We start from the raw sequence: 72,089 nt of genomic DNA on the forward strand, positions 1-72,089 counted from the left end.
GAGACGGACAGACCCGAAGAAGGACGAAGGTGTTGGAGGTTCTTAGACTCCTCTCGCGACAAACAGGGGTGCAGAAGAGTGTGGTGCTTCTCATTGCATTCTCGACACCTCTGCTCACTTGTGCACTCTCGGAAGGAGTGGGATGCGCAAAGGCAGTTGGAGCAGATGTGTCGAGAGACCAACGTCCGGACCTTTTTTTCCAAGGACATGCCTCGGAATCTTCTGCACCTCCTTAATGGATGCGCCTTATGGCAAAGAGGACATCCGGTTGACTTTAAACCGCCACTTGAGCCAGAGTTTCTCGTTCCCGGTTTTGAACCCTTCGTCGACCCTTGATGTCCACCAACAGGTATTACACCAGAACCCACGATCTCCTCTGAGGGAGGAACGGATTCAGTGCTCCCGGCCTGGATCGGCTCTTCTAATTTCTGCGAAGTCAGTGCTGGTGGAATCTCCTGCATGGGAGTATCAGCTTCCGTAGCCTCAGTCGTAGGACCTGGTTCTGTTGAGGTCGTTTCCGCCGTAGGGTTTGACGATACCTCCTGAGATGGTGCCAATGGAACGTCAACTTCTCTTTCCTCGTCAGACATGGGGGTGAGACCCTCATAGTCGGGAAGAGTTGCAGCCATCTTACCAATATTTTCCATTCTGTGAAAAGATAGAGAGGCCGCGAAGTGAAGAGAATTAAACAATTATTTATTTTAATTGGTCAAAATGACCAATTTGACTACTGGTCGTCTTACAATTCCGTTTTCGGTTCGTACATCGGCGACTCGAACGTGACCGTCGCTACCGGGATAAACGTTAATTACGCGACCTAACTTCCACGATGTGGGAGGCAATTGTTCATGACGAATGACTACGATATCATCCGTTTGTATATCGCGCTGCGGATGCTGCTATTTGTAACGCTTTTGCAGACTCTGCAGGTACTCTTCTTTCCACCGTTGGCAGAATTGCTGAGTAAGCGCTTTTATCTTACGATACCGATTCACGATATGCAACGGAGCTTCGTCAATTAATGGTTCTACAGGAGCAAGAATTGGAGACCCTATTAGAAAATGACCCGGTGTTAGCGCTACAGCATTTTCGGGACTATCATTCATTGGGCACAAAGGCCGAGAATTCAAACACGCTTCAATTCGAGAGAGTATCGTTGATAACTCTTCAAAAGTATATTTTTGGTTGCTAGCGTGTCCTCTAAAGTGCAACTTAAAACTCTTAACCGCAGCTTCCCAGAGCCCACCCATATGTGGTGCTCCAGCTGGGATGAATTTCCATGAAAGCTCCTGATAACTATATTGTGAACACACCCTATCACGACCTTCATGAAGTACAGCCTTGAAGTCACGCTCTAATTCTCTAGACGCGCCAACGAAATTGGTACCATTGTCTGAGAATATTGTTTTTGGGCAACCACGGCGTGAAATAAACCTTTGAAATGCCTCTAAAAATGTTGTCGTTGACAAATCTGAGGTGGCTTCTAGATGTAGTGCTTTCGTACAAAAGCACACAAATACGCATACGTAGCCCTTAGTAATTCTACAACAACGACCTGTAAAAGACTTGATGTCGAAAGGACCAGCGAAATCTATGCCAGTAGTGGCAAATGGCCTTGTTATGACAGTTCTCTCCGGAGGTAGAGATGCCATAATTTGAGAACACGACCTTTTCTTTTCTAAAATGCAAGGTTTGCATCTTCTTATAACCTTACGAATCAACGACGTTGCTCGAGGTATCCAATATTGCATGCGTAACATACGTAAAACCAACTGAATTCCTCCGTGAAAGGATATATGATGGAAGTATTCCACCAAAAGAAGCGATAACCTGCAATTGTATGGTAATATAATTGGATGTTTCTCAGTAAGAGGCAATGTTGGACATTGTGCTAACCGTCCATTGAGTCGAATAACTCCCCTATCATCTAACGTAGGATTAAGGGGGAGCAGAGAACTTTTTGAACTCAACGGTCTTTTGTTTATTAAACAATAATACTCATCCGGAAAGTGAACTTTCTGAGCTACTATAGCAAGACGTAATCTTGCATTTTTTATTTCCATGGCCGTAGGATGTTTTCCATCGAAAGTATGTCGACCTTTATGCAAAGGATGAGTTTTATGGAAATAACGGTAAACCATTGCAACAGCGCGTAACGCTTTGTCTAGGTTTGAATAATCATCCAATATGTCTTTATGTTCCGAGAAGGACGAAACATGACACCTTACGGGGCGCATTTCAATGTCCGTATCAGGGACAGAAGTAGACTGGATATCCCACTGAGAAGAATCCTGACGAAGCCACTGTGGCCCATGCCACCAAATTTCTGACAATGACAACTCTGACGGTGAAAGTCCTCGGCTGCCTAAGTCAGCAGGATTGTCTTCAGATCGTACGTGATACCAATTACTTTGACCAACGTTTTCATGTATCCTACATACCCTATTGGCAACGAAAGTGGACCATGTAGAAGGGGTTTTCTTTAACCATGAAAGGACGATCGTAGAATCGGTCCAACAGTAAACTTTTCGAAAAGATATATCAATTTCAGCTACAATCGATTTATACAGTTCTGAAGCTAAAACTGCACCACATAATTCTAATCGAGGCAGTGAAATTGATTTGATCGGTGCTACTTTTGTTTTGCTAGAAAGCAAAAATGTAAAAATTTCACCATTGGAGGCAATGATACGGATGTACACCACCCCCGCGTATGCCTTTTCTTAGGCATCAGAAAATATATGAAGTTCGGCTACACAATCCGGCACATATTTAACCCAACGAGGTATTTGAATCGAATTAACGCCCTGATAAGTTTCAACAAAGCTATGCCATTCATGTGCCGTCGTAGACGGAAGCGAATCGTCCCAATCAATCTTATCTAACCAAATCCGCTGCATAATAATCTTTGCTACTACAATTACTGGACTCAACCAACCTATAGGATCGAATAACTTAGCAATTGCAGACAAAACTTCTCTTTTCGTATAGCTATCTTTGATGGCAAGGGGCTTGACACTAAAATAGAACATATCCAGCTGAGCATTCCATCTAATACCCAGAGGCTTAGAGCTACTAGCTTCCACGAAGTTAAGAAGCTTAGAGTCTATCAAATGTTCAACGGGAAGGGGGTCTAGGATGGAGCGATCGTTAGATGTCCATTTTCTCAACTCAAATTTGGCGGAACCTAATGCATTAATAAGTTGGTCCCTAGACCTATGCGCAGTCTCCAAATCACGAGATCCCGTCAGGACATCGTCAACGTACATGCACTTACGTAAGATATGTGCCGCCAGCGGAAAATCGGATTCAGTATCATGAGCTAACTGTAACAAAGTCCGTATGGCTAAGTAAGGAGCGCAGTTAACTCCGAAGGTTACAGTTTGTAACTCATAATCCTGTAAAGGCTTATTGGGAGAATCCCGAAACAGAATCCTTTGAAGAGAAGTATTAGCTGGGTCTACCCGTATCTGACGATACATTTGGGTAATGTCACAATTAAAAACATATTTATATAATCTCCATCGAATAATGAGGAGGACCAAGTCCAGTTGTAAAGTCGGACCGACGTGAAGAATGTCGTTGAGGCTTTTCCCATTAGATGTTTTGTTAGATGCGTTAAAAACTACCCTTAATTTGGTTGTTTGTTTATCGGGGTTGATAACGGGGTGATGAGGCAGATAACAAACCGTAGAGTTTGTCGACGTTGTCGAAACTGGCCTCATATGATCTAACTCTAAATATTCACGAACCACTCCATCGTAAATTTCCTTAACTTCTGGTCTTCTAAGGAGTGATGCCTCATTACGAAGAAATTGTCGTAGACAATTCGTCGTAGAGTGTCCGAGATCAAGTTGACCTATGAATTCTTGTTTAATGGGAAGTGATACGACGTATCTTCCATTAGAATCCCTATGAGTGGTTCGTTTGAAGTTATCCTCACAAAATTGATCGGAAGGAGACAATAATTTGCGCTTTGGGACTTCTTCTAGTTCCCAGAAACGAAGTAGAGTCTCGTTGAGCTTCTCTTCGTGAGAATATTTCACATTTGTTGAAAAAGTTGTGACGTTACTAGAAGAAGCGATGTTATTGTTGGGGACTGGACCTGTAATAATCCAGCCGAAAACGGTTTTCTGTGCGACTAAAGACCCTAGTATATTAGTCTGTATCCCCTGAAGAAGTATTTTCGGATACAGATCTGCTCCTATTAACATGTCTACTGGACGACAGTCAAGTAGATTTCTATCTGCCAAACGTAAATTTGGCATTCTAGATACAAGTTCTCTGCTAATGGAGAAGGACGGAAGATTGCCTGAGATAGTGGGAACTACTAGTGCTGTCATTTCCATAAAGAGCGTAGTGTCTATAGGGGAACCTACACATAAGAAACACGATTTTCGTGACATTATCGAAACAGCCTGATTTACTCCTGATATTGTAGCCTGAGTTGAGGATGTGGCTATACCAAGACGCTGTTGTAATCTTTCGGTTATAAATGACGCTTCAGAAGCAGGGTCTATTAAAGCACGAGCTGGGTACGTAATACCCCGGTGAACAAGGTTCACCATAGCTGTACCCAATAGAACTGTTCTGTTTTGTGAAGTATGGAATACCTGCCTATTGGAACACGAAATTTGACCTGATGACGTGGTAGCGATATTTGGGTTAGCTTGATTGGATTGGGAATTGGTTGGAACAAATTCTGATTGCAATGGGGGTTGCGACGTCGTCGTTCTATTATTAGAATTGTTATTTTGTACCGTATCATGATGGAGTAAAGTATGATGACGTTTGTTGCACCTTGAACAACTGTGGGAGCTAGTACAATTCCTGACGTCATGACCTCGAGAAAGACAATTAATGCAAAGCTTGTGTCGTTTTGCTAGTGAGAATCGGTCGGCCGAGGAGCGCTTTCTAAATTCTGGACATAATCTTAAATGATGGAATTGCCTGGGACACAGTATACAACACTTTTCACCAGAGGATTGTGAAGATTTGGATGGGGCCGCATTCGTAAAATGGGTCCTAACTTTCTTCTGCTCTGATCGTTTGTTGGAATCGATTCCTTTTATATCCCTAAGACAAGTAAGAGTTTGAATTCTTTCCGTTAGAAAGAGATCCAAATCTTTCCATGAAGACAACGCAGATTTATCTTTTATGCTTTGTTCCCACAGCGTAACTGTAATTTTGGGAAGCCGTTGCAGACAAAGAAAAACTAATATTGGGTCCCAATTTTCAGTAGCAACTTCATAAATTGCCATGGCAGAAATGCACCCATTTATACCTCGTTGTAGACCTTTCAAACCTGCGCTCGTTTCATTGTCAAGAACTGGAAGATCAAAAAGAACCTTGAGTTGGTTGTTAACCAGAATGCGAACATTATCATAGGTTTCTTTTAAAGATTTCCAGGCTAAACTAAAACTTTTATGAGTTAGAGGGAATTTTGACACAATATCTCGCGCATCGCCACTCGTTTTCTTTAGCAGATGACACAATTTTTCAATATCGCTCAGGCGAGAATTATCAATATAAATAGCCGAAAAGAAGTCCCTGAATGTTGGCCAAGTAAGAATGTCACCATTAAAGACATCGATGTCACATGGCGGAAGATTAATACTATGCAAGCAACTATCAGCATTGGAAACAAAGGAACCTTCACCAAATATACCACTTTGACGCGAAACGTTCAGACCAGAAGCAATGTCTTCTTCTAGAGGCTGTGCTGCACGTGGAGTGCTTGCTTGATTAGATACCCTAGCTGGAGTTTGGTTCTTCGTTGAAGGACGAAATTTGTCTATTTTCCTATTTACAGCTGATAATATCCTAACATAGGACTTAAATGCAACATCATACTTGCTATTAAGGGACGTAAGTTCATTAGCCGAAGGCTGGTCACTTGATTGAATCTCATCAAGGCAGTTGTCAAAGAGATCTTTAACCTTATTCCAAAGTACCTTAGCTTCATCCCCATGAATTTCCAAGGAATACGTGTCAAGCTCTTCATCTGGAAGAGTTTCAAATTTCGCAACGAACTCTACCAGAGAATCAGTGGCTCTGATAAAGGATTGAAGAGAACTCAAAGGCATTTTGATGGGTTAATTGACTTTTAAAACCAGATCAAAGACTAAAACCACAAGTATGTAATAAATTTCCAACAAACAATTGTTGAAAATTCAATAATTGACCAAAACTGTTACTGAGACAAGTTGAAGTTGAAAAAATAAACTTCGATTAAACAGTAAAACCCAAAAATCAATGCGATTTTATCTCAAAACAAGAGGAATAAGAAAAAACTCTATTAAAAAACCAACAAAATATTTATTAAGCAGCAAAAACCCAATAAACTGCACGGTAAATATGAAGTGGAAGAAACTTTTCCTTAAAATGTAGCGAAAACTACACCAATTTGAGAGAAAAGTAGAAAAAAATCAAAAATTCACTTTTTTCAGGGTGTGAAAAAGCAATAATTTTCGCTCAGTGTATGCGGAACATACAATCACTGATTGAAAATACCAAAAAATTTCCAAAAGTTCAAAACTTTTTCAAAAAACCGAAATTATTTTGAGAAAATTCAAAAAATTCACCAAAAAACACTAATTCAACAATGTAGTGTGCACGGACTGTAAGATGCACACGACCACAAAATGTTAACTGTATTAATTTTTTTCCCAAAATTTTAAAATTCAATAAAAAATCAAAATTCGAAATATATAAATTATAATTTACGTAATAAAAAATAATATACTATATATTCGTATTTATCGAGGACCGACTGTACAGTACGCCCCGAATTTCCAACAATTTACGTACGTATTCGTAAAAATACCCGAAAATATTTTCCAAAAAAAAAATTTAATTTATTTTCGACAAAAAATTATTACCAAAAATTCATCACGCCACTTGGGTAACCCTATTCGTGTGCATACAAAGGTTTGATGTGGGAACATTAACAACAACAACAGTACTGGCTAATGCAGTCAATGTGGTTATGTGGTTCACTGAGTGCCTGTATATTTTGTTTTTGTATTTTTCTAATTTCTTTTTATTCTTTAGCCTTTATTTTTTGTTGTAAAACACTATGTAGGCTTTTTGTATGTGGATAAAATGAAAAAAAAAATATTAATAACCACTGAACGATATTTAGGCACTTTTTCACTGTTCTCACTTGTTTTATTTTTATTTGTTTTGCAATATCTCTTAAGGAATATCACTTTGCATGCGACGAGTAGGTTTGACGGGAGAATAAAAACAACAACAACAAGCCGCGTATTGTAAGACGACCGTAAGTTATGTCTTTTGTTTGCAATTATTTTTTCGAAAAAAGTAAACAAATTGAAACACTCGCGAATGCACTCTTAAATAGAGATACGTACCTTGATTTTTTAATGATTATTATGAGGGAAATGAGGGTGAATTAATGAGGTGATGGATGTGTTGTGGTTGGCTTGCTTCTATGGAAATAGAAGAAGAGAAAAACCTTTATAATTGTCGTAAACAATTGTTTATCCGGCTCGAAGGACCAAATGTTTGCTTAGCAAATAAATATGAAAAAAGAAGAAATAAAAACACAATTTTTTGGCAGTAAATAATTCAAAATAATATTGGTTTTATTGAGGAATTTGGGTTATAATATTATCGTAGATAATATTTACCTTTGTAAAAGCTGTTGCTTTGGCGAAATTCAAGAACGAATTAACAAGTGTCAACAACGAAAGCGTAGGTGTTGTAAAGTGGCGCTCAATGTATTAGTTACTCGTTAGAAGTTTGACAGTACTGCTTTGTGCTGTAAGCGCAAAGTTGTACTTCATAGTAGCAAAGAAATTCTAACGTATGCAAATTTATGAAAATTAGTAAAACGAACACAAAGCAAAAGTTTGATTTTTAAATTAAACACAGGCCTTTACTAAATGTTAATTAACATTAAAGTGCTGGTATTAACTAACAAAGAAATCATTTTTTTTTGCCTTCAAAAAATACAATACCATAAGATGCGAAGGGAAGGAGGGAGGGGGAGAAATATTTGCTTTACGATTGCAGACATTAATTTTTGGAGATAAGTTTTAAACAATTTTTTACTACAACCTATTCAAGGACAGTTTGTCAAATTAGAGATCCTTACCCTTATAAGTTATCCAAGATAGACCAAAAAAGTATGCCTTATTTAAAAACTCAAGACGTTTCCAGAAGTTTACGAACTTTAAAGTCAATAAAAAGTCCAGGCCCTGACGGGATTCCCAGTATAATTCTCAAGTTTTGTTCCGCTACATTATCAACTCCTTTAACACAACTGTTTAATTATTCCCTTAAATTTGGTCATTTTCCAACTTTATGGAAAAAATCTTACATTATTCCTCTACACAAATCTGGCAGTCTATCAAATGTTTCGAATTATAGAGGAATTGCAAAATTAAGTGCAATTCCTAAACTATTTGAAAAACTAATCACGGATGTAATTTCCATCAAAATTCAACCCATGCTAAGTCCATATCAGCATGGTTTCCGCAGTGGTCTCTCAACAATAACAAATCTGATTGAATTTACATCGATTGTAATAAAAGGATTTGTTCAGCGTTATCAGACTGATACAATCTATACAGATTTTAGCAAAGCTTTTGACAGAGTCAATCATAAGCTTCTGCTACATAAATTAGATTATATAGGCTTCAATAAAAATTTACTCAAGTGGATAGCATCCTATTTGCAAAATAGATCTCAAATTGTTCTGTTTGAATGATGTTTATCAAAGTCGATTTTTGTTCCGTCCGGTGTTCCACAGGGAAGTCACCTTGGACCGGTTCTTTTTCTTTTGTTTATAAACGATTTGCCAAGTTCAATAATGTACTCCAAATTGCTAATGTACGCTGATGATGTTAAGTTATTCATTTCTCATAATTCTCTGATGCAAGCTGATTTACTTCAAACTAATCTAAATTCAATGGTGCAAAATAAATTGTATGGATTTAAATTTGAATAAATGTAAACATATGTGTTTTTCCAGATCATCTTCTTTGACAAGGCAATTCAATATTAATTATTCTGTTTTATCATCTGTAGAATCATTTGTTGATCTTGGTCTTTTGATGGATCCAAAATTAAATTTTAACAATCATGTAATTTCTATGTTAAATAAAGCCAAAGAGCCAAAGAGTTTTCTGATCCATATATAACTAAGCAATTATTCACTTCCCTTGTAAGACCTATATTAGAATATGGATTTGTCGTATGGGATCCGCAATATGGAATCTATTCCGATAAAATCGAATCAGTGCAAAAGCAATTTTTACTTTTTGCATTGAGAGGTTTACATTGGAGTAGTAATTTTGAATTGCCTTCGTACTCTAGAGGGCTAAAGTTACTTCGATTGCCTACATTAAAAAGTAGACGTATTATGTTGAATACTATGTTTGTTTTAAAAGTATTGAATGGTAGTGTGCCGTCTGATTTCTTAATATCGTCTATTAGAATAAATTTTCCTTTTAGACCTAGTAGATATTATCAATTCTTATATATAGATTTTCACCGAACCAATTATTCGATGGGTGAACCACTTAGCAAAATGTGTACTGATTTTAATTCCATGTACTATAATGTGGACTTTTGCATGAGTTTAGAAGTCATAAAATCTAATATAATTTTATCTTTAAATAACTAGTAGATTGTATGGTTTAATATAACTGGCTGATGAAGTAGATTCTGTAGCTGGTTTTCGAATTTCCTTCGTATACGCCACCATGATGCGGATCATGGTGTGTACGCGATCCCCACGAAAGGGGAGGACGCCCCCTCGGTCGGCAGGGGTGGGTAAGTGAGGCGTGGGAACGTTCGATAAAAAAAGTCGATTAACGTCAAACTATATCGCGAACGATTCGATTTATGTAGTTCTTTTTGAAAACTAAATACTTGATTTTTAGAAAAAGACAAATAGTAACACTCTTAACTGTCGTAAGTAGCATTACTGGGTTTTATTTTGATAAAAAAAGTGGTAAATGGGAAATGGAGACATTATATTCTGAATTTTGGTCAATTTATTTATTATCCTGCTTTATACCATTGGGATTTTCCGCTTACGAAGTAGCGGGCATATGCTAGTAAATAAATAAATAAATAAATAGATAAATAAATAAATAAATGAATAAATAAATAAATAAATAAATAAATAAATAAATAAATAAATAAATAAATAAATAAATAAATAAATAAATAAATAAATAAATAAATAAATAAATAAATAAATAAATAAATAAATAAATAAATAAATAAATAAATAAATAAATAAATAAATAAATAAATAAATAAATAAATAAATAAATAAATAAATAAATAAATAAATAAATAAATAAATAAATAAATAAATAAATAAATAAATAAATAAATAAATAAACAAACAAACAAACAAACAAACAAATAAATAAATAAATGAATAAGTAATGAATGAATGAATCAATGAATGAATAAATGAATGAATGAATGAATGAATGAATGAATGAATGAATGAATGAATGAATGAATGAATGAATGAATGAATGAATGAATGAATGAATGAATGAATGAATGAATGAATAAATTATCTGCCTTTGAAAATTAGATAATATACAAGTTTTTAGCGTTTTATGATGATTATGTCTATTTTTCTTTTGCTCTGTAATATGACTGGTGCAGCGCATTCAAATGCAGAACAGCTTGTTCTGTTTTTGAGGTTTGCGATTCTGTATCAGATGACGTCACATTTGTGTGACCGATTGATGGTCTGCAGAATGTGCATGTGCTGTGGTCGTAGAGGAATTTCGGAAGTAATGGCTGTTGTTGTTCTTGTTCAATGTTGTTTGTGGGTGATCTATATTGACCCTATGTGGTTGTTGGTTTGATCAATCCAAAGTGATGACTTAACAGAACTGTTGCTAAGCCGAGGTGTCATAAAATTTGTAATACCAGTCTTGTTATGTACTAAGCGATCTCTATAAATCTAGTATCAAAGGCGTTGTTTTGGAAGGGGCAAATTTTGGAGAAATCCCACTTGGTATATGTGAGAATGTAAGAACAATAGATGTTTCGTCTTCCGATTTAGTGAATAGCCACAAGCTCGAATAAAAATGTTCTGGGATTTTTGATGGTAGCAATTTTTGTTCACAATATGGATCACGTTTACCATTCTCCAAAGTCCTTTTAGTTAACAGAACAACTTACAATCGTCATACATTTTTTTGGAAGAGTTTACTCACAGAAAATCAAAATATAATTAGGAACGCTTGGTAAGCAAGAAAACGAGAATTTTGGTGCACTTATTGCTGTGCCAGTTTACTAGGTTGTTAAAGATATTTTAAACTGCACTTTTTATTTTATTGGTTTGGAATTTTTACTTTGGCAAATGGAATGATGTTTACTCTTCGGTTTTTAGACAGGAAAGGAAGTTTAAGATCATATTTATTAAAGACGAAATGTCTGCCTTAGTTGAAGGTGAATAAGTAATCATCATTATCATATGATTGTAAACTGCAATAATGCAATAATATAAGGTCAGCTGCACTTCACTGCAGTGACTGTCAAACTATGAAATGTCAAAACATTAGAATTCAAAGCGGAAATAAATATTTAGATAGAAGTTTTATTTCATACATTTTTGATTTTACCGAATACTGATTTTTTTTAAACAAAATCAAAATTCAGAAAATATTGAAACAAAGAAAAAACAGATTTGTGAATATTGCTAAAAAAATAAATCACAACGAAAAAAAACGACCATTACAGTGTCCATCTCGTCATCAGTCTTGAAGAGGCCAAAGAGTTGAACTTCTGCCACTTGGTTCTCCTGGGATTCCTATGAGGTAGTTGACTTTAACTTTCACACGAGACTCGACAGTGTATGGTCTTATGGTCCGAAAAGGAGCATTCCTCCGATACTCTCAAGTTTGTAATTACAGAGTTGAATAAGATTTAAACTTTTCATCGCTATAATACAAGTCCTTACCTTTTCCCCATTCGAAGTATAGAATAGGGAGTACCGCCCATCGTTTAGTCCAGAAACCCTATTTTTAATTAAATAGGGTTCCTGGACCATTGCGATGTCTATTTCAGATGATGCAGGTGGATCTGCACCACGCAAAGGTCCTGCTGCCTGAGAAACGACCTCAAGCTGAGGCAACATTCCCTTTCGGACCATTGTTGTTTTTCCCCGATGGGCTGGATTTGTTCCCCGCAAATGGTCCCGCAGATGTATGTGTACCTGGCTTCCGCAAATCGGTAGCTCCAGAGCATTGCCCACCCCTGTTTCCCCACCACCCTCTCAAACCAACTGATCCAGATTTACGTGTCGGGAGTAATTTTGTTTTCACTTAATAGATGTCGCACAACAGATTTTCTTTTTTAAACAAAAAAATTATTACCAACGAATTTGGAAAATTATGATTTTTTATTTAAGATTAAAACAAAATTTAGTTCAATAATGTAAAGTTTTTTACTGTTTAAAATATCATTAAGCAATAAAATCAGAAATCGGCCAGAAATAACAACAACAAAAACTGTATGTACTTGATTTCTTGGCCTTGGTCTAAATGTTTGCAAATCAGTTAAAGTGCAATAAAATTGTGAATATTCCCACGATTTGTTTGCAATTAACAATTCTTATGGCGTTCTTGGTATATAGAAATGTAGAGTCTATAACTTTTCGTCACTAAATAATTTAGAAAATCAATAATAGACCACAAACCAGAATCAAATTTTGGTTTTGTAATTGAAAACGATTTTGGAATATGTGCGTAACGTGAAAAAGTCAGAAAAGCATTATCACGAAGGGATAGGAAAAACCACTGCTCTCCCCGTAAAATATAGGGAAACGAATTTTCTACAGAGAAGAATTCAAGCCCTTTAAAGTACTTTGATGACGTTATATTTTCTAATGAGATGAACATTATGTTGTATTATTACGAGGGGACACAAAAAGTATGGCGCAACCATCTTACAACCCTGGAAAATAAAAATGTAATACATACTGAAAACTTCGGAGAACTGTAAGTTATGGTACTGGCATAGACAAACGAATTGTATAGACAAAAGATTACTCGTGCTGTGTGCTGTCAACAGACTCAAACCAAAATACTGAATATTTTTCGAAGGCGATTTTTGAGAAAAATTGCAAGATTTTCTTTTACATTTTTATCCGAGGAATTGTGTTTATTGTAGTTTTAAATGAGTTGTTTTGTCAACAAACTCGATGTTAAGAACATTGTTTAGAGCATTCCTTTGTCTATATGTATATTTAATTTGTCTATGGCAAAGGGTTGTATATGAAGCAATGGCTTTAGGTAAAATAAGTTTTCTGAGGTTTATTTGAAGATCTTCTACAACTTATTTAACGACAACGTCAAAATTGTGGTTTTTCGAACCTGAAAATCAAAAAAGTAAATACAATAGAAAATCTACCAAGACAAGACATTCTAGACGTAAATCTTATTTACAAAAACTTTATGGATTCACCTGAGGAAAAAAGCTGGAAAAAGACCCTACACTAATATGCGAAACTTAATAAAGATCAATGGGAAAAATACCAATAAAATATGACATTTCGAAATGTATTTTTTCATATCGTGTAAAGTACCCTTACCTATGGATATAACTTACATTTAAAATTAGTGTTCAGTGAAAAACAAATTTGTGTTTTGAATGATGGTTAATGAATGACTATAATATATTTGATTTCTAAGACGATCCGGAATCAAATTCGTTCTAATTACTACCAAACGCCTTTCGGTGTAGAAAATGGTTGTTCGACTGAAAACAAACAACAAACAAAAATAACTCATATATAAACAAAACGTAACTCAGGTTGCAGTTTGAACACATATGTATTCGTATCGTCTGAACGAAACTGTTCATAAATCTCAGGTGGCAATAGCAATATTAAGCATCACAAGTAGTGCAATTGCAAAACGATTGAAGACCAGACTATAAACCGGATTATGGCGGTCTTAAACTCGAGTTGTTTCCGTGCTGTATGAAGGGTTTGATTTTTATTTGTTTTGCAAGATGACCCACGGTGATATATAAAGCTGGGGAAGTTGGTGTTTTAATAAAAAAATGTGCTTTTTTCTTTTGTGTTGTGGTGAATCTATGTTAACGTTATGTAATGGTGAAATTTCCAAAAATGTTGCACGTTTTTACGTTCATTAGTAGTATCGATAATTGTCGGTAAAATTAAAATGCTTATAATTTCGATAATTAACGAAGTTTTTCGGTAAGTTAACGAAGAATAAAAAGTAGTCGCTAGCCTCTAGCGACACATACAGTGATGTTAACTTTTCTTTATGTTTTTAGTCATAATTTTGCTATTTAATTTTACCGATTTTTGCCGGTAACAGCAAAAATGAGTTACAGAATCCCACTACAGGTTTGTGTACCCTCAAATTACTCGACTTCGAAAATAATTAATACAGTTTTCTAAAAAATGAATTTATGTTTTGAATTGAAAATCGTTCGCCTTACTTGAAAAGTTATTATTATTGGTATTGTTCGGCTACAGGCTTTTTGAAAATAAAAATCGTGTGTTGATTTTTATATAGTTTCTTTATTTTCCAATATTTCGATTGGAGTCTCCAATCATCTTCAGGGAATTGAAAGAGAGTTCTGGTTTATCTGTTCCAAGTGCTTTCTTCAACTCAATTTATATTTTGTATATGATTAAATTCTTAATAATACTACACAAATATAAACAAAAATACATCATAAGACCTCTGCCCCCTATTAACTATTTGACAATATGTCCGTCCGTGTACTCGATAATTTTTAATAATTAGCACAAATGTTTCGAATTTTGATAGTTTCGAAACATTTGTAGTTTGATATGACGGACATAGGTTACTAATTTTTACAGTAAAACACAAAAATTCCACTTATATTAGTTGGTAGTGCGAGGCTCAATATTTACCACATAGACACGCGGGTTCCTGTAGGGTTAATGTAGCGGTAGCGTCCATTTTTACGTTATAGACTCATTCCATCAATTTTGCTGCAAATTAAGTATAGTACACATTGACAAGCAAAACTGACAGTCATCGAGGTCTATTTCGTGAATATCAAAGCCTAACTGAAAAATTTCTTTTGTAATATCTAAATAATACCGTATATATTGTATTTAAAAGGTTTTTCGCTAAATAAAAGTTGTTATTTGCAGGAAAAATGTCCTAAAAGTACATTGGCTGTCATTTTTGATTGATAGTGTGTACTCCCCTTTAAGCGGGGTACACACGATCAGTTTTGACTGTCAGTTTTGCTCAAGTAATCGTTTGCTTGCCAGTGTGGCCGTTCATTTTTGTCAGTCATCATAAAATATTTTGTGGTTGCTGGATAGTTTGACATTTATCGATATTTCCGAAAAATCGACAGTCAAAACTGATCGTGTGTACCCCGCTTTAGAATATAGGGTTTTCGGAATATGTACAAAATATTTTCAATACACGTTGGTATAGCCCTCATTTAACCATACCGGCCGTTAGGATACATTTTCCTACGTATTTTGTTGTAATTTGGCATTTGTTGTTCTTTGTAGATAGAAAACCTCTGTGCGAAATATTAGCAACATAGGTTTAGGTTTTGAAGTATTTTAAAGTTTAAAGACAAAACTTTCAATCGACTTTGGTCCATCATCATACCATCAATTTTATACAGAATGTCTTACATTAAGTTCAGGTTGTCACTGCATTTCTATTTTTACCGTTTCATTTGCGAGAGGAGAAATCATCATTTGTAATGATTAAATTTCAACTTTAAATTTCCACTTTTTTACATTTCTGATTTTAAGAGTAAAATATAACTGTTTTGTAAAATATTAAGAATGATAGATTTGTGCATACGTTTGTTCCTTACAAAAAATTATGAAACAAAAGTGCAACTTTTAAATGCGTTTTTTAAGGCGTTGCGAGGGGTAAATTGCGTTGGGTACTTATCTAACGAATTCAATAAAATTCAATAAAAAACGGAAATGTAAAAAAGGTTTTAATATGCGTACTAAATTTGGTACCTTTGGTTTTGTGTGAACAGATAGATTTCTAAACTGATATTTAGTATTGGTTGATATAAAGTGGTGATTTTAAAATATGGTTCTGTAAGTTTACAAATGGGGATCACTGGGGTTTTGTGAACAGACAGAACAAGAAGCAAGCTCAATTTTTACAAACGGGTAGAGTTTTTGATAATTAGTGTTTTCACGGTACGGATATTAAGGCCTGCGTACATAAGTCGCTCGGCTTTCTTACTTAATTCATTTCTGGTAAAGCAATAAAGAAATGTCAGAAGCACATTTCAATTAGGTCGAACTTGGTCTTTGGTCTTTTACCAGAAATGAATTAAGCAAGAAAGCCGAGCTGCTTATGTACGCAGGCCTTTACTAAATGTTAATTAACATTAAAGTGCTGGTATTAACTAACAAAGAAATCATTTTTTTTGCCTTCAAAAAATACAATACCATAAGATGCGAAGGGAAGGAGGGAGGGGGAGACATATTTGCTTTACGATTGCAGACATTAATTTTTGGAGATAAGTTTTAAAAATTTTTTTACTACAACCTATTCAAGGGCAGTTTGTCAAATTAGAGATCCTTACCCTTATAAGTTATCCAAGATAGACCAAAAAAGTATGCCTTATTTAAAAACTCGAGACGTTTCCAGAAGTTTACGAACTTTAAAGTCAATAAAAAGTCCAGGCCCTGACGGGATTCCCAGTATAATTCTCAAGTTTTGTTCCGCTACATTATCAACTCCTTTAACACAACTGTTTAATTATTCCCTTAAATTTGGTCATTTTCCAACTTTATGGAAAAAATCTTACATTATTCCTCTACACAAATCTGGCAGTCTATCAAATGTTTCGAATTATAGAGGAATTGCAAAATTAAGTGCAATTCCTAAACTATTTGAAAAACTAATCACGGATGTAATTTCCATCAAAATTCAACCCATGCTAAGTCCATATTAGCATGGTTTCCGCAGTGGTCTCTCAACAATAACAAATCTGATTGAATTTACATCGATTGTAATAAAAGGATTTGTTCAGCGTTATCAGACTGATACAATCTATACAGATTTTAGCAAAGCTTTTGACAGAGTCAATCATAAGCTTCTGCTACATAAATTAGATTATATAGGCTTCAATACAAATTTACTCAAGTGGATAGCATCCTATTTGCAAAATAGATCTCAAATTGTTCTGTTTGAATGATGTTTATCAAAGTCGATTTTTGTTCCGTCCGGTGTTCCACAGAGAAGTCACCTTGGACCGGTTCTTTTTCTTTTGTTTATAAACGATTTGCCAAGTTCAATAATGTACTCCAAATTGCTAATGTACGCTGATGATGTTAAGTTATTCATTTCTCATAATTCTCTGATGCAAGCTGATTTACTTCACACTAATTTAAATAACCCTTTTCAATGGAGCAAAATAAATTGTATGGATTTAAATTTGAATAAATGTAAACATATGTGTTTTTCCAGATCATCTTCTTTGACAAGGCAATTCAATATTAATTATTCTGTTTTATCATCTGTAGAATCATTTGTTGATCTTGGTCTTTTGATGGATCCAAAATTAAATTTTAACAATCATGTAATTTCTATGTTAAATAAAGCCAAAGAGTTTTCTGATCCATATATAACTAAGCAATTATTCACTTCCCTTGTAAGACCTAAATTAGAATATGGATTTGTCATATGGGATCCGCAATATGGAATCTATTCCGATAAAATCGAATCAGTGCAAAAGCAATTTTTACTTTTTGCATTGAGAGGTTTACATTGGAGTAGTAATTTTGAATTGCCTTCGTACTCTAGCAGGCTAAAGTTAATTCGATTGCCTACATTAAAAAGTAGACGTATTATGTTGAATGTTTGTTTTAAAAGTATTGAATGGTAGTGTGCCGTCTGATTTCTTAATATCGTCTATTAGAATAAATGTTCCTTTTAGACCTAGTAGATATTATCAATTCTTATATATAGATTTTCACCGAACCAATTATTCGATGGGTGAACCACTTAGCAAAATGTGTACTGATTTTAATTCCATGTACTATAATGTGGACTTTTGCATGAGTTTAGAAGTCATAAAATCTAATATAATTTTATCTTTAAATAACTAGTAGATTGTATGGTTTAATATATAACTGGCTGATGAAGTAGATTCTGTAGCTGGTTTTCGAATTTCCTTCGTATACGCCACCATGATGCGGATCATGGTGTGTACGCGATCCCCACGAAAGGGGAGGACGCCCCCTCGGTCGGCAGGGGTGGGTAAGTGAGGCGTGGGAACGTTCGATAAAAAAAGTCGATTAACGTCAAACTATATCGCGAACGATTCGATTTATGTAGTTCTTTTTGAAAACTAAATACTTGATTTTTAGAAAAAGACAAATAGTAAACTCTTAACTGTCGTAAGTAGCATTACTGGGTTTTATTTTGATAAAAAAAGTTGTAAATGGGAAATGGAGACATTATATTCTGAATTTTGGTCAATTTATTTATTATCCTGCTTTATACCATTGGGATTTTCCGCTAACGAAGTAGCGGGCATATGCTAGTAAATAAATAAATAAATAAATAAATAAATAAATAAATAAATAAATAAATAAATAAATAAATAAATAAATTAATTAATTAATTAATTAATAAATAAATAAATAAAAAAGTAAATAAATAAATAAATAAACAAACAAATGAATAAATAATGAATGAATGAATGAATGAATGAATGAATGAATGAATGAATGAATGAATGAATGAATGAATGAATGAATGAATAAATGAATGAATGAATGAATGAATAAATGAATGAATGAATGAATGAATGAATGCATGAATGAATGAATGAATAAATTATCTGCCTTTGAAAATTAGATAATATAGAAGTTTTTAGCGCTTTATGATGATTATGTCTATTTTTCTTTTGCTCTGTAATATGACTGGTGCAGCGCATTCAAATGCAGGTAGCTGTTCTGTTTTTGAGGTTTGCGATTCTGTATCAGATGACGTCACATTTGTGTGACCGATTGATGGTCTGCAGAATGTGCATGTGCTGTGGTCGTAGAGGAATTTCGGAAGTAATGGCTGTTGTTGTTCTTGTTCAATGTTGTTTGTGGGTGATCTATATTGACCCTATGTGGTTGTTGGTTTGATCAATCCAAAGTGATGACTTAACAGAACTGTTGCTAAGCCGAGGTGTCATAAAATTTGTAATACCAGTCTTGTTATGTACATAAGCGATCTCTATAAATCTAGTATCAAAGGCGTAGTTTTGGAAGGGGCAAATTTTGGAGAAATCCCACTTGGTATATGTGAGAATGTAAGAACAATAGATGTTTCGTCTTCCGATTTAGTGAATAGCCACAAGCTCGAATAAAAATGTTCTGGGATTTTTGATGGTAGCAATTTTTGTTCACAATATGGATCACGTTTACCATTCTCCAAAGTCCCTTTAGTTAACAGAACAACTTACAATCGTCATACATTTTTTTGGAAGAGTTTACTCACAGAAAATCAAAATATAATTAGGAACGCTTGGTAAGCAAGAAAACGAGAATTTTGGTGCACTTATTGCTGTGCCAATTTACTAGGTTGTTAAAGATATTTTAAACTGCACTTTTTATTTTATTGGTTTGGAATTTTTACTTTGGCAAATGGAATGATGTTTACTCTTCGGTTTTTAGACAGGAAAGGAAGTTTAAGATCATATTTATTAAAGACGAAATGTCTGCCTTAGTTGAAGGTGAATAAGTAATCATCATTATCATTTGATTGTAAACTGCAATAATGCAATAATATAAGGTCAGCTGCACTTCACTGCAGTGACTGTCAAACTATGAAAGGTCAAAACATTAGAATTCAAAGCGGAAATAAATATTTAGATAGAAGTTTTATTTCATACATTTTTGATTTTACTGAATACTGATTTTTTTAAACAAAATCAAAATTCAGAAAATATTGAAACAAAGAAAAAACAGATTTGTGAATATTGCTAAAAAAATAAATCACAACGAAAAAAAACGACCATTAAAGTGTCCATCTCGTCATCAGTCTTGAAGAGGCCAAAGAGTTGAACTTCTGCCACTTGGTTCTCCTGGGATTCCTATGAGGTAGTTGACTTTAACTTTCACACGAGACTCGACAGTGTATCGTCTTATGGTCCGAAAAGGAGCATTCCTCCGATACTCTCAAGTTTGTAGTTACAGAGTTGAATAAGATTTAAACTTTTCATCGCTATAATACAAGTCCTTACCTTCTCCCCATTCGAAGTATAGAATAGGGAGTACCGCCCATCGTTTAGTCCAGAAACCCTATTTTTAATTAAATAGGGTTCCTAGACCATTGCGATGTCTATTTCAGATGATGCAGGTGGATCTGCACCACGCAAAGGTCCTGCTGCCTGAGAAACGACCTCCAGCTGAGGCAACATTCCCTTTCGGACCATTGTTGTTTTTCCCCGATGGGCTGGATTTGTTCCCCGCAAATGGTCCCGCAGATGTATGTGTACCTGGCTTCCGCAAATCGGTAGCTCCAGAGCATTGCCCACCCCTGTTTCCCCACCACCCTCTCAAAGTGAGGGTATTTCCTCTCAATCGTCCTCAAAAAGCGAAGCTTCACCCTTATCTCCCGGAATTCCGCCTGAGAGACCTCTTCTGGTAATTTTAATTTGTCCACAAATCTAGAGCAGTAATTCACTGCTCTTTTGTTGCTAAGTTTATCCCTTCTCTCCCTGGCTTTACTACTCTTGATGGAGGGGAAAGTGAAAAATTGGTCAATCTCTTCACCGATAGCCACATTTATCAAGGCGTCCTGCCTGGGAAGAGCTCTGTCGGTACCGACCGACATTCCATCCCTTGAGGGAGTTACTCCCTGCTCATCCTGGTTAGCACTCCTCGGAGCAACCCAGGGGACACCTCCCTGTTCGTCTGGGATGGGATAACCGTGGTGTCCATCTCTTCATCCGACAGGGGGATATCCTCCCAGTTGCTAACAGGAGAACTTACCCGGCTCAGATTCAGGGGCCGCACTTTCCCTCAAGATACTGAGTAATTCCTGTCCAGAGTCGGAGTGGAACAGTCGTCCCCGCCCATGTTTACGTTTGCTGCACTGGGTGCAGCGATGTCCGTGGTCGTAGCAGTGGTCGTTATCAAGGGGATTTGGTTTTCGGTTTTATTTTTAAATTCATCCATAAAAAGATTTGGGACTAGGGGAGCTGAGGACAATCATGGCATAGCCCTCCACTACCATGGTTAGGGCTTTGAGGCGCCCAGGTATCAACGAGGCCCCGTTATGCTACAGTCGGTACCCTGACTACAAAAGCACATTTATGAGCCATTTCCATTTCCCAAAGTCTTCAAAACCGTCCACAACATCCCCTGCCTTGTTGTATTCAATCAAGGACAGCTTTTATTTCCTCTTCATTGTGAACCAAGAAGCAGATACGTTCTATTGCGAACAAGTTTTGGGCATGTGCCTTTAAACTATTCACAACATTGCTGTCTATTCCCGGATTTACAGAACGTATCTGCCTCCATTGTCCTAAAGACTTGTGGCTCGGTAGATTTACTTTTGCCTTCTCCCTCAAGAAGTTATATTATAACGGTGCACCTCAAAAGTACATATTCTGTGGTAAATGTCTTCCCTTTATTGTATACACTTTGTGTTCGTCTGTACTCATACGTGCTAAAGTCACTGCCTCTTCAAGATTATAAAAAGCACCAGATGCTTTACAATTGTATATAAGAAATATAATAAAAAGGATCTGGTAACAAAGTCAAAGCGTTTGTCTACTCAACAAAAAAAGTTGACGTAAAACGTTCAAGGTGTTACACATCGATCTGATGTTGGCAAAAATTGTACTGGAAGCCTGAGGCAGAGTTATTCATTAAATTCTAGAACTAACCGGATATATAACATATTAAAATCACAACATGTACACACCAGAAGTGTCGTATAATAGGGTATTTTGGCATAATACCTACACAAAACGTATACACTATGAAAATGCAAACAACTTCTTGTATGCATTTTTTAAAAGTACATTTTGAGACTACAAAAACCCTAGTTGGTTTGGTCCTGTCAGATTCAGTTCGGATTTTATGGCTCATCTAAACCGGGATAAAACTATATTTTTCTGCATTTATCGGGCCTTTATCTCAGAAAGGAATAGGAATTTGTAGCCATAAACTAGTAGAACAAATTGTTAAACAGACCAGATAAGAATCTAGGGCATCAAAATCGATAAAATATAGAAATTTTTAAATAATTTCTGGAATTATGGTCGGTATCAGCTGAACTATTGAGAGTTGAACCAAATAAACTTTTTCAAATATCTTCCAAATAATGTTCTCAGCAATTCTTTAGAACATTTTGAAACTCTAAAATGCTTATTTCATGTTGTTTCAGCGGTATTTTGTATCATATCTTTTACAACACGAACTTCAACTGTTCACACCGGCGTATGATTTATAAAAAAATATTTTATTTATGGTATTGTACTTATACGCTATAATTAAGGGGTTATGTAAACTTATTGAGCACGAAAAATGGTACCTAAATGCATATAGAAATATCTTCAATTGGTTGGAAACCTTATATGGGGATAAATCAAAGTGTGGACCTAAGTTGATAATTGTTGGTGGAGAAGTTTTGTGACCACTGGGAACCTCAAATGTGGAATTACAAATACAAAGAATACATATACTTTATATGGTCGCAAATGATTAATTCGATTTGGTACAAATAGAAAAACAAACTTAATATACCCTTCATACTATGGTGGAGTGTATAAAAATGTATAGTTTTTGGTCATAAATCGGTAATTTTTTTGTAGTCTCACGCTTAAGTACAAGCTTTTTAAATGTATAATAATCCCACCAAAACATACAAAGATCGGATCATCTGTTTTTGAGCTACAGTGGACACCGCAATCAAAATGTCATTTTGAGAAAGCCGCGTTTCAAACGTTGATCTTACATCAACGATGAACACAAAGAGAGCATTTGTATTGTGAATCGTACGAAAACGTAAAGGCGAGTGCTCATCTTGTTCATCTATGTCTTACATACAAATCACAATGAATTTTCTCTTTGTAACGGTCGTATTTCAGCTCGAAATTTTTGCAACATATTCTTTTTTACCTGTACTTTCAAATAAGCCAATAAAATTTTGTTCGATTTTGCAAAACTTTTAAGTGTCCATAACCCCTTAATTCAACTTATTTCAGAAGCACTTTCTAAGATTTGCTTCGGACTTTTATATTTTTTCAACCATTTCATTCTTCCAAAAGTCATCATCTTGTCTTTGTAACTTCATAAACCTATAAAGGACATATCAAATCCGTATAATGTAATATTGTATTTTGGCAGTTGTTAAAGCAAAATCAGGAAGCTCGATTTTCACCGTAGATATATTGTCTAGTGGACTTTTTTGCTCAGTGCAGAGTCATTAAGATTTTTTTTCCTTCCATACAAATCGGACCACCCTAATAACCACATATAACTAGTATTTTTGGCAAATGTTTTTTTTTGTGTTTTCATCGGAGCCGATCAGCTAAAAAGATCTAATTTAATTAAAAATTTAATTAAATTCGGTTCGGTAGATATAGATGAAAGCACTACAACCAAATTATATACATTAACAATATATTTCTTACGATATATTACCTGCAGGCTTCTTTAAATTTGCGTTATATGTTTTTTTCTGAATACTCTGATCTTGTGGGATGCGGCGTTACATCCATTTCAGTTTTGCAGCTATCTGGATATTCATTTGAGGTTGTGAGGTTTTCAACTACATCGTCTTGTCTTCCTTCTGCGAAATCAGTTTCCGGCATTCCATTGGGCTGTGTTCGTTGAAATTGATGAACTGCATGCAGAGCAACTGAAAGAAGAAAATACAAATGTTACAATAGAACATAACTTAAAGATTTAAATAAATTTAAATTGAACAGAAATTCCGAATTTTAGAAATCTCGCTCGCTACATACTAGGACAATGCATTTATTAAATTTTTGTACTCCAAATGCTCAAAAAAAACCTGCCGCATCTCACCCCTACACCCATATTCATAAACATATTCAAAAATTTTAGAAGTCTTACTTTATCTATTCCCTAAGACAGCATTTTCTTAGTTTTGGTACTTTTTAGTACTTTTACTACGAATTTCCATAAACCCTGCCTTTTCTCACTAAATATTGCAAGATTCAAGCTTTGGTCGCTTCGCCTGGGCGTTCATGAATTAATCACCCAACTTTTCCTATAGATTGCAGATATCGATTCTGTGGTGGCACTTACTACAAGCAGTAACTGTGCCATCTTCTTCTTTATTTGCAAATCCGTATTCGGATATTAGCGATCATACAATGTTAATTATTACAGAGTTATTTGGTTATATGTTATAAAATTAAAAATTTCATTCTATAATAGCTAGTTCTCTGTTTCTGGCGGCGCTTAAAAGGCTTATTTCATCTTGGTGTCCTCTCCATTCCAGAATGTTTTTGATCCATGTTATTTCTCGTCTCCCTTTTGGTCGGCGTCCTTCTATTTTGGTTCTTATGATTGCTTGGAGGAGATTATATTTGCTATTTCTCATAAGGTGTCCCAAATAAGCAGTTTTTCTCGTTTTTATCAATCTGATCATTTGACTTTCGGTGTTCATTCGTCTCAGTACTTCATTATTTGAGATGTGATCTGTCCAGGATATCTTTAAGATCCGTCGGTATATCCAAACCTCAAACGAGTGCAGTCTTCTTTCGTCTGCTGCTTTAAGAGTCCATGTTTCTGCCGAGTATAATAAAACGGACCAGATATAGCATTTAACAAATCGTTTTTTAGTTTCCATGGTTATGTCATGGCTCGTTAGTATTTTTCTATATTTAAAAAAAGAGTTTCTTGCCATTTCAATTCGGCATTTTATTTCCTTTGATATGTCCCAGTGGTCATTAATTTGCACTCCGAGGTATTTGAATTTGGAGACTCTTTCTATTTGAGTTCCATTAATGCATAAGGGAATGTTGGATTCGATATTTCTTCTACTTATAATCATATACTTCGTCTTCATTATATTTAAGGCATATGACGTACTAGAATGTTCTAGAGCATCTACTAGCTTTTGTAATCCTGCGAGGCTGCTTGCAAGTAATGTGGTGTCGTCGGCATAACGTATATTGTTTATGAATGTATTATTTATTCTAATTCCGATATTTTTCCCACATATTGACTCCTCAAAAATTTTTTGGGAATATACATTAAATAGAAGAGGGGATAGTATACAACCCTGTCTTACGCCTTTTGAAATAGGAACATCGTTGGTAAGTTCACCATCTATATGAATGTTGGCTCTCTGTTGCCAGTACAGGTTTCTAATGCATTTAAGGTCACTTTCATCTAATCCAATTGATATCAAAATTTCCATCAACTTGTCATGGTTGACCGTGTCAAATGCCTTCTCGTAGTCGATAAAGCATATGTAAACATCCTTTTGCACATCTCGGCAGTTTTGTATTAGTACATTCAAACTAAGTAGGGCCTCTCGAGTACCCATGCCTTCCCTGAAACCAAATTGAGTTTTTCCCATATGTGATTCGCATATTGGGTATATGCGCCTATGTATCATCTTTAAGAATATTTTTAAAGCATGGCTCATAAGACTTATTAATCTATAGTCTCCGCACGTCTTCGCATTATTTTTCTTGGGAATCGTTATAAACGTAGATTTCAGCCAATCTTGAGGGTATTGTCCTGTTTCATAAATTTGGTTGTATAATTTCAACAATAGTTGTGTGTTTCTTTCATCTAGTAATTTAAATAATTCAGATGGGACTTCATCCGGCCCGGTAGCCTTATTGTTTTTCATTGAATTTATGGCCATATCTAGTTCACTTTTGGTAATGCGTCTTCCTCTAAAATTGGTTTCTCTATCTGTGTTATTAGTTTCTGTTCTTGTAGTGTCGGTAAAGAGATTTCTAATATAGTTTTCCCAGTGTTTTTTCTTTTCTGCAGTTTCGTATATGGCTGTATTATTCTCAGCAAAAATAAATGTAGATGATCTTTTTGAATAAATTCCAGATGCCTCTTTTAACTTTTTGTGAAGATTGAAATCGTCATGTAGGATTTGGAGTCTTTCAATTTCCTGGCACTGTTTATTGAGTTGCACATTTTTTGCGGCCCGAGTTGCAATTTTTATTTCTTGATTTATTTCCCAATATCTTTCATAGTTAGAATTTTTGTGCTTGCTCCTTTCTACGCGAAGCGCGCGTATTTCGTCCGTCATCCACGTGTCTTCTCTTTTAGATGTTGTGGTTCCAAGGATATTGCTGGTTATGGTATTCATGGAGTTTTTTACATTATTCCATAAATTCTCGATGTCTTCTCCATCAATATTGTGCAGTTCTACATTAAGGTGATTTTTCATGATTTGTTTAGTGGAGGGATCGTTTAATTTTTGAATGTTAACTCTTTTCTTTGGTTTTTTCTTTCGGATGGTAGTTAGCTTTATCTGTAATTTGCACAGCAGAAGGTTATGGTCCGAGGGTACATCAGCTCCTGGGTACGTAGAACATTTATTTATGCAGGAGGAATATCGCTTATTTATTAAAATGTAATCAATTTGGTTTCTAACAATGTTTCTGTTATTATCCTGTGGCGATTTCCAGGTGTAAAGTCGTCTTGGATGGAGGCGAAACATAGTATTCGCAACCTTAAAATTGTGTTCCTGACAGAATTGTATCAGTCGTTCTCCTCTTTCATTCCGTTGTCCTAAGCCAAATTTTCCTGTGATTCCGTTTGTTACTTCTTGCCCAACTTTAGCATTAAAATCGCCCTGGATTATGGTAATGTCGTGGGGTTTTGTCATCTTTAATAACTTTTCAACGTCGCAATAAAACTGTTCCAATTCATCGTTATCGCCATCGCTTGTGGGTGCATATACTTGTATTATATTCATGTTTATTGGTTTTGCAGATATTTTTATCATCATCGCCCTATCAGAAATTGGAACGTATCCAGTGACACAGGTCCCTATGTGACTTTTTACTATAATAGCAACGCCCTTTCTGTGAATTCCCTCTCTGTTTCCGGAATGATAAATTTTTACGTTCTGGGAAATAAATTCTGCATCCTCCGTCCACCACGTTTCACTGATACCCAGGATATCAATTTGTAGTCTTTCCATTTCGCTTATGGTGTTGTCTAGTTTTCCAAGTTCATAAAGACTTCTCACATTCCAAGTTCCTATCCTAAGTTTTGTTTTTGTTTTACCTCCGGGGATTCTTAGCACCCTCTGATTGCCGGAGACTGAGGGCCGTATGTTATTTTCTGTATTCATTGTAATTGTATGATTTACTAGGGATTGTACTTCAGTGGTTTGCCGTGTCCTTCTGAAGGGTTTAGAGTTTCCGTCTCTGTATTCAGCCGCTCCTCCTGGAATTCAGACGCTGTTTGCTGCCGCCAATCCTTTGGTCAGACGCTGCCGTTTTCCATTTTTTTCTTTTGGTTCGCCCCGCATATTTTATTTCTGCGGTACCCGTCATATCTGATGAGCGTTCCCCTATCCACCACCTGGGGAGGCGTCCGATGGGAGAAAAAAAATGAAAAAAAAAAACTCCGCACGGCTAAGAATTATTCCTATGTGAAAAAATGTCAACAAAAATATTTTCATAAAATAAAACTTAGTTTTGTATTTGAAATTGAAAAGAACACTCATATCCATACTACATTGGAGACCCCGAACGGAAGAAATTCAAACATTTTCAAATATGTCAACCGAAAAGAATTCAATGCAAATATCTCGAGTTGTTGTACGCGTTCCTCCATTTTGGCGACAAAATCCAAAGCAATGGTTTATCCAATTGGAATCCCAATTTGTAACGGCAGGAATATCTTGCGATGAAACAAAATTCCACACGCTAGTTGGGCCCATGGAAAGCAACATCCTAAGTCACGTGAGCCAGCGAAGGACAATATGAGACGCTCAAGAAGACATTGCTGAACGAATTTATGGAATCGGAAGAAAAGAGTCTACGGCAATTATTGGAAAACGTATGTATTGGTGACAAAAAGCCCTCTGGATTGTTGAGAGAAATGCGAGAATTGGCAAGCGGAAAAGTGTCTGAAGAGCTTTTGAAGACATTGTGGATTCAACGCCTACCTCAAACAACAAGAGCTATATTGTCGGTGAGCGAAGATAGAATTGATAAATTAGCAATGATGACAGATAAAATCCATGACATGCAATTTCTTGAAAGGCAAGTATCGGAACTTTTAAAAAAAGTCAATAGTTTGACAGTTAAAGGAAATAGTAGAAACAAAACGAATTATGGCCGCTCAAGAAGCAATTCCCGGGCAAGATCTTCCATATGCTGGTACCATTGGATTGTACAGTAAAAGAGAACTGAAAAGCATTGGAAGTAGTTGCAAGAACTTGCAAATACTTTTTACTTGTGAAGTTATCAAACTGGCCTATTGTGTTTAAAGAAAGCTTTTTTGTGCTTTTTTTAAAATTTTCTTTTGTTTCTGTAATTGAGGCTCAAAAAATCAACATAACATTGAAAAATACCTTGTTCGAGTTCTTTCTTTTTTGTTTTCATCTACTCGTATATTAGCTTTAATTTATCATTCGTAATGCCAAATTGTTTTGTTTCTACAAATGTTCTCACGAAAAAATATGTGGCAATACTTAGTTAACAATTGGTTTCGTTGATAGAGAAACAATGAAAATGTGCGATTTTTTAAATAAAATGATAAAAAGATACGAAATTAAATGTGATTTTGTTAATAAAACAATATTTTTTATTAATTTTAAGTGTTTTTGGAGTGGTTTCATTCCGAAAAAAATTTCGTTTTTCGGTTTCTAAAGAAGCTAAAAGCGGAAGCAATTCCAGTTTCGATCGGAATTGGTTTCTGTGACATGCCTGATAAATGTACATATTTGTTGTACAATGTACATATTGTGAATGTACAAAGTTATAATGATTTTTGCATCTCACTGTTCTTCAGTGACAACAGAATTTCCAGAGAATATAAACCACAAAACAGAGTTTGTTTTCTTAGTTTCCAGACATGAATGGTTACTTTGTTATACTTATTTTACTTTGTGTGCCGTGGTGTTGTTCGGCTATGGGACATACGTGTAATAATGTAAAGGACTACATATTCCGAATGGTAAATACTGGTCACACACTGGTGTTTACATGCACATACCAAGGTAATTAAAATGAGTGAATATTAATAGTTGTAATGAAAAGGTTTTAAGCCGTTTATGTGTATGTTTACAAATTCTACGATTCTTCATAGGAAAGGACTCAATATATTGGTAATAAATTTAGTTTTTATATTACAATGCTGAAGTTTGTGGAAATAATCTTAGAGTGATAAAATTATAAAATACCTAAGATATCAATGTCGAAAAACTAGAACACTTCAATAAAAGCGACTTTTCCTATAGCAAACTAAGATAAGTGGACCCTATTTATTGAAATCTGTTTTTTGTTTTGTTTTCAAAATTTTGGTATATTGTTTAGTTATCTAACAGCCAGGTTGACCAGGTTGACGCTCATGAGCATGAACAAAATCATATATTCGTATACATATACAGTGCCCGGCATAATTATTTTGACAAAATCTACATTTGCCTTAAAAGGCGTGTAATTATTGTCAGAATTCATAAAACGGGATAATAACAGCTTAGGGGTTTTCTTTAAATAAAGTTTTTCTCAGTTAAATAAAAATTAATGGATCTAAAAAATTCCAGCTTAATTTCAGCTTAGGAAGGCGAATGTTTAAATGGGGAGGCAAAAGCAAAACAGCATAAGTATTTTGACACGTCATAATTATGTTACTTTTGGTAATTTATCGTACCTTTTGGTACCAAAATTAATTGCTTTAGTTAAATTATTAAGTTTTAAGTAAAAATGTACTTGACAGTACTAGATTTTAAATTAAAATAGGGAATGTTGTTGTCAAAAGTTGTTACGAAATTTGAAATTACAATTTCGGGGATAAGTGTAACTAATGATTAGATATTGCTGCAGTTATCTATTTATTTTGTAACTAATAAATATCAAAATACTGGAAACTCTGTAAATATGAACGATCTAGGCAGAAAATGTGATATTACAGACGTTGCTCTCCTCTAGATAGAGCAGAATTACAAATCTAATCTTACTCGTATTTATGCACACATATCCTCGTCTTCTGAGCAATTCAGATGTTAAAACAAGTTCTCTATTAAGCCTAGAACCCCTAGACATTAGAAAAAAATTAATTTGAAGTCATGTTTTTTTCGGTTTATAAGGCATACCTACAAAAATTGTCAATTAGATTTTCAATAAAAATCATTTACCCCCCACAATCATTGTGGCGAAGCATATTGTGGACTGATAAAAATATATTTGAAAATAACTAATCTTAGAATACAGTTTTCGGTAAGTTTGGGTCAAAAAAAAAAAAAAAAAAAAACACCAAAAAGTTGGGTATCTTTGTGATATAAATGTCCTTGTGATGCTATTTCCATGCCCAAATGCTGCCAGTCATTATAATAGTGTGATCCACCGTTTAAAGTACTGCGATATTTAATTTAATTTTATCGTTAATGATATGGACTATAATGAATATTCTGGCACTTTGAGCGATCTTTTATAACAACATGGCAGTAAACTGATCGAAGTGTTCTGTAATAATTTGCAGAACACTGCTGCTATGGTAAGGCTGGATTTTGTGGAGCACGTTTGAAGCGTATTTCGGGTTCAAACTTAAAGATATTTCCTTCAAATACCACATTTTTAAGAACAAAATGTTCTTACTCTCATAAAAAGTCGAAATCCGCAAAATATTCCGAGATAATGGGAGAAAATCATCGGAAATGTTGTTAAATGATAAATCTCTTGAATATCCCTATATCCTTGAAATATCGATCCGTAAATGGGTCCATAATGGTACAGAAGTGTGTGAAATATATTATTTTTACCGTATCCAATAACAATCAAAAATATAAATAAGACTTTTTTAATTGTTAAGGTCTAAAAATCAATAGAACAATTTTGTCTAAATACTTATGCCATGCAGTGAAATTTTATTTCCATTACAAAAGTGCAAGCGTATATTGGAATTGATAAAATTTATTACTAATTATAAGTACTCTAGTAAAGGATTAGCCAGAATATTTTTTCATATTTTTGTAGAAGACTAATGCGGTAAAAAACCAAACACGCCGTTTTTTCAAACATGTCAAAAAAATCTTATTGGGCCCTTCGCGTTTCTGTTTCCTGGGATCCAGACTCCCGAGTTTGACTTGAAGTTTTTTTTTATCCACAATCAGCGTTGCCGGTCGAAAATTTTTTCGGACCAAAATGTTCCTATTAACCGCCCAACATTTGAAATTCAAGTAATACACAGATACACTTTTCTGGATTTAATATTTAAAATAAATTTTAAAACACTTACTTGCTGTAATCACCGACATCGAATCCAAATCTGCTTTGTAGTTGGGCCGAAACGAGAGAGGTCTAAGTATTACAACGGAAATCGAGGAACCAGTTTTCCTAAATAATATATTTCGGAAACAGTTTGGTCCACCTGCTTCAAAAATGTTGGCAACAATAGATGACTTAAGGCCAACACACAATCAATCTTTGCTTGCTTTGTTCTCTTTTTGAAGCCAACCCAGCAAAATTTGAAGGAAGGGGAAGGGAAAGTCGTGAGAGATCCGATCTTTTCATTAGCATTTTAACCCATTCCTTCGATCAAATAAAGACGTTTTTTATTTACACACCTTTATATTTTCTTTTATTTACCTAAATATGTTTTAAGCTATATAAGGATTATTATTTACAATAGGCTTGGTATTGTCGGAGACTCGAAATCACGACCAACGTTGTTAAAACTCCCCTCGTGATGTTGTCTTACATTTCCTGTATACCATACAAGTACGACTTCTAAACAATTGGTGTTGTACCTAGCTCGAAACGTCGTGCAGACACTGCAATAAAAAGGAAATCCCAATTATCGTGCCAACAATAGAATCGGACTGCACTCTTTGGTATTATAAAAATTCCCTTATCTGCTCTAAATCTGGCATAGAACGAAATCAATCAAATCTCGCTTCTCGAATATGAAAAGAAAGAAGAAACGACTTTGGGAAAGAAAATGTTTTAACTTAAAAATAAATTAATAAAGGCCTGGGTACGTAGCTGCCTCGCCTGCTTGTCTTGTTCCCTGCTTCATTTCTGACATAATAAAAATAGAATTATAAAGAAGGCCGAGCAAATTTCGAACAAGGTTTCCCTTTTCTTTTTTGTTCTTTTATCAGAAGCAAGCAAGGCAGCAGGTGAGGCAGCTCCTGTACTCAGACCTTTACGCATAAATGATATTTTCCTGAAAAAGTCCCTCCTCTCCTTTCGTTACATATGATTCTCTATATATCCCTAAAAAGCAAATCGATTTGTAGATCCCTACGCACAGAGCTCAATTTTCCGAAAACCTGGCCAAAAATCGAAAAAACAGTTGTACCAATTTACACTAGCTTTGTTCCTTTACTCTTTTAATGGTAAGAGTGGTAAAAGAGGAATGTGTCAAAATTGCTCAAAATTTCTCTCTCATGAACATTTTTACCAGAATAGTAAAGGAACGGAAAAATGGTAAATCTTGCAGCAATGTCAAAAAGAAACGTGAAAAAAATCAAATTTCCTCTTTTATTTCACAGTTTTTAATTTAGTTTTGTCAGCGTTCGACTTTTTCTTCTGTTTTTCGTCCATTTTTTTCTTCATTGTGAAATAATCGTCAAACAAAAGTCGAAAAATCAATTCTGTCATTTTTTACCTGCAGAAATTTGTCTGGTAGCCTGTGGTAGACGAGAAAGCCATTTTCGCTCTCTCTTCTCTCTCACTCTCTTAAAAATTGCTTCCAGTTTTGCCACTTTTCGGGGTTAAGGAAGGCTTTGCAGGTTAAAAATGGTAACAAATGATAAAAATGGTAACATCAGGTAAGTAAAGGAACACATCTACTAAGTAGTGTCAAATATTGTTTATAGGAGTCTACTGCGTGTAGATGTGCAAAAATATATACGTTTATTGTTTAGTATTTAGGTGATAAATTGCAATTTTTATATAAGTTTTTTTGCTGATAAATTAGTTGTAATTATTTCATGTATTTGAATTGATAAAGAGTTTTGTTTGTCATGAAAATCATATTTAAATAAAGCATTAGTCATTTTCCAAACAAGACATCAAAATGACATGTCAATGCATTGGTGAAAATGACATGTCAATACATTGGTTAAAATGAAATGTCAATGCATTGGTTAAAATGACATGTCAAAGCATTGGTGAAAATGACATGTTTAGGATCCTAAAAAGAACGTAATCTTTTGGAGGTCACGCTCATGAGTGAAAAATACAAAAAAATGACATGCCAGATCACTTGCACTAGGCCGGGGCGATTTGAAAACCTTAATGGGCCCTTCGCGTTTCTGATTCCTGGGATTGAACTGAGCAAAAAAGTCTACTGGACCATATGTCTACGATGAAAATCGAGCCTCTCGATTTTGACTTTAAGTTTTTTATCTACGTTTTTTGACATCTTGGCATATAACAGCCAAACTATTGAGATTTTCGAACGAAAATGCCTTTAGTTCGTTTGGGTCGATTCGTTTTATTTTTTTATAACGGTAAAACTAGTGAAAATCTGGGTTTCTTATATGGCTACGTCAATATCGATGTAGAATTGCACGCTGCTCAAGAATATATATAGTTTGTGGGGTCTACAATGATTGTTTCGAGTAGTTACAAACGTAGTGACAAACTTAATATACCCCCATCCTATGGTGGAGGGTAAAAAAACTTCACAGCAGAGCCCGGCTGCCCCGGCTGAGGTTTGAACCTGGGTCCTCTCCAACAAACAGACAATGTTGTCGAGATCTCAGCGCTCTAAGCCACTGCCAATGTATCATATCAACAAACTAGTCGACATGATATCTAAAACTTCAAAAAAACTGAAGGCATTACAATTCATGAAGGAAACCCCCCTTCGATTGTATATGTGTATGTATTGAGAAAATGATTCCTAGACAAGACACTAGGGTGACTTGATAAAGAAACAGACTTCAATAAATACTTCATAATTACAAATTTGTAAAAATGTTTGTATAAATAGACGTTATCAAAATCAGCCTTTGGCTTCTAGCCATTAGCATTTAAATACGCCTGATGAGCCTGGCTTAAACCACCAGGCGAAACGATCGTAGCGTAATGGTTGAGTGTGTGGTTCAATACAAAACTCCTTAAGCCATGTTAGCTAGATTAATCCAATTAATTAATTAAAAACTTTCATAAATAATGGCCTTCGTCCTAAAAAGACAATATTGTGTAATGTTTAACTTTCTTAATAAGGTTATATGTTAAAGTAAAACAAACATTTCTAGATTTAATTCATATTTTTTTAGATTTATTTCATTATTATTTTTCTTTTTTAAGTTAGAAATCATAAAGAGACTTTAAATATTATTATATAATATATATAATATTATACATAATTTTGTTAGTATTAGTTTTTTATTAATAAACGTGATTTGATGTGATGTCCGAAAGTCCTCGTATGTTAAGAAAAAAGAGACGTTAGTAAATACCGATTATATTAAGATATTGTTAGAGTTTTCTGGTATGCAATAGATGAATTTGATGATGTAACTGGCTCGTTGGGGATGAATGCTCGATCAAAAGAAAATAACCGGAAGAGAGATAGACCAGAAATATTTTATTTAAATAGATCGTTAGCAATTGAAAATAAGAGGAACAAGTAAGAAAAGAGTTAAGTTCGGCCGGGCCGAACTTTTTATACCCTCCACCACAAATTTCAGCCATTTCGGTGGATTAATGTGACCACAACCTTCAAAAAACCGAAATCCGGAAGGTACCGTTTTATGGGGGCTATATGACGGCGTGGACCTATACCTAAAAATTTCTGGGGGAAAGTTTTATAAGCCTAAAGAAGACTAAATACCAAATTTCAGCCATCTCGGTGTGATAATGAGGCTAAAACATTCAAAATATCGAAAATCGGGAGATATCGTATTATGGGGGCTATATCAACACGTGGACCTATATAAAAATTTTATAGTAGAAATGTTTCTTAGTCTCTGGAAACACAAATACAAAGTTACAACCGACACTTTGGTCAAATGGGTCGGACACATTCAAAATATATTAAAATGACGCGTACTATAAAGGGGGCCTTATGTGGGGGCTATACCAAACCGTGGACCTATATAACCCAACTTTGGTAGGAATGTTTTCTGGCCTCTGAAGACACAAAGTACCAAATTACAACCAATTCCGAGGTCAAATGGGTCTAATACGTTCAAAATATACTAAAATGACGCGTACTTTATATGGTGCCTTATATGGGGGCTATACCAAAACGTGGACCTATATAACCCAACTTTGGTAGGAATGTTTTTTGCCCTCTGGAGACACAAAATACCAAATTACAACCAATTCTGTGGTCAAATGGGTCTAATACATTCAAAATAAACTAAAATGACGCGTACTTTATATGGGCCTTATATGGGGGCTATACCAAAACGTGGACCTATATAACCCAACTTTGGTAGGAATGTTTTCTGGCCTCTGAAGACACAAAGTACCAAATTACAACCAATTCCGCGGTCAAATGGGTCTAATACGTTCAAAATATACTAAAATGACGCGTACTTTATATGGTGCCTTATATGGGGGCTATACCAAAACGTGGACCTATATAACCCAACTTTGGTAGGAATGTTTTTTGACCTCTGGAGACACAAAATACCAAATTACAACCAATTCTGTGGTCAAATGGGTCTAATACATTCAAAATATACTAAAATGACGCGTACTTTATATGGGGCCTTATATGGGGGCTATACCAAAACGTGGACCTATATAACCCAACTTTGGTAGGAATGTTTTTGGCCTCTGGAGACACAAAGTACCAAATTACAACGAATTCGGTGGTAAAATGGGACAAATATCTTAAAAACTCCTTAAAACGACGACGCGTCACGCGTCATTTTGTGTGGGGGCTATACGAAAGCGTGGACCTACATAGCCCGCTTGCAATACCAAAAGTCCTACGTAAATATAACATATTTTCCCAAAGTTTCGTCAACCTACGTCAATCCGTTCGGACGCTAGAGTGATTTCCACAGACGGACAGACGGACAGACGGACGGACATGGCTATATCGATGTAGAATTGCACGCTGATCAAGAATATGTATACTTTGTGGGGTCTACAATGATTATTTCGAGTAGTTACAAACGTAGTGACAAACTTAATATACCCCCATCCTATGGTGGAGGGTATAAAAATAAAGGTAATAACCTTGAAATGGCAGAAAGTAATCCGAACGACCAGGGTCAAATTAGGGATATGTCCCAGACCATTGACGTTAGGAGGTGTAGGGGGTGACCCTCAGACCAGTGCAGCAGCTGCTTAGGGAAATTTGGCAGCCAATAGAATCCTGGAGAATAAACTCCATACCTTAAAAACAGAAATGGATGACATAAAAAAGAAGTTAATAAATTTGACCAAGGCTATACAAGAAGGAAATGAAATAGCTTCTCAACAAAATAAAGCATTGGGCCAGTTTACAGGAAAGTATAAGGTCCCGACTGGCAACTCAGTACCATTGGATCCTGCCAATGGCACAACAGAAATACCTTCTGCGATTCCGCTCAGAACCAGCAGAATAAACAAGCCTCGGCTCAGAATAGCCATCCGACAGATATGGATTTAGAAATAATAAATAAGGTCTTCATTTCGATGGGAGCTCATCTGGCCTCTCTGTTGAAGAATTCGTATATCGGCTAGAATACTTCCAGCGTCAATACCAAATTCCTTGGGCTGAAATAATACGCGACTTTCTGGTTATACTCACCGGAAGGGCGGAGTCGTAGTATTGGTTGTTTGAGAAAACAAACAAATTTCATGATTGGGATGAACTCAAATAGAGTCTATTGAGCCAATACCAATCCTCAAAAACCAATGTAGAGTTGATAGCCGAATTAGCCCAAAGAAGACAACAGCCAAAACGAATCCATAGACGCATATTTCCAGGTCAGATGAGGGCGAAGTTGCTTCAATCGATATGAGAAGAGAATCAAATCAATGATCAAAATATTAAAGAAGAATATCAGGGACAACGTTAGTCGTATAGTATATCCTATTTCAGTCTCTTCAGTGGAACAACTTCGCATAGAATGCTGAAAAGAACTTCCTCAGGAGAGCAAATAGGCCTTATGTTCCACCACCATCTCGTCCACAAAGACAGGTCAATGAGGTTGAGTTTGAGGGGAGATATTATCGAGAGGATTATGATCATTATAGAGAGGGATTTGAAGAAGTTGATACCTTACAAAAAAATAGGCAACGCAATCCAAATATCGGTTGTTGGAATTGCCAGAAATCCGGTCATACCTTCAGGGAATGTGAAGCAACAATCAGGACATTATTCTGTTATAGATGTGGAAAGCCTGGTACTAAAACACCTCAGTGAGATATCTGCCAGCAGCGAAACCGGAACAGGGCCGTGGACACGTCCAACTGCAAACCACTAAGAGTTTTACAAAATTTTCAAAACCAGCCAGTTACACATACCAAATCCATATTAGACCATATATTAAAAGCTAACGAAGTTGCCTTCAAACCTGAAATAAGGCATTATACACCGTTAGAGATTTGCGAAAAAGCCCTATATTTACCAACGTTAAGACTGGCTCTGGTCAGCAACACCGAATAGTGAGAAAAGTGGAACTGGAAATAAAATACAATGACGTAATTATTGTTATTATTATAATATTTGGACAAAATGACATTTTGGAGGATGAAGCCTACAAACTTTATTATATTTTCGCACATTCCGGCGGCTTCACCTTTAACTTAAAGTCTTAAATGATATAACTTTTGAAGTTTGGAATGATCGATATATATCGCTGTGAACATATCTTGGAATGAGGGCTATCCTCATATCCGCAATGAAATATTTCTGTGTTACAGGGTGGAACTTTTATGCAAGCGAAATTATTCTCGTGATCGGGAGTTGGTGTATAACTACTTTCGAGAGAAACCAACAAAGTTTTTGCAAATCAAGGTATTAGCTTTACATAAGTGAAACGTGAAAAGTGTCGATTACTTTTCCTGAGCAGATGCTTAAAATTCTTCATCGATTTCTTTACTCTTACTAGTGAAAACATTTCTGTAGGATTTTTGAACTTTGGCGCATCTTTTACTAAGATCTTGCAAAAAACTTCTAATGAAGAATCTGTATGCTCATTATCGGGAACTTTGTCAAGAGATGAGGTAAACGTAATGAAATCATCTGAATCAAAAATGATTTCGCTTTTAAGAGCGTCCATTTTGATTAGAAAGACAAATACTACACGAGATGCAGTAAAATGCGAATTGAAATTGTTTTTAGTATTTAGCTCTTAACAGCTTTTAATCAATACTTGTTCAATTTCAGTATATGCTTTGGATATGCTGTAAACAAAAGAGAAAAATTATGGTATTTCTTGGACTTGACATTTTTTTGTGTTTCAATTCAATAATGCTAGAACAGCAGAGAAATAATTGCAAAATAACCATGGAATGTTCGAACGATAACGATAATAATAATGTCTTATTTAAAGAGGGTATAGTTTGTTTATTTACTTTATACGCACATACTCATTAAATACCAATAAAATATATAAAATATATACCCATGAGAGATTAAATATGTATCACGAGAGAACAGTTTCTGCACTATAAGTGGTGAGCGAAACATTAAAATCAAGATTGTTCAACAGAAAATAATATTTAATTCTCCTTGACCATTCACTATTAACTTAAAAGTATTTAAACAGAAGTACTGAGGCAATAGATAATCCTTTTTGTAAAAAGATATTTTTTGTATCTAAAGCTTTCAAATCTTTATTTATTTATTTATTTTTTTTTAATCTATGGCTATGACTGATGTTAGTCCGTGTTTAGACACAAAATTTCCCTGGAAAGTAAATTCAGTCTTTAGGCAATAGGGGTAGGAAAGAGTATTGAGGAGCTCCTTCCTCTCCGCTCACTCCCAAAAACTTAATTTACTTTCCCGAGAAATTTGTGTGTCTAAACACAGACTTAAAGTAGAGTTGTGTAGTTCCGGAACGAACTAGTTCCAAGGAACTATTCCGGACAAGGAACTATTTCCGGCTCTTTCATATGTATAGTTCCTTTAGTTCATATAGTTCCAGCCGTGCATATAATTCCATTCATTTTCTCTATTTAATTGCACACGCACTTCGATCTTTCTTTCAATAAACGTAAATCACATCCTCGTTACATCGCTGCAATTTATTTACTTTTATGTGAATTCATCCACCAAAAGATGAACACAAAAAGAAAAGAAATATTCGTTGAACTACCTCACTCTCGGAACTATTTGAAACGAAGGACATAGAAAGAACAATGAAAGAGAAAGGGCCAAACCTATAGCTCAGCGTGTTGCGCGTGCGTTCAAAAATACAAAAACAAAATACATGTATTTCAAATTATAGGTTTGGCCCAAAAATTCACTCTCGGAACTATGGAACTATATTAAGGAACTAGATCCTTTTGGCAAAAGGAATTAGAAAGATCGATCCGCTCCAGAAACTAGATTGCCCAACTTTACGTTAAAGTTCTCTCTTTGCTGTTGTTTGTTTAGCACAATGCATACGGTTCCTCTTTCTCACAATGTTTCAGAACAAGGGATGTTGCGACGCACAAGTTAGGTGATATTGCAGTTCTATGAGATGGATTCGATGATGTTTTTGTTGAGGATAAACGAGTAATGGTATTTTCGACTGCTGACAAATAATTGTTAAGTATAATTGTAGGACTACGTACACTTTAGTGACTCACAATGCAGCTGTGGTTAAATTTTAAAGATGGTAAAATGTGAGCCAATGAGTATCTGTTTTTTTCCTATTGTTTCTGCAAATATTCCCAGCAAAATTTGAAGGAAGGGGTTCTATGCGATGGCGTGATTTCATGGCATATTTTGCATTGGTTCAAAGCAAGTTGTGAAAGATCCGATCTGTTCATTAGCATTTAAACCCATCCGATCTTTTCATCAGCATGTGAATCATTTGTACAGATCACTATAAACAAACAAGTCGATTTGTACATCCCTACATGTAGCGACATCAAAACAAAAGAGTATACATATCCAAAATTTTTGTTATAAAATTATAAAATTACAAATTAAATGTAGGTTCACGAACTAGAAATTCTTAAAGGAGTGCTGTTGGAGTCCGTGTCCGCTATTAGCACACCACTTGCGTAAGTTGAAACCGCTGTCTTTCATAACTGGAATGAGTTGCTGCTGCATATTAATTGCCGTTATTAAACTGTCGGCTCCGCCCAGGCCATCGTCGACGTAAAAAGTCTCTTGGAGAAATTGCGAGACGAGCGGGTATCGGATTGCGTTGTCCTTGGCTAATCGTTGCAGGCATTTTGTTGCCAAATATGGGGCGGCTCTTGTGCCGTATGTGACTGTGTTGAGTTGGTAGTAGGTTATAGGCTGAGAGACATCCTTTCTCCAAATTATTAGTTGAAACTGGCGATCCTCAGGAGAGATTAGGACCTGTCTGTACATTTTCTCGACGTCAGTTGTAAAAACGTACTTGGGTAGCCTAAATCTCAGTAGTGTGGAGAACAGATCGCTTTGAACAGTAGGTCCTGTGTACATCAGATCGTTTAACGAATGTGATGACGAAGTTTTGGCCGATGCGTCGAATACTACACGAAGCTTTGTTGTTGTGCTCTCAGGTCGTTGCACGCAATGATGTGGGATCAAGTAGTGTGGTGAGCGAATAGCATCCGCCGATATTTTTGTCATGTGTCCTAGGTTCTCATATTCTTCCATGAATTTGACATATTGTTTCTTCAACTCAGGATCTTTCTGCAACCGGCGTTCGAGGGAGAAAAATCGATTGATTGCGATCCCATGTGAGTCTCCTAACGCGTCAGGGTTTTGATGAAAGGGTATTCGGACTACAAATCGATTTTTGTTGTCCTTGATGGTGTGCTGCTCAAAGTGATTTTCGCATTGTCTTTCTTTGATGGACATTGGTTTGTTGGTTGTCTTGATTTCCTCCAATTCCCATAGCCGGGCGATAGAGGCGTCAAGCGATTCATCCATGGTACAGATTCCACATGTAAAGTTCCTTGCCTGTTCCTCTTGAATTTTTCCTGAGATTATCCACCCAAACACAGTGTTCTGCATTGTGGGGAGATTCTTGGCTAATTTTATTTGTCCAATCGATAGCAGTTCGTGATAGTGTTCTGCACCTAGTAATATATCAATTTTATCAGGACGGTTGAAGGCTGGATCAGCTAGCGTCAGATTCTTTGGAAGCGACCAATCTTCAATGTTAATGAATTGTGATGGCTGTGGTGACAGGATACGAGGCAAGACAAATGCTTCAAGTCGAGTCGAATAATTGTTGATTCGAGACTTCAGAGCCACATTCAATCAATGGTTTGTTCTAGCGTTGGGTGCACCGATTCCGTTGATATTAATTGTTGACTTTTGCATTGAAATGCCAAGTCGCTTTACCAAACGTTCTGTGATGAAATTGACTTGTGAACCAGAATCAAGCAAAGCGCGGCACTCCACTTCTGCTTCATCCACCTTTATTTTGACTACTGCTGTGCTGAGTAGAACGTACGAGCTGATTTGTTCTTTATTTGCTGCGGCCAGCGAGGTGGCTTCTTGATTATTGGACGACTCAGTATTTACGGCTACCCCTCCGGCAGGCTTTGTACCAGTTTCACCTGATAAAGTCATACGACTATCTTGTTTGTTTGTAGACCCTTGCTTGCGTTCTAGATGCAACAGTGTGTTGTGTTTCTTGTTGCATTTCATACAGCATCGCGCAGTACATTGCTTTGATGAATGGCCCGCCTTTAAACAGTTTACACATCGTTTTTGCTTTTGTGTGAAATTTAGTCGTTCTGGTGGTGTCATTTTGAGAAAGTTCTGGCAGTGATATAGTTTATGGGTGCCATTTTTACTTAGAGTACATATGTTGTTTCCTTGGTTTGCCGATGCCACTGTAGCACAAGATTTAGATGAAGGTTTTTCCTTTTGACCCATTGCCTCCATTGACTGGAATCGAGTCTCCATAAATTCTAGTAATTGACTAACTTGCTGCAATTCCCTTGGGTTGACAATTGATCTTTCGTATTGATTGTAAATACTTCGGTCTAGTTTCTTCGACAGTAGATGAAGTAGTATTGGACTCCAAGAGGGCGTGTCGACTCCCACGTTCTTAAGCGCATGTAAGCACTCTTGTGTGACGTCATGTAGCTGCTTTATGGACGCGGCTGATGATCCGGTTGATGGCTGATCAATCAGTTGGTGTATAAGCGATGCTACCAGCACTCGCTTGTTGTTGTATCGGTCTTGCAAAATTTCCCATGCTGCTTCATAATTTTCGGCTGTTGCTGAAATATGACTTATCAAATTTTCCGCTTCACCAGTGAGATTGGCCTTAAGATACCACATCTTTTGTACTGTGGGTATGCGTTGATTGTTTACTAACTGCGTGAAAAGGTCAAAGAAGGCCGGCCATTTTAGATAATCTCCATTAAATTTTGGGATTGTGATTTTGAGCAGTGGCAACACATTCGCTTGCCCAACTTCTATTCCTTTTTCTGCAGTTGGTGTTGTTGTTTTGAAGTTTTCTACTACCATATTCTCCAGAGTGGTATAGGAGTCCATATCGTAGCCTTCTTCCAGTGGATTGCAACTGTTTTCCCATATTGAGAAATGCAGTTCTTGAATTTGTTCCCACAGTCTTTCCTTCAGTTTCATGTTGGATGCTGTCGGATCCATGGTAAGTACCCTATTCAGAGACGCTATCATAACGTTTTGTCTTCTGATTGCCGAATTGGTTGAGGATACTGAAGCTATTGAGCCGCCGTTGTTTATGGTTGATTTCTTTGCAGGAGGTTTATCAGCAGTTGTTTCTGATTCTTTTGAAGGCTCCAACATGGCTGACTCAAATAGCTCCCGGTACTTCATTGTAAGTTCAGACACCTGCTGGTAGTACTTCTCGGTGAAGTACTTGTGGTCCTTTGGATAATTTTCGAGACACTGTATTTTCGAGTCTGTGATTTCGAATTCAGCCCATGCGGCGTCTAATTTAGTGAGTCGATCCTTGTAGAAGCTAGTTGTTCTTTTCGAGATCGGCTCCTTTTTTGCATTGCGGATGACAGTTTCTATCCGATCACCCGTGGCTCGTTGAGCATCTACCAATTTACTGAACAAGGTCATGCCTGCCGAATCTTCACAGGTTGCCATTTTTAATTAGTTAATGTCCGGTATTCGCCCGAAGATTGCCTTCTGCAACAGTAGCTATATGTAATCCTTTGGAAGCAATTTATTCGCGTTTTCCGTGTATTGTCCAATCAAAATTTCGGTATTCTGTGCTTGACACGCTACTGTTCTAGAATGCCGACTGATGTCCTGGTGGACTTGCTAATGTTGATCCTGTGCCGGGTTACAGGATCTGAAATATTTTGGGATGTATTTTGTCCTATTGGAGGGACTCGATGTCACAAATGTGGTTGCGTGTTTCGTCCTATCGCAAGGACTCGGGCTCACCAAATGTGGTTGCGTGTTTCGTCCTATCGGAAGGACTAGGGGTCACCAAATGTGGTTGCGTGTTTCGTCCTATCGGAAGGACTAGGGGTCACCAAAATGTGGTTGCGTGTTTCGTCCTATCGGTAGGACTCGGGGTCACCAAATGTTTATTGAATGGACTGTTTTGTCCTTCAATTAGGTTTTAGATGTCGTTTATCAAGGCGGATCACCAAGATAAATTAAATGAGGTTGTAGATGTCGTTTATCAAGGCAGTGTCACCAAGATAAATTATAGTTTTAACACAAGCACATGAACTTGGTTAAATCGGAGAGGAAATGATGTATGCACAAGAAGGCTTTTTCAAGTTCTCACTTTCTTTATTGATAAATTTGTTCTTAAATACTAAATTATTGCTAAATTGCACATTGGATATCATGGTCTAGTGTGTTGGTAGAAATTACTTAATATACAAAATAATAATTACGGAAAGAAACATTGTAGTTCATTGCCCCACAACCATATTACAACATTGATTTTTACCTTTTTAGCCTATAACAACAGTAAATCTGCGTTTGCATTTCAACTAGAATATTTTGTTTGTGTGTTTATTTGTCGCAATGACATACTGTCTGAGTTATTGAACTCTATTACGATGTGAGTATATGTATGTAATTAACAATTTCATGAATGCACACATTTATTATGAGTTTAAACATGAATATAGTTTTGAATCAATGTGAATGTCTGAACAGCATTCGTTAAATGATCTGATGTACACAGGACCTACCGATGTGTTCTCCATACTCCTGAGATTTAGGCTACCCAAGTACGTTTTTACAACTGACGTCGAGAAAATGTACAGACAGGTCCTAATCTCTCCTGAGGAGCGCCAGTTTCAACTAATAATTTGGAGAACGAATGTCACTCAGCCTATAACCTACTACCAACTCAACACACATATGGCACAAGAGCCGCCCATATTTGGCAACAAAATGCCTGCAACGATTAGCCAAGGAGAACGCAATCCGCTACCCGCTCGCCTCGCAATTTCTCCAAGAGAATTTTTACGTCGACGATGGCCTTGGCGGAGCCGACAGTTTAATAACGGCAATTAATTTGCAGCAGCAACTCATTCCAGTTATGAAAGACAGCGGTTTCAACTTACGCAAGTGGTGTGCTAGTAACCCTCAACTGCATAAAAACATTTCAGAAGGAGATCAAGAAGTAAACGTAGATTTCGAGAGCTCAAAGGCTGACACCGTTAAAGCATTAGGACTAACATGGCTTCCAAAAGATGACACATTTTGTGTAAAAGTTAATATTGATTCCGTCAGAAGAATCACTAAACGTACAGTTACATCAGATCTTGCCAGACTTTTTGATCCATTAGGAATACTGTCTCCAGTCACAGTTACGGCCAAAATATTCATACAAGAATTGTGGGAGTTAAAATTAGACTGGGACCAATCGTTACCAGAATCCTTACACTCTAAATGGACCACGTTTCGATCGGACTTAAACGCTCTAAAAATCCTAGACACATTTTTAAGGGGAGAGTGCCAGAATCAAGACAACTACGCATCTTCACAGATGCATCAGAAAAGGCGTATGGCGCAGCGGCTTACATACGGTCAACCTTTAAAGACGGAACTACCATGACACGTCTCCTCTGTGCGAAATCTCGCTTTGCCCCACTCAAAAGGCAAACCATACCACGTTTGGAGCTTTGCGCAGCAGCACTTGGAGCCCAGCTAGCTTCAAAAATCAAAATCGATCTTCAATTGACGTGTCCAACCTGGTTTTGGACTGACTCAGAAATCGTGCTGGCCTGGATAAACTCATCATCTGCAGCATTCAACACATTTGTGGCCAATAGAATTGCAATCATACAAGAAATCACTCAGGCAGAACAATGGCGTCATGTCAGCTCAAAGTGCAATCCAGCCATATACTATCTCGCGGCATTTCACCAACAGCCCTTAAAGATTGTACTCTTTGGTTCTGTGGTCACTTGTTTTTACACGGAAAAGATACAATGTGGTCAGCAAAATTCAATTCACATCTTGCAATTTCGACTAATCTTGAGAGAAAAAGGAAGATACCAGAGGCACTCTTCGCCTCAGTAACACCAAACGACTTTATATACAAAATAAATCACAACAACTGGATCATACGTCTACAACGAATCATAGCATACGTTTTGCGCTTCATTACTCAGAGCATGTGCAAAAATATCCTTCGACAGGCCCAAGGATGACTTACAATGGTCGAGCTAGACACGGCTTTAAAGCATATAATCAGACACATACAAGAGTCGGACCTTAAGGAAGAAATTCAACAGCTGAAGAAGTACCAAGTAAACTGTGTAACCTGTCACCATTTTTGGACAATGACGGCTTAATTCGGGTTGGGGGTCGTCTTGAAGCATCGTCCTTGTCATTTGACTCCAAGCATCAACTCCTTATTCCCTATAAGGACCCAATTTCAAAATTAATATTTGAAATGGTCCACAAGGAAAATAAACATTGTGACGCGCAAACATTGCTGGGAATCGTACGACGACGGTTTTGGCCACTAAATGGAAAGATTATGTCTCGAGCTACGGTTCATCGCTGTACAACATGTAGCAGAGCTAAGTCAGCATTATTTAATCAAGTTATGGGAAACTTGCCTTCCACGCGTGTCACACCAGCCAGGGCCTTCATTAATACTGGGGTAGATTTTTGTGGCCCAATAACAGTACATTACAAACTTCGGCCACACAAGGCCTACATTGCAGTATTTTGTTGCTTTTCGACGAAGGCAGTACACCTGGAACTAGTGAGTGACCTCACCACTAAGGCATTCATAGGTGCTCTTAAAAGATTCATTGGTTGCAAAAAAAGGCATTCAGTTTAATTTCATTCCGCCAAGAGCGCCTCACTTTGGTGGGCTCTGGGAAGCCGCTGTCAAGTCAGCAAAACATCTTCTAATTAGAAGCATGGCGAACGCATCCTTGACTTATGAAGAACTCGAAACTTTGGTCATTGAAATTGAAGCCATATTAAACTCGAGGCCTATTTCTCCAATGTCAAATGATCCCAATGATATAAGTGCACTCGCTCCAGGACACTTTTTGATTGGAGAACCACTCACAGCACAAGTGGACTCACAAGCAAAGCAACCAACCTTAAGCCTGACAATGGAATCTTGCTTCTCGACTTAAGCACGAATTTTGGAGCAGGTGGTCACGAGACTATCTAAATGAATTGCAATATCGTTATAAGTGGCAAGAGCAGTCGAAGAATCTACAACCAGGAGCCATTGTCATTATAAAAGAAGACAATGTTCCGGTCATGAAGTGGCCTTTAGGTCGTGTTATCAAAACATACAAAGGAAACAACAATGTAGTGACAGTTGCTGACGTAAAAACCGCATCCGGGGTCTTTAAAAGAGCCATCCAATATTTAGCACCACTTCCGCGACTCGAAGAAGACAATACATGCAAAGACCAGCCGAGCATGCAATTGTCACCAAACCCGATCAATGAGGAAGAGCTGGAAACGCAATCATCTTCAGCATCACCAGACGAAAGTCCAAGCAAAAGAAAACGAACGACTCCAAGCTCCAGCATCATGCTAACGATGATCGTCGCTCTATTTGCACTTCCTTTAATTTGTGCAAACAAAATAGAGGTAACCAATTTTGAACCCAACATTGGAATACACTTTGAAGGAATTGGCACCACACGTATCTCAAGATCTGAATTTCCATTCATAACGTACTACGAACTACAACCATACTGGCGAGAGATGAACACATTTAAAAATGGCACCTTGGCACTCCAGAAGTTAGGCACCCTCATATCCCAAAGGACACCATGTCTGAACATTCTGCATACCCTTGAACTCAGTTTCTCAGACCTCAAGGACGAGAACCTTTTACTAAAAAACAAGAGAAGCAAACGTGGTGCTGTAAATATTGTTGGAAACATTGCTAACTCACTGTCTGGAGTTTTGGACTCAAATTACGCGGAACATATATCGGACACTATCACCTTGATCAAGAAAGATGAAAACCACATGAAACAGCTCTTAAGAGACCAAACTTCAATTATTAACTCAACCCTCAACATTTTCAAACAAGATGAACTGCAACTAAAAGAAAACTTCGACAGCCTCGATCATCAAATGAACAACATTGTGAAACGGCTACACGAAAACGAACAAGAGAATCACCAATTTAATCTGTTCCAAAATATGGTGTCACTATCTTCCCAATTGGCATTGATGTCAGTAAGGCTACACCGAATACAAACAGCAATAATAACAACATTGTCCGATTCGCATCATGGACAAATCAGCCCAATGTTACTATCACCGCTACAACTTCAATCAGAGTTCATACCAGCATTGCAGCTACCTGTCCGTCAAGAGAATCTCCTGCAGCTCTACAAAATTATGAATGTAAAGAGAGGAGTCACAGATAATCATATCATTTTTTACATAACAATTCCTCTATGCGACCCAGAATCTTTGGAACTGCTTAAACTACATACAATTCCAGCACCTGTCAATAGCATCATGATGATCATTAGGCCATGCAGCGACCTCATCGCTATAACTGCCCACAGAGATGAGTATTATACATTAACAGAACAAGAATGGGCAGCATGCACACCACTAACAGAAGATGAAGTCTTATGTCCAAATATGCAGTCCAAATTCAATGCAGACGCAGCCAAGTGCCTATGCGAAATTTCACTTCTTAATAACCTCACTCGTGCCAGTTGCACCGTGGAGCCATTCATAGACAACACATCGATAACACAACTAAAACACAGCAATCAGTGGATGTATACAATGTCACATCAAACTCAAATAACCACTGTATGCAATCAAGAGCACTCTCGAGTAATATTACAGGGCACCGGACTCACTAAAATAAGTCCAGATTGTACCCTAAATAAATAAACATTTATGGCTACCCGACGGGGAATTGAACCCCGGTCTCCCGCCTAATGTTTATTCAATGGACTGATTTGTCCTTCAATGGGTTTGTAGATGTAGTTTATCGAGGCAGTATCACCAAGATAAATTGGGGTTTTAACACAAGCACATGAACTTGGTTAAGATCGGAGAGGAAATGATGTATGCACAAGAAGGCTTTTTCAAGTTCTCAATTTCTTTATTGATAAATTTGTTCTTAAATACTAAATTATTGCTAAATTGCACATTGGATATCATGGTCTAGTGTGTTGGTAGAAATTGCTTAATATACAAAATAATTATTACGAAAAGAAATATTGTAGTTCATTGCCCCACAACAATATTACAACATTGATTTTTACTTTCTTAGCCAACAACAGATCAACAATCAGCGTTTGTATTTCAACTAGAATATTTTGTTTGTGTGTTTACTTTGTCGCAATGACATACTGTCTGAGTTATTGAACTCTATTACGATATGAATATATGTATGTAAATAACAATTTCATGAGTGCACACATTTATTATGAGCTTAAACATAAATATAGTTTTGAATCAATGTGAATGTCTGAACAACCATCTTTGGACGTACCCATGGGCATTCGGCAACTGCTGCTGCCACCGCACTCTGCAGAGATTCCACGGGCTGTCGGAATAAGGCGTCTGCCACCACGTTAAGACCTCCTTTCCGATATCTGATCGTGTAGCGGTATTGTTGGAGCTCCAGGGCCCCTGTGGCCAATCGTCCTGTCGAGTTATCGATTGAAAATTTCCCACTTCAGCGCCAGATGGTCTGTCAGAACCTGGAACTCATATCCTTCTAGGTACGGCCGCATTTTCCGGATTCCCTGTGGCGGAGTAGTTCTGCTCTGCCCCGTTGAGTGTGCGGCTGGCGTATTCTTGCGTAAGCTGGCGAATTCTTGCGTAAGCACAGCGCCACGCCGGAAATCACTGGTGTCCATCTCCAACATGAACGTCCGACCAAAATCCGGACGGGCCAGGACAGGAGCTTGGGTTAATCTGGCCTTAAGAATTTCAAAGACTGTCTTCTGATCCCCTAAACAGCGCCAATGTTTCCCTTTCTTTAGCATCGAAGTCAGCGGGTTGGCCAATGTTGCGAAGTCTGGAACGAATCGGCGATACCAGCACACAACACCGAGGAGGCGCCCTAATTCCTTTACGTTTCCTGGGGGTTTCATCTCCAGAATAGCTGCCATCTTCTCCGGATCCGTCTGGAAGAACTGACACTATTCTGGGTTGATGCGTAAGTTTGCGGCCCGTAGCCTTCGGAATATTTCTTGCAGATTAGCGAGGTGTTCACCCGGAGTTCTGCCGATCACTATGATGTCATCCAGATAAGCCATGACTCAATCCATGGCTCGTTGGAATGTCGCTGGGGCTAAGAGCAGTCCGAATGGCATTACACGCCACTAGAATAAACCCCTGCCAGCAACCGTCAAGGCCGTATTCTTCTTACTTCCCTCCTCTAGCGGTATGTGCCAATAGCCGTCTTTTAGTTCTATTCTGCTAACGTATTTCGCTTCACGGCGATCTAGAATTGACTGGATACGGGGAAGCTGGTAGGCGTCTGGATCCGACTTGCTATTGAGGTGACGGCAGTCCATGCAAAGCCGCTATGTTCCGTTTTTCTTTTGAGCCAATGGTGAAGCCATTGGCTAGGAGTTCGTTGATTGTAGCGTCGATGATAGCCTGCATAGCTGGATTTCTCGCGGCATAGCGTAATTTGAAGGGCCGGTCGTCGGCCATTACGATGCGGTAGGTGGCAGCTGTGGAAGGCCCATGAATATCTTTGAATTTCTGGAGCTCGGTATCAAGTTAACTTTGTATCCTCTGTAGATCAGCATTAAGTGATCACTTAATGGTTGTGAGTGCTCAAGGGCCGGGGTATCCGTCGTACGACGGCAACGGGGTTCTGTGCTTTCACATTCGCATGTTTGGCCAAGATAACGGATCTTCTCCGCTGTGGTAGCATCGCTCAGGAATTGCTTAGTCCTGGAATAGACACACGAAAGGCCTGCCATCGTCATCCGGGCCCCAAGCTTTGCTAGAAAATCCAGAACTATGATGACATCCTCTGTTGCTTCTGGCATGACGAGCAAACGCATAGGGACGAGTTGATTGCAGAGATCAATTGTGGTTTCGACGGCCTGTCGTATAAGGGATTCGCTGATGAAGGAGCTCGTCGCGCCAGTATCAACGGTAGCGGCGATGCGCAGATTACCTGTCCGATTGTGGCGACCAGACGTAGGATAGGATGTGCAGAGCCAAGTTCAATAGTGGGGTTCCCCGGCGACACGCCGCCCTCGGATTTATAGGCGGTAATCGTGGTGGCCCTGGCTGTGAGTGACTAGGGTCAAGACGACCTTGTTATTCTCTGGCGGCGGCAAACTTTCGAGATCGGCGGTCATTTCCAGCAACTCGTGGAGTGTATGAAAGTCTCTCCGCCTAATGTACCAAAGATACTCTGGCAACGCATTGCGGAAAATGCGCCCTAACTCTTGTTCCTACTATTAAAAAAAACTATTTCGCATGAGGTTCTGGATACTCAGCGAGTAATCTGTCGTCGCGTACGTATCTTGTCCTCGAGCTGTTCGAAGTACCGGGTGGTAAGAAAAACCGTTGGAAGTCTCCTCGGAAGTCGGTCCAGGAAGGCCAGGGTCTGCTGTTATTTCGGAATCAAACCAAAGTTTTTCCTTTGATAGCCTCCGGCACCATCTTCGGCAGCACATCCAATTGTAGGGCGTACATATTGGCCAATTCCTCCACCCTTTTTAAGAATTCTAAGGGGTCCCGGCCGCCTTCGAAGCTTAGATTCCATTTCCGAACCTGATCAGCGATGGAGCGTATATCTATGTTAGGCGGTGTCGGGGTTCCGAGTTCTGAGGGCGTAGTCGTACCGCCGGGATCGGTCACAGCGAGCATGGGAGTTACTCCAGTTTTGCTATCACCTTTTGATGTGCTCTGTTCGTGTATATCCTGTAATTGTATCAAGCTCGCTAGATCTTTGGCATTGGCTCCTCCTTACGCAGGCCAAATGCCAACACAAGAACAGTCCTTTCCTTGTTGAAACTGTTTATTCTTTACTCTTGTCCCTGCTCGGGCGCTACAATTGCCTTCGTTCGCTGGGGTTAGAACGCTATGGCCAAGGTTACGTCATAGAAAATTTATTTGATTCAATAACTTGAGCAATGAAATACACTTTGTTTGGGATCTTTACCTCTTTATTGGCGTTAGCGACTGATCTGATATATACACGATAAGGGGGGTTAATTTGGTACGGAACTCCTTTGTCCTGACTGCGGAAGCGGCAAAGATAACACGCTTCAGACCATGGTTGGGTGTTAATTGAATTCTGGGCAGGGCGTCCTAATCACTCCTTCGGCCGTCGGTAATCGGCGTAAGACAACACCCTTATGGGGGTTTACTTGAAGCGGTGTACGCCCGTCCGGGCTGTTGACACGGCTAAGCGGCGTACAAAGCACGCTTTGGGTGAAGTGTTACGCACCTATCCAAGTCGTAAGGCCAAGTCTGCGACAGTCAGTGTACGAAGCCCGTTGTTTTTACGTCGAAAAACACGAGCGGCGTAGTGAGCGGCATACAAAACACGCTTCCCGAGTCGAAAAACGCGAAGTCGGCTATAAGCGGCGTACGAAACACGCTTATCCGAAGCAAAAACCCGAAGACTGCGATAAGCGACAAACGAAACACGCTTATCCGAAGCAAATCCCGAAAACTGCGATAAGAGGCAAACGAAACACGCTTATCCGGAGCAAAACCTGAAGACTACGATAAGCGGCAAACGAAACACGCTTATCCGAAGCAAAAACCTGTGGATTGCGATAAGCGGCAAGTGAAACTCGCTTATTCGAAGCAAAAACGAAATACGCTTATCCGGAGCAAAACCCCGAAGTCTGCGATAAGCGGAAAACGAAATACGCTCATCCGAGGCAAAAACGAAACACGCTTATCCGAAGCAAAAACCCGAAGACTACGATAAGCGGCAAACGAAACATGCTTATCCGAAGCAAAACCCCGAAGACTTCGGTAAGCGGCAAACGAAACACGCTTATCCGGAGCAAAAACCTGAAGACTGCGATAAGTGGCAAACGAAACACGCTTATCCGACGCAAAACTCGAAGTCGTCTTATAAGCGGTAACCGCTTACGTGAACTGAGACCACGATCGGATTATAGCCGGTTGTGGTGTAATTGAATGTTATCGATACACGCATCAATACATCTCTGTAGATACCCACTTAATCAACTGTTACACCAGCCGTTTCATCAGTAAATCCCGTTATTTATATTTATATATATATATATATATATATATATATATATATATATATATATATATATATATATATATATATATATATATATATATATGTAGGACATTTTTGTAAATAATAATAATTTTTGTAAATAATAATTGAATATGTTTTTACTGCCAACTAATTGGCAACTTATAAAAACCTAGTGTCCATCGAGGAATACTTTATGAGGCAGCAGAGAAGGAAAAAAGAAGAGCTAGTTAGAATTCCGCGGACGGAAAAGCCGAAACATAAAATAGGAGGTAAACTTGTGCAGCTCCGTCGTAAGTTGGCAGACCTTAAGGCCAGAATAAATTCAGATCCTCCACCACCATGGAATGTTGCCATCGAATTGTGGAAGCTGGTGGACGAAATTAAAGCCCAAATGCCAAAGAAGAATGGGCTAAAAAAAAACCCAAACACACAAATGATGACAAAATAAATATAATCAATAAAATAAACAGTACATTCTTTTTATTATATAAATGGTTTAAATTCACTAATTTTTACAAAAAGGAAACATCAGAAATAACACTTAAAAAACAAAAACTTGAAAAACGAAAAGAAATCACAAAATCACAAATAATAAGAAGAATCTAAATAAAAACTGCAGAAAATTACTTATCACGATAAACTAATAATAACAACTACTCGGGTGCTACAATAACAATCAGATAATCTGCAACTACAATCAGAGGTGATTTTGAATGACCTAAATCAATCTGTAATTTACACAATGCTGTAATTTACTAAGGGGGTTCACACTTGTAAATATGTTTAATGGTTTTTTTTAATAAAATTTTTGAATATTTTTAAGTAATTATAACATATAAATGGAGGAAATTATCGGATATGTACATGAATTAGATACATTAAAGACAAATTTAATGAAGAGAGTGAACAAAGTATTTTCTCGGAAATATGTTGATAAAAATTGGACAAATTAAGAATAATTGAAAATAGAGTAAGTGAAGTTGAAAATACTGAAGAATTAACTCAGTCCAAAGAAGGAATTGAATTATTGTGTAAAGAAATAGAGGATAATTTTAAAAACAAAAAAAGATAAAGAAATCTTACCAAACATGGCATTTGACATTTCGGTAGTAGGAAAGAATCTACAGGTGTTTAAGGGTGCGTACAAGTTCTTAGACGATTTTTTGTCTCAAACTAAACTATTACATGATTTGGTAATAGAAGAAGAAAGAGAGCTATTCATTAAGTACGTTTATAAATTTAAACTTTCGAGCCAAGTGCGGAGCACTTTAGGTCGATCAAATAAACCAACAACATATGATGAATTGCAACAAGTTCAGACAGAGTTAGGAACTACAAACCAGGGAAGTGCAACGATTAATCCTGAGTATAGACTATTTTGTTATCTAACCCTCCAAGTAATGTGAATGAGGCTGTTCAGAGATGCATGCATGCAGAAAAATGTTTAGGAAATGAGGATAAAAGTGTTTATACTATAAAAAAGAACATGAATGGAGGAAGAAGTGGTAGTCCTAACAACAGTTACAATGATAGATATAGGAACAGTGAAAATAATAATTATAACAATTACAACAGACGATATAGAAACTATAATGGATACGGCCGAGGACATAATGCAAGGCATAATAATGAGCATAGACCAAATAACAAAGGAAATGGAAGTAGCGGTTATAGTGGTTACAATAACAACAATGCAAATAATAGAAGAACAGTTACGATAGTTACAACAAAACATACAACAGAAGGCCTTCGGTATTATGATAGAGGTAGACAATTCAACAATAACACATACCAACGTAATCGAAGTAACAACAGAAGGGAAGATGAATTTAGAGCGTATGCTTATGAGGGTGACGTTGGGGATGAATGATACCAAGCAACGGTCTTGACCGGCTTTAACATGGCAAAGCCCAGGATTTATCTTGGTCCCTCTTTCATCTCAAGTGGACACTGACCTCCCCGTGGTGTCACCTGGGGAACTGCCTTTAACACCCGTTAAAGGTAGTGAGCAAACATGTGCCGCGCGTTCACCCATAAGAACGTTAAAAACTTGGGTTTGGGCGTCGGGTTAGTAACCCTCCCCTAGAAAAAACATCCTACTATGAAAAAACGAAAGAAAAGAAAAACAAACCCCTCTAAAGTTGACGAACCCCGCAAACGTTTTAAGGACCATGATCTGCGAATCTGCACCTGGAATGTTCGCACTCTTTATAGAGAAGGTGCAGTCTTCGCATTGGCAGACGTACTTGAAAAGTACAAGGCCGATATTACTGCCATACAGGAAATACGATGGATTGGGAAAGGCGTCACAACAACACCTAAAGGTGACGCACTGTATTATAGCTGCCATGACGTAAAGCGTGAGTTTGGTTGCGGATTCGTAGTTAGTCGGAGACTAAAACATCTGGTATCCAGCTTCACCCCAGTGAATGACAGACTTGCTGCAATTCGAATTAAAGCTAAATTCTTCAACATCAGCTTTATTTGCGCTCATGCTCACACTGAAGAAAAAGACGAACAGACCAAAGATATATTTTACGAGCGCTTAGAAGAAACATATGACAGTTGCCCTGCCCATGACATTAAAATCATTCTAGGCGATTTTAAAGCCAAAATTGGAAAGGAGAATATCTTTGGCCCAACAGTCGGGAAATTCATTCTCCACAGTGAAACATCTGACAATGGTATGAGGCTGATAGACTTTGCAGCTGCAAAAAACATGGTAGTTAGCAGTACCAGATTTAATCATCTCGATATTCATAAGGGCGCCTGGCTGTCTCCAGATCAAAGAATAAATAATCAAATTGATCATGTAGTAATAGATGGAAGACATTCATCCAGCGTGTTGGATGTACGATCGTTCCGAGGCGCAAACATTGATTCGGACCACTACCTTGTTGCAGCAAAGGTACGTACCCGTCTAAACGTTGCAAATAAAGCACGAACAGACACAACGCGGAAGTTGGACATCGATAGGCTGCAAACACAACAGATAGCCACAGCATATTCCACTCAACTAGCCCAATTGCTTAACGCGAGCACTCCTTGTCCCGATAACATAACAACACAATGGCAACATATTGCCCACTCCATGCAAACAGCCGCAAAATCCATACTTGGATTCCAGAGACCTCCACAAAGGAATTCATGGTATGACCAGGAGTGTCGTGCTGCTACCGAAGAGAAATATGCGGCATATAGAGCTACTTTACAATAAGTAGCAACGCGTAGCGCACGAGAGAGATATCGGGAGAAAAGGAGAGAAGAGAAATGTCTTTTCCGCAAGAAAAAGAGAGAAATGAAAAAACGGGAGTGTGAAAAAATCGAGATGTACAGGAGCCAGAATGAAGTTTGAAAATTCTACCAAAGAGTGAAGCATCAAACAGAAGGCTTTGGTACAGGCAAGGTAATCTGGTAACTGTTCGAAGTACCGGGTGGTAAGAAAAACCGTTGAAAGTCTCCTCGGAAGTCGGTCCAGGAAGGCCAGGGTCTTTACTCTTGTCGCTGCTCGGGCGCCACAATTGCCTCCGTTCGCTGGGGTTAGAACGCTATGGCCAAGGTTACGTCACAGAAAATTTATTTGATTCAATAACTTGAGCAATGAAATACACTTTGTTTGGGATCTTTACCTCTTTATTGGCGTTAGCGACTGATCTGATATATACACGATAAGGGGGGTTAATTTGGTACGGAACTCCTTTGTCCTGACTGCGGAAGCGGCAAAGATAACACGCTTCAGACCATGGTTGGCTGTTCCACGGGTGTTAATTGAATTCTGGGCAGGGCGTCCTAATCACTCCTTCGGCCGTCGGTAATCGGCGTAAGACAACACCCTTATGGGGGTTTACTTGAAGCGGTGTACGCCCGTCCGGGCTGTTGACACGGCTAAGCGGCGTACAAAGCACGCTTTGGGTGAAGTGTTACGCGCCTATCCAAGTCGTAAGGCCAAGTCTGCGACAGTCAGTGTACGAAGCCCGTTGTTTTTACGTCGAAAAACACGAGCGGCGTAGTGAGCGGCATACAAAACACGCTTCCCGAGTCGAAAAACGCGAAGTCGGCTAAAAGCGGCGTACGAAACACGCTTATCCGAAGCAAAAACCCGAAGACTGCGATAAGCGACAAACGAAACACGCTTATCCGAAGCAAAAACCCGAAAACTGCGATAAGAGGCAAACGAAACACGCTTATCCGGAGCAAAACCTGAAGACTGCGATAAGCGGCAAACGAAACACGCTTATCCGAAGCAAAAACCTGAGGATTGCGATAAGCGTCAAGTGAAACTCGCTTATTCGAAGCAAAAACGAAATACGCTTATCCGGAGGAAAACCCCGAAGTCTGCGATAAGCGGCAAACGAAATACGCTCATCCGAGGCAAAAACGAAACACGCTTATCCGAAGCAAAAACCCGAAGACTGCGATAAGCGGCAAACGAAATACGCTTATCCAAAGCAAAAACCTAAAGATTGCGATAAGCGGCAAACGAAACACGCTTATCCGAAGCAAAAACCCGAAGACTACGATAAGCGGCAAACGAAACATACTTATCCGAAGCAAAACCCCGAAGTCTGCGGTAAGCGGCAAACGAAACACGCTTATCCGACGCAAAACTCGAAGTCGTCTTATAAGCGGTAACCGAAACTCGCTTACGTGAACTGAGACCACGATCGGATTATAGCCGGTTGTGGTGTAATTGAATGTTATCGATACACGCATTAATAGATCTCTGTAGATACCCACTTAATCAACTGTTACACCAACCGTTTCATCAAGAGATGTTTAACTTGTTTATGATTTATTGTTTACATTTAAGGATGATAGTTCATAAGAAAATAGGATAAGTAAATCCCGTTATATATATATATATATATATATATATATATATATATATATATATATATATATATATGTAGGACATTTTTGTAAATAATAATAATTTTTGTAAATAATAATTGAATATGTTTTTACTGCCTCGGTCGTAAGTTGGCAGACCTTAAGGCCAGAATAAATTCAGATCCTCCACCACCATGGAATGTTGCCATCGAATTGTGGAAGCTGGTGGACGAAATTAAAGCCCAAATGCCAAAGAAGAATGGGCTAACAAAAAAACACAAACACACAAATGATGACAAAATAAATATAATCAATAAAATAAACAGTACATTCTTTTTATTATATAAATGGTTTAAATTCACTAATTTTTACAAAAAGGAAACATCAGAAATAACACTTAAAAAACAAAAACTTGAAAAACGAAAAGAAATCACAAATAATAAGAAGAAGAATCTAAATAAAAACTGCAGAAAATTACTTATCACGATAAACTAATAATAACAACTACTCGGGTGCTACAATAACAATCAGATAATCTGCAACTACAATCAGAGGTGATTTTGAATGACCTAAATCAATCTGTAATTTACACAATGCTGTAATTTACTAAGGGGGTTCACACTTGTAAATATGTTTAATGGTTTTTTTAATGAAATTTTTGAATATATTTAAGTAATTATAACATTTAAATGGAGGAAATTATCGGATATGTACATGAATTAGATACATTAAAGACAAATTTAAAGAAGAGAGTGAACAAAGTATTTTCTCGGAAATATGTTGATAAAAATTGGACAAATTAAGAATAATTGAAAATAGAGTAAGTGAAGTTGAAAATACTGAAGAATTAACTCAGTCCAAACAAGGAATTGAATTATTGTGTAAAGAAATAGAGGATAATTTTAAAAACTTAAAAACAAAAAAAGATAAAGAAATCTTACCAAACATGGCATTTGACATTAAGTTGGCATACCTTAAGGCCAGAATAAATTCAGATCCTCCACCACCATGGAATGTTGCCATCGAATTGTGGAAGCTGGTGGACGAAATTAAAGCCCAAATGCCAAAGAAGAATGGGCTAACAAAAAAAAAACACAAACACACAAATGATGACAAAATAAATATAATCAATAAAATAAACAGTACATTATTTTTATTATATAAATGGTTTAAATTCACTAATTTTTACAAAAAGGAAACATCAGAAAAAACACTTAAAAAACAAAAACTTGAAAAACGAAAAGAAATCACAAATAATAAGAAGAAGAATCTAAATAAAAACTGCAGAAAATTACTTATCACGATAAACTAATAATAACAACTACTCGGGTGCTACAATAACAATCAGATAATCTGCAACTACAATCAGAGGTGATTTTGAATGACCTAAATCAATCTGTAATTTACACAATGCTGTAATTTACTAAGGGGGTTCACACTTGTAAATATGTTTAATGGTTTTTTTAATGAAATTTTTGAATATATTTAAGTAATTATAACATTTAAATGGAGGAAATTATCGGATATGTACATGAATTAGATACATTAAAGACAAATTTAAAGAAGAGAGTGAACAAAGTATTTTCTCGGAAATATGTTGATAAAAATTGGACAAATTAAGAATAATTGAAAATAGAGTAAGTGAAGTTGAAAATACTGAAGAATTAACTCAGTCCAAACAAGGAATTGAATTATTGTGTAAAGAAATAGAGGATAATTTTAAAAACTTAAAAACAAGAAAAGATAAAGAAATCTTACCAAACATGGCATTTGACATTTCGGTAGTAGGAAAGAATCTACAGGTGTTTAAGGGTGCGTACAAGTTCTTAGACGACTTTTTGTCTCAAACTAAACTATTACATGATTTGGTAATAGAAGAAGAAAGAGAGCTATTCATTAAGTACGTTTATAAATTTAAACTTTCGAGCCAAGTGCGGAGCACTTTAGGTCGATCAAATAAACCAACAACATATGATGAATTGCAACAAGTTCTGACAGAGTTAGGAACTACAAACCAGGGAAGTGCAACGATTAATCCTGAGTATAAGACTATTTTGTTATCTAACCCTCCAAGTAATGTGAATGAGGCTGTTCAGAGATGCATGCATGCAGAAAAATGTTTAGGAAATGAGGATAAAAGTGTTTATACTATAAAAAAGAACATGAATGGAGGAAGAAGTGGTAGTCCTAACAACAGTTACAATGATAGATATAGGAACAGTGAAAATAATAATTATAACAATTACAACAGAGGATATAGAAACTATAATGGATACGGCCGAGGACATAATGCAAGGCATAATAATGAGCAGAGACCAAATAACAAAGGAAATGGAAGTAGCGGTTATAGTGGTTACAATAACAACAATGCAAATAATAGAAGAACAGTTACGATAGTTACAACAAAACATACAACAGAAGGCCTTCGGAATTATGATAGAGGTAGACAATTCAACAATAACACATACCAACGCAATCGAAGTAACAACAGAAGGGAAGATGAATTTAGAGCGTATGCTTATGAGGGTGACGTTGGGGATGAATGATACCAAGCAACGGTCTTGACCGGCTTTAACATGGCAAAGCCCAGGATTTATCTTGGTCCCTCTTTCATCTCAAGTGGACACTGACCTCCCCGTGGTGTCACCTGTGGAACTGCCTTTAACACCCGTTAAAGGTAGTGAGCAAACATGTGCCGCGCGTTCACCCATAAGAACGTTAAAAACTTGGGTTTGGGCGTCGGGTTAGTAACCCTCCCCTAGAAAAAACATCCTACTATGAAAAAACGAAAGAAAAGAAAAACAAACCCCTCTAAAGTTGACGAACCCCGCAAACGTTTTAAGGACCATGATCTGCGAATCTGCACCTGGAATGTTCGCACTCTTTATAGAGAAGGTGCAGTCTTCGCATTGGCAGACGTACTTGAAAAGTACAAGGCCGATATTACTGTCATACAGGAAATACGATGGATTGGGAAAGGCGTCACAACAACACCTAAAGGTGACGCACTGTATTATAGCTGCCATGACGTAAAGCATGAGTTTGGTTGCGGATTCGTAGTTAGTCGGAGACTAAAACATCTGGTATCCAGCTTCACCCCAGTGAATGACAGACTTGCTGCAATTCGAATTAAAGCTAAATTCTTCAACATCAGCTTTATTTGCGCTCATGCTCACACTGAAGAAAAAGACGAACAGACCAAAGATATATTTTACGAGCGCTTAGAAGAAACATATGACCGTTGCCCTGCCCATGACATTAAAATCATTCTAGGCGATTTTAATGCCAAAATTTGAAAGGAGAATATCTTTGGCCCAACAGTCGGGAAATTCAGTCTCCACAGTGAAACATCTGACAATGGTATGAGGCTGATAGACTTTGCAGCTGCAAAACACATGGTAGTTAGCAGTAACAGATTTAATCATCTCGATATTCATAAGGGCACCTGGCTGTCTCCAGATCAAAGAATAAATAATCAAATTGATCATGTTGTAATAGATGGAAGACATTCATCCAGCGTGTTGGATGTACGATCGTTCCGAGGCGCAAACATTGATTCGGACCACTACCTTGTTGCAGCAAAGGTACGTACCCGTCTAAACGTTGCAAATAAAGCACGAACAGACACAACGCGGAAGTTGGACATCGATAGGCTGCAAACACAACAGATAGCCACAGAATATTCCACTCAAATAGCCCAATTGCTTAACGCGAGCACTCCTTGTCCCGATAACATAACAACACAATGGCAACATATTGCCCACTCCATGCAAACAGCCGCAAAATCCATACTTGGATTCCAGAGACCTCCACAAAGGAATTCATGGTATGACCAGGAGTGTCGTGCTGCTACCGAAGAGAAATATGCGGCATATAGAGCTACTTTACAATCAGTAGCAACGCGTAGCGCACGAGAGAGATATCGGGAGAAACGGAGAGAAGAGAAACGTCTTTTCCGCAAGAAAAAGAGAGAAATGAAAAAACGGGAGTGTGAAAAAATCGAGATGTACAGGAGCCAGAATGAAGTCCGAAAATTCTACCAAAGAGTGAAGCATCAAACAGATGGCTTTGGTACAGGCACGTCCTCCTGTAGAGACCAGCAAGGTAATCTGGTAACAAATACAGATAGCGTGCTCAGGATATGGAAGGAACATTTCTCCAATCTTCTGGTATCCAATAGTAGCGAAGACGATGATACCACAGATCCAATCCCAGAAGATGGTATAGAATGTATACCGCCCGGCCAAGATGAGGTAAAAACAGCAATCAACCGGCTGAAGAATAATAAAGCAGCAGGAGCCGATGGCTTACCAGCCGAGCTGTTTAAAACCGGAGGCGACGCGCTGATAAGGTGTATGCACCAGCTAGTTAGCACCATCTGGCAGGAAGAACACGTACCCGACGATTGGAACCTGAGCATCCTATGCCCCGTCCACAAGAAAGGAGATAAGACTGTATGCTCAAACTATAGGGGCATAAGTCTTCTCCCTAAGATAGTGTCAGGGATATTGTGCGAACGACTAAAGCCAATGGTCAACGAAATAATTGGACCATATCAATGTGGCTTTAGACCTGGCAAGTCCACCATTGACCAGATATTTACCCTGCGGCAAATCCTAGAGAAGACCCAAGAGATGCAGATCGACACATTTCACCTTTTTGTCGATTATAAGGCAGCATTCGACAGTCCCCTCCGATCAAAGGTATTCCACGCAATGTCTGAATTTGGTATCCCCGCAAAGCTCATCCGGCTTTGTAAGATGACATTAACTGATACTAGGTCCTAACTTAAAATTGGAAAGAACCTCTCCAAAGAATTTTGTACCAAAAGAGGTTTCAGACAAGGAGACAGCCTTTCGTGTGATCTTTTCAACATTTTGCTGGAAAAGGTAATACGAGATGCAAATGTCAAAAGAAATGGCACAATTTACACCAATAGCCACATGTTACTTGCCTATGCTGATGACATAGACATCATGGGACGATCAGTAAAGGAAGTAACTGATACCTTAAGGAAGGTCGAAGCAGAATCTGCGAAAGTGGGTCTGGCGGTAAACGGCGAAAAGACCAAATTGATGGTGTCGACGAGCAAAGCGTCCATAGAGCTCGGACCAACTGTTAAAGTGGGTACCTACAATTTTGAGGTAGTTAAAGACTTCGTCTACCTCGGCACTGCCATAAACACAACAAACAACATCAGTTGTGAAATAAGAAGAAGAATTGTATTGGCCAACAGATGCTACTTTGGTTTAAGTAAGCAGTTTAAAAACAAAGTCACATCTCGTCAATCAAAAATAACGCTCTACAAAACATTGATACTACCCTTGCTGATGTATGGCTCCGAAGCCTGGGTACTTGCGCAAGCAGACATGGCAGTGCTTGGTGTGTTTGAGAGAAAAATCCTTCGAAAGATCTACGGACCAGTCTGCGTTGACGGTGAATATCGACGTCGCATGAACCACGAGCTGTATCTGCTATACAACGACATCAATATAGTTAAACGTATCGAGATGCAGCGATTGTGTTGGCTAGGCCATATCATAAGAATGAGCGATGATGAACCCACTAAAAAGGCGTATGAATACATGCCACATGGCGGTGCACGCAGAATTGGCAGGCCAAGGGATAGATGGCGCAAACAAGTGGATGATGAGATGAAAAGGCGCGGTATTCCAGAGTGCGAAGCAACAAATAGAGAGGAATGGAGATCTCTTCTTAGTTCGGCCTATAGAACAAATGTTCTGTGATGGGCCAGCTAAGTAAGTAAGTAAGCTTATGAGGAGCAGGGAAACTGCGACGGCCAGATGACAGCGGAAGTTGTCCAAGAAGGCCAAATATGAAGATTTTTAATATTACCATTAAATCGAGTGCATTTATAACATTGAAATGCAAAAACATAGATAAATATCTATCGTTCTAAATAGATACAGTTGCAGATGTATCGATATGCAAAAATAAAGACATGAAAAATATAAATACAAACGAAATAGCAAAACTGAGTGGAATTACAGAAAATTCAGTGAAATGCATGGGAACATCTCACTTAATTGTATGCGCTGATACTGAAGAGATAGCACATACATTCTACATAGTAGAAAAAGATTTCCCGAAACCGACTGATGGTATAATAGGACGCGACATATTAACAAATTTTTTGTGTAAAATTGACTTTGAAACATATACAATCTATTTCCTTATAAATAACCATGAAATAACGTTACCAATAAATATAAACCAACAACGTGCAAAAGATATAAAAATACCAGCTCGAACGGAAATGATTGTACCAATCCGCGTGGATATAAATGAAGACAGCATTATTGTAAACAAAAGATTGCGAACGGAGTTTTTATAGCAAATTGCATAATACCAAGGAATGGTGTAAAACATTTTAAATTGTTTAATACAACTAATGAAAAAGTTACATTAAAAACACTGGAATTCGAACTACATAGACTAGATGATTACTATATTTACAGAGCTAGTAAATCCCATTCTGAACTGAATAAAAGAGGTGAAATTCTCCTGAGCAGCTTGGATATTGGGACAAATGATTCAGAAGCCAAAGATACCATAATTTCCATAGTAAAAGACTTTGAGGACATTTTTCACTTACCAGGGGATAAACTAACGGCCAATAACTTCTCCTCACAACATATAATAGTAAATGATAATACACCAGTATATGTTAAAAACTACAGGCTACCACAAACACAGATGAATGAAGTAAATAACCAGGTAGCAGAATTATTTAAGGATGACATATTTGAAAATTCCGTTAGTCCCTACAATTCTCCCTTGTTGGTGGTACCAAAAAAGGCTAAGGATGATAAGAAGAAATGGCGTTTGGTAGTAGACTTCAGAAAATTGAACGATAAAATCATAAATGACAAATTCCCTCTGACCAGATTAGAGATGTTCTGGATAGCTCGGAAGAGCGAGGTATTTTTCAACACTAGACATGACTAGTTCTTTTCACAAAATAAATCTTGACGAAGAATCACGTCCGCTTACAGCGTTTTCCACTGGAAATGGTCACTATCAATTTAAGAGATTACCGTTTGGTTTGAAGATATCGTCAAAAAGTTTTCAACGAACGTTGACGATAGCGCTAAGCGGTTTAGACGCGGCTGCATTTCTATATGTTGATGACATAATTGTCTACGGATGCAGTCTGCAACACCACAACAACATAATAAATGTATTTAATCGCCTAAGAGACTACAATTTAGTGCTTAACGCAACTAAATGCAGCTTTCTGAAACCAGAAGTTATTTATCTTGGATATTTGATCACCGACAAAGGCATAAAAACTGACCCAATGAAGGATGAAACAATAAGAAACTATCCATTACCGAAGAATGCAGATGAAACCAGAAAATTTGTAGCGTTCTGCAACTACTTCAGACGTTTCATTCCTGGATTTGCAGGTATTGCTAAGAGTTGTAATACTTTATCGAAGAAAGACAAGCCTTTCGAATGGAGCCCAGAATGTCAAAAAGCTTTCGAAACACTGAAAGAGAAATTATTGAAACCACCTATACTTCAATATCCAGATTTCGAGAGACCATTCATATAAACTACGGACGCTTCAAATTACGCTCTTGGAGCAGTCCTGTCCCAAGGAGATATAGGTTCCGATCTCCCAATATCTTACGCCAGCACAACTCTACAAAAACATGACTTAAATAAACCAATTATAGAAGGAAGAACTACTAGCTATACATTGGGGCATACATTTTTTTAGGCCATACCTTTATGGCCTAAAGAAATGGCACAATTTACACCAATAGCCACATGTTACTTGTCTATGCTGATGACATAGACATCATGGGACGATCAGTAAAGGAAGTAACTGATACCTTTAGGAAGGTCGAAGCAGAATCTGCGAAAGTGGGTCTGGCGGTAAACGGCGAAAAGACCAAATTGATGGTGTCGACGCGCAAAGCGTCCATAGAGCTCGGACCAACTGTTAAAGTGGGTACCTACAATTTTGAGGTAGTTAAAGACTTCGTCTACCTCGGCACTGCCATAAACACAACAAACAACATCAGTTGTGAAATAAGAAGAATTGTATTGGCCAACAGATGCTACTTTGGTTTAAGTAAGCAGTTTAAAAACAAAGCCACATCTCGTCAAACAAAAATAACGCTCTACAAAACATTGATACTACCCGTGCTGATGTATGGCTCCGAAGCCTGGGTAAAAATGTGTGTGTTTGAGAGAAAAATTCTTCGAAAGATCTACGGACCAGTCTGCGTTGACGGTGAATATCGACGTCGCATGAACCACGAGCTTTATCTGCTATACAACGACATCAATATAGTTAAACGTATCGAGATGCAGCGATTGCGTTGGCTAGGCCATTTCATAAGAATGAGCGATGATGAACCCACTAAAAAGGCGTATGAATACATGCCACATGGCGTTGCACGCAGAATTGGCAGGCCAAGGGATAGATGGCGCAAACAAGTGGATGATGAGATGAAAAGGCGCGGTATTCCAGAGTGCGAAGCAACAAATAGAGAGGAATGAAGATCTCTTCTTAGTTCGGCCTATAGAACAAATGTTCTGTGATGGGCCAGCTAAGTAAGTAAGTAAGCTTATGAGGAGCAGGGAAACTGCGACGGCCGGATGACAGAGGAAGTTGTCCAAGAAGGCCAAATATGAAGATTTTTAATATTACCATTAAATCGAGTGCATTTATAACATTGAAATCCAAAAACATAGATAAATATCTATCGTTCTAAATAGATACAGGTGCAGATGTATCGATATGCAAAAATAAAGACGTGAAAAATATAAATACAAACGAAATAGCAAAACTGAGTGGAATTACAGAAAATTCAGTGAAATGCATGGGAACATCTCACTTAACTGTATGCGCTGATACTGAAGAGATAGCACATACATTCTACATAGTAGAAAAAGATTTCCCGAAACCGACTGATGGTATAATAGGACGCGACATATTAACAAAATTTTTGTGTAAAATTGACTTTGAAACATATACAATCAATTTCCTTATAAATAACCATGAAATAACGTTACCAATAAATATAAACCAACAACGTGCAAAAGATATAAAAATACCAGCTCGAACGGAAATGATTGTACCAATCCGCGTGGATATAAATGAAGACAGCATTATTGTAAACAAAGAGATTGCGAACGGGGTTTTTATAGCAAATTGCATAATACCAAGGAATGGTGTAAAACATTTTAAATCGTTAAATACAACTAATGAAAAAGTCACATTAAAAACACTGGAATTCGAACTACATAGACTAGATGATTACTATATTTACAGAGCTAGTAAATCCCATTCTGAACTGAATAAAAGAGGTGAAACTCTCCTAAGCAGCTTGGATATTGGGACAAATGATTCAGAAGCCAAAGATACCATAATTTCCATAGTAAAAGACTTTGAGGACATTTTTCACTTACCAGGGGATAAACTAACGGCCAATAACTTCTACTCACAACATATAATAGTAAATGATAATACACCAGTATATGTTAAAAACTACAGGCTACCACAAACACAGATGAATGAAGTAAATAACCAGGTAGCAGAATTATTCAAGAATGACATAATTGAAAACTCCGTTAGTCCATACAATTCTCCCTTGTTGGTGGTACCAAAAAAAGGCTAAGGATGATAAGAAGAAATGGCGTTTGGTAGTAGACTTCAGAAAATTGAACGATAAAATCATAAATGATAAATTCCCTCGGACCAGATTAGAGATGTTCTGGATAGGCTCGGAAGAGCGAGGTATTTTTCAACACTAGACATGACTAGTTCTTTTCACAAAATAAATCTTGACGAAGAATCACGTCCGCTTACAGCGTTTTCCACTGGAAATGGTCACTATCAATTTAAGAGATTACCGTTTGGTTTGAAGATATCGTTAAAAAGTCTTCAACGAACGTTGACGATAGCGCTAAGCGGTTTAGACGCGGCTGCATTTCTATATGTTGATGACATAATTGTCTACGGATGCAGTTTGCAACACCACAACAACATAATAAATGTATTTAATCGCCTAAGAGACTACAATTTAGTGCTTAACGCAACTAAATGCAGCTTTCTGAAACCAGAAGTTATTTATCTTGGATATTTGATCACCGACAAAGGCATAAAAACTGACCCAATGAAGGATGAAACAATAAGAAACTATCCATTACCGAAGAATGCAGATGAAACCAGAAGATTTGTAGCGTTCTGCAACTACTTCAGACGTTTCATTCCTGGATTTGCAGGTATTGCTAAGAGTCTTAATACCTTATCGAAGAAAGACAAGCCTTTCGAATGGAGCCCAGAATGTCAAAAAGCTTTCGAAACACTGAAAGAGAAATTATTGAAACCACATATACTTCAATATCAAGATTTCGAGAGACCATTCATATAAACTACGGACGCTTCAAATTACGCTCTTGGAGCAGTCCTGTCCCAAGGAGATATAGGTTCCGATCTCCCAATATCTTACGCCAGCACAACTCTACAAAAACATGACTTAAATAAACCAATTATAGAAGGAAGAACTACTAGCTATACATTGGGGCATACATTTTTTTAGGCCATACCTTTATGGTTGGAGGTTTATGGTAGTAACAGATCACCGCCCTCTTGTGTCGCTGTTTTCCCATAAGAATACTTCTTCAAAAATGACTTTGACATCATTTATAAGAAAGGCAAAATTAATACAAATGCAGACGACCTTTCGAGGATAAAGTTAAATATTGAAACAGTTAAATCGATGATACCGGCTAGAGATGATGAAAAGCGGATATTAGCAATAACACGAGCCATGGCATCGAAATAACCAAAGAATATACAAGACAGACCAAACACAGAAAAATACATCACACTAGCACAAACAGATGATATCTTTATTTGGGATTGTACATCAATAAGCGACATCAAATACAAGAAAAGGCTGCAATTCTTCCCAGAGAAGAATAATAAAAACATGCAAATAAACATAATCGACAATAACGTCATAGTCAAATGTAGCGAAGATCCATTGAACATCAAGATGACTTTGGAAAATTTGACATCAAAACTGCGTAACTTGAGATTGAGCGAGTTGTCACTAAGCAAAAATGATAATATATTCAAGAAGGTGGATATCAAAGAATTCAAAAGAATATTCACACATATACAGGATGAAAAGAAAGAAGTGATAAAAATATTAATCTACAGCGAACCAAGAAAACCCTATGATCACAAAATGCAAACGGAAATAATCGAAGAATTCCACAAGTCGAAACTTGGCGGGCACCTTGGAGTAAGAAAAACAACACTGAAACTTAAACAAAGGTTTTTATGGCAAAATATGAACAAAATGTTCAAAAAGTACATATTAAATTGTGACCAATGCAAGCTGAATAAACAGACAAAACACACTAAAGAAAAGTATACACTGACTGACACACCAGAAACAAGTTCGAATAAGTAACCATAGACACGGTAGGACCTTTAAGAATTTCTGATAAATATCGTTACATATTAACAATTCAATGCGATTTAGCCAAGTATATAGTAGCTTGTCCAATGGAGACAAAAGATGCAATAACAGTAGCTAAAGCATTGGTAGATAACTTTATCCTTATTTATGGTACTTTCAAAATTTTGAAGTCAGACAAAGGCACAGAATTCACAAACCAATTGATGTCAGAACTTTGTAAACTGCTTGAAATTGAACAAACTTTTAGTACTCCGTATCACTATGAAACTTTGGGCTCAATAGAAAGAAACCACCGTGTACCTAGTGAATTTCTTCTTAATTATTCTAAAGACAATGAATGGCATTCTTGGATACCTTACTTTTCTTTTGCCTATAATACAACACCACACGTTGACACTGGTTATTCACCTTATGAACTAGTATTCGGTAGGCCTCCATATTTACCAAATGACGAGGTAAAAAGTAACAAACCTTTTTATAATACGGATGATTACGTTAAAGAATTGAAGCATAGACTTAATTTTTCTCTTCACAAAGCCAAACAATTCCTTAAAAAGAGTAAAATCAAACGATCTAATTTACAGCATAATTACAATTCTTTGAACCTTAAAGTCGGGGATAAAAAAAAGGAATACCACAATAACATGTTAAAAAATGGAATTTAATTTAAATATGTTTACATTTGAATGTAAAATATAGTATAAATATAATTTTTATTGTATAAAAATTATTTTTTTAAAGGGTGAGGGTGTGGTGTAATCGAATTTAATTGAATGTTATCGATACACACATCAATAGGTCCCTGTAGATACCCACTTAATCAGCTGTTACACCAGCTGTTTCATCAACAGATGTTTAACATGTTTATGATTTATTTTTTACATTTAAGGATGATAGTTCATAAGAAAATAGGATAAGTAAATCCCGTTGTTTTTATATATATGTAGGACATTTTTGTAAATAAATTCAATTAAGTTTTTACTGCCGACTTATTGGCAACTTATAAAAACCTAGTTTTATTTAGCGCTCTGGAAGTGCTGAACAATCCGTTGTATTGGCATTATTATTAAGTGCCTACAACAATAAAAATTAGAATACCAGTGGCAGGCAGGTACACTAAAAGTATTCCCCCCAAAAATTCAACTTCACTACACGGTACTCGAGTATTCACTTTTTATTCCCGGTATTCGTTGAAGCACTCTACTTACCAGTTGCTTTGTTAATTCTTACTCGTTGGCAAGTTCTCTGTGGTACTTGGAACTTGCACTGATTCTCTGACGTATGACCGGCACTTAACACTTTCACTGACTGTCCCCTTTCCTTGTTGGGTACTCCCTTTTATATTGCTGTTAGCAAGATAATTTTTCTATTACTAGCAACAACACCACTATGCCGTCCGTTCTTGGCTGTCTCCATTCCATGTATTAGATTTCCTTAGGCATGATCGTTGTTGCTAGGTGTTTATCTGTTGCTTTCCATTCGATTCCGTTTACGCATGTCGCTTGTTGTTTTCGTCCATCGATTCCCTTACGCATGTACGTTGTTGCTTGTTGCTTTCGTCCATCGCCAGCATCAATCCCATTACACATGTGCGTTGTTGCTACTTGTTCTGTTGGTTTTGGTGATCACACAGCGGCCTAACGGTATGTTGTTTTGATGCATTTTTGGCGTAAACAACAAGGAGGGTCACTCAGTCAGACGAAAAGGAAAGCAACGAGGCGCATTTAAAAAGTCATGGGAACATGTTATTAATTTCAAAGGGTGTTATGTTGTTAAAGGTAATTCAATTTAATAATTCAAACCAAAATAATAACAATGGGAAATAAAAAAATTTAAAATAAGAAAAATAGGTAAAAAATTTAAGAACATTAAAGGAAATAAAAAAAATAATGAAGGCCGCATGTCAGATCGGGGTATAGTGTGACTTCCGCCGATTGCCAGTTGATTCATCAAGTATTAAGTTCATTCATGAAATGGTGAATATAAACAACGAAGATACTTAAACCTTTAAATTTTCCTTTTTGATCAACCTCCAAATGATTCAGTATTTCACAAGAAGGTATTGTAGCCGAAAGCCAAGCAGCTATAACGAGCAAACCGGTGTACAACTTAACTGGATTGGACTGTAAACAATTCCTTTTGTTGACATTTATAGTTGCATTTGTGTATTTCTCCTTATTTCCTGTTTATAATCGCTCTTTTCATACCATGTTATCAAATATTTCCTTTGCTTTTGACATCGGAATACTGTTGCGCAAAAAAACTGAACAATCTTTTGTTTATACCAAATGATGTGCGATGACGGTTAATATTTATGTACCAACCTCTACAGAACATAAGCAGAATTGGCCTTATTGTATTTTTCACCAATACCTGTTGTTTTCTTCCTTTTGCGAGAGTAGCATGAAAATGATACCTTGCTCTGAACGTAACAGAGGAAAAAAACAATGAAAGAGTTTTTGTTTTATTCTTCTTTCCGTTAGACTCCAGATGAGCAAGCTCTTTGGTGAGTTGTGGACTTTCGTTTTGATTTTTTCTTCCGTGGTAAATGATAAATCGATTGGTTGAGAATTTTATTTTTATTACGATGGCTTGAACTATTCACTTATACGACGACTCTTTGGCAAATATTGTATGAAGAGGAGAACTTACATTCTTTGGATATATATATTAAGCAATGTCTAAAAGTGATTTGTTTTAAGTTTATTCGCACAACTTAAATCTTCTGTTTAACCACCATAACTCTGTTGGAGACTTATTTGTTGTTGTTGTTTGAAAGAATTGCGTGTGCAGGAAAATGTAATGTGCAGAGGAAACAACTTTGAAAGAATCTTTAATTGTGGAATTAATACAAGTACACGTA

At 37.2% G+C, this 72,089-nt stretch overlaps 2 protein-coding genes across 2 annotated transcripts; both read right to left on the minus strand.

Moving 5' to 3' along the window:
• Positions 1 to 2,723: 2,723 nt before the first annotated feature.
• LOC141392356 (uncharacterized) lies at positions 2,724 to 3,482 on the minus strand. Its single transcript, XM_073965305.1, has one exon. It carries the CDS (start codon positions 3,480 to 3,482, stop codon positions 2,724 to 2,726), a length of 759 nt encoding a protein of 252 aa, XP_073821406.1.
• A 19,770-nt stretch (positions 3,483 to 23,252) lies between these two features.
• Positions 23,253 to 43,348, minus strand: LOC141392357 (uncharacterized). The gene is made up of 5 exons (XM_073965306.1): positions 41,600 to 43,348; positions 41,039 to 41,431; positions 40,321 to 40,942; positions 23,708 to 23,879; positions 23,253 to 23,316 (listed from the first exon to the last, which is right to left on the minus strand). Exons 1-5 carry the CDS (start codon positions 43,346 to 43,348, stop codon positions 23,253 to 23,255), a joined length of 3,000 nt encoding a protein of 999 aa, XP_073821407.1.
• Positions 43,349 to 72,089: the final 28,741 nt, after the last annotated feature.

This window comes from Musca autumnalis, unplaced genomic scaffold (assembly GCF_047663935.1).
Source record: "Musca autumnalis isolate F117 unplaced genomic scaffold, ASM4766393v1 scaffold_2, whole genome shotgun sequence".
NCBI classification, from domain to species: domain Eukaryota; kingdom Metazoa; phylum Arthropoda; class Insecta; order Diptera; family Muscidae; genus Musca; species Musca autumnalis.

Bases quoted from the DNA above. Each gene is read 5' to 3' on its own strand.
- LOC141392356 (XM_073965305.1), bottom strand. From the start codon at position 3,482: ATGTATCGTCAGATACGGGTAGACCCAGCTAATACTTCTCTTCAAAGG.
- LOC141392357 (XM_073965306.1), bottom strand. From the start codon at position 43,348: ATGGCAACCTGTGAAGATTCGGCAGGCATGACCTTGTTCAGTAAATTG. The intron at 23,880-40,320 runs GCAAGTGGTGTG...TTCTTCTTTCAG, and splicing joins AGACAGCGGTTTCAACTTAC to TTGCTCTGCATGCAGTTCAT. The intron at 23,317-23,707 runs GTATTCAGAAAA...TGTCCTTTATAG, and splicing joins CCGCATCCCACAAGATCAGA to GTTTATGAAGTTACAAAGAC.